The sequence below is a fragment of the Cinclus cinclus genome, chromosome 3, assembly GCF_963662255.1.
Source record: "Cinclus cinclus chromosome 3, bCinCin1.1, whole genome shotgun sequence".
In the NCBI taxonomy this organism is placed as follows: Eukaryota; Metazoa; Chordata; class Aves; order Passeriformes; family Cinclidae; genus Cinclus; species Cinclus cinclus.
The window spans coordinates 85,513,665-85,584,987 of record NC_085048.1 but is presented as its reverse complement, the minus strand read 5'-3'; the positions used below and the strand labels follow the sequence as shown (position 1 = coordinate 85,584,987).

Here is a 71,323-nt window from a genome sequence, read left to right as displayed (position 1 = left end):
CCACACCTAAATATTCATAGGAGAGTTGTAATGATCTAGCTAAAAAATATTGCATTACATTTCTTTAGTTCAACCAGTGAATGTACATACTCTGTACTAGTCTGAGGGAAACTTCACCAGGACCAGCAAGGTTTAAAGGGAACACACAGTTAAACTGGTACAATATCATCCCTCTCTGAAACTGATCCATTTCCTCTGTGTAATGAACTGGTTTTCAGACTCTATTGCCTTGGCTGCACCACCATTTATGCTGACAAGAAAAGGATACTTTACAAAATCAGCTGGGGAGATACTTCTTATCAGATCAAAAATTCTCAAGGCAAAACCAAGGCTAATCTAATAATGACTTAATGCCTTTCCTGTTAGGTTTTTTATTTATATAGCAATCCAGGAAATGTCAGAGACTATAGGTCAGTATGATTGATCTCCATAAGCCTATGAGTATGGGGGTAATTGCTTATTTCACATGTGTGTGTGTATCCATCAAGTTTCTTAGCTAAGCCAATTCCTCTGTGTAAATAATCTTGTTAAATGACACAGGGACAAATTCTGTCCTGCCTGTACTTTATATACAAGCTGCTAGCAATTCTGGGACTCTGTACCTGTAGATCCCAGTGAAATGAAACCTTGTTCAAGAGTCCACTTGACTACTACCACCTTACTAAGTACAGTGAAGGTCCTTGCTGCATCCTCCTATATAGTAACAGTGATGGAGCAACTCTGGGATGCTGCAGCACCCCAATGTCCTGCCTACTGAAACAGCTGACTCTTACCCAGCTCAGTAAGCTACAGTCCTTAGAGGCTGCCAGACTGAAGAGCGGAGCCAGAGAGCACTCAGAGGATGCAGAATTTCACAAATTCACCCCTGGAATGTGGCAGGGATCAATTACTGTGACACACACACACACACACACATAATGTGCCGGCTCTGCAATTGCTCTGCGGTTCACTCTTAGGGGAGGTGTTAAGCTGTGGAAAACAAAAGACAGGAGGAGGTGAAAATTGATTGAAGGTCTGTTTTATTTCTCTTGCTAGATGGCCTACCAAACATACAATGCCAGAAAGGTCTGGTTGCTGACTTTAGTTCCTTCAAGACTTCCCATCTGAGACAGTATATGCTCCACAGATAGTCAGCTAGCTGTGAATAAGCAGAAATCTTATTTGTCTAAGAACTCCCCTTCCTGAGTAGCCCAGTGGCCTGTGGGCAATGGAGTGCAAGTTCTTGTCCTGCAGTGTCTCTTTAGCCCCAGGAACAGGGAGTCTGATGCACCTTCAAGTTTTGAGGTAATCAGAGGCCACAATGCCATGCACAGACACATGAGAGGAGCTGGGTTCTGTCACAGTCCGTTTGGTTGTCAGGTCTATACTGATACCTACAAGAAACATTATCCCTTGCTTTGTAAGAATAAGCTTTTTTGCTCAAGATTTGAATTTGAGGCATGACTCTAACATTGTCTGCCTTAGTTATTCAGCAGGAAATCTGCAGTCTCTCACTGAAATTATAACAAGTGCCATGTTTGCTCTGTATATGTTATGTAAGAGTTACTATTCTGGGCTATGCTAAATTTAAAAGAGAAACCTATCAGGGATTCCCACCAGCAACTTGGGCATTGAAATGTTCAGGAGACTCTCCTCCTTTGATTAGGCAGATTTGTGAGCAGAAAAGCAGAGTTTGAAACTTAATTTACATCCCAGTTCAAGTCAAAAGAGAAAATTGTAAAGGCCTAGACAAATTGTCAATGATATTGTCATTTAATTTACTCCCAGAATAAAATTTCAGTTACAGTGACACACAGCATTTATAAGGGGGCATGTCCTGAGGCTCCTCACCAACAGATTAAACTCCTTTTCTAGACTGGCTAGAGCTGACTCCCTCTAGGGAGGGTCTAGTGTAAAAGTGATATAAACCATGCATGGCCTACACTCAAGCCATGTAGGCTTATTAGAACCTTGTGAAAATAAGCTCTCTTCATTTCTGAATGTTCATGGCTTAGGTGCAGATCACATATAGACTTGTGCTGCTTTACCTCCTATAAGTTATTTTTAACTACTTTTAAGTGTTTAAAATGTCAAGTGAATGGCATAGAATATGTGATAAGTTGCTTGTTGCTTTCACCCTACCCACATTTTACTAAATAGGAACAATAATTGGAAAACTACTTAATTTACCAGCACAAAGAAAATTAAGGGGGGGGGGGGGGGAGGGAAGGGATAAACACTGAGAGCTACATGTTCAAATATTTACTGGCACCTAAGTGTAAGATACAAAGCTGTAGAAACCTAGATGTTTTGATCGATGTTTGTAACATAATGAATATACACTGTCTCTGAAAACTTTTCATTCAATGACATAGGACAACAGATTGCAAAAAGGCTTGAATAACTCTTTTTGGAAAGCTTTAGCAAGAAGGCAGATAAAATGAGACTCCCCAAAGGATGATGATGTGACAAACAGGTCAATACCTAAAACCATGACTGATCCCACTCTGCTCTCTACCCTATTCCAGGCAATCTCATTCGGTTTAAATCCGGCTCCAAAGGCTATGTGAGGCCTCAAAAGATGCACGAGCTTTCTGTCCAGCGTTTCCTTAGATGCTCTGCACATGCCAGAGGGGGAATCACATTCCAACTTGGAATAAACCAGTATGCTCCACCAGCATCAGGGTGACACTCCGGACTGCCACCAGCACTTGAGGAATGATGGAGCTGGCCAACAGGTTATCTTCCCCAAATATCCACTTCTAGTTCAACGTTTTACCATTAAACACCCTATCATGGAGCAGCTAGGTGAAAGAAAGGCACCTGAGGTTTGTAAATCCCGGTGAGACGCTGACAGCTGCATTTTCAGCTCTCACTCAGGAGCTGGGCGCAGGCTCACCGTGAGCAGGAACGGTACATATTTATCACCCTGGTTTTACACGTGTTCGGCAAAAGGTGTGGTGCACTGTGAGCAGCAGTTCTTTGCTGCTGATGTGGCTTCCACCGGGAAGGCACCTTCCTGACACTGGGAAAGAGCTGGGGCTCATTGAGACACCCGAAAATCCCCATCTCCACCAAGCATAGGGAGGCATCACAGGTAGGCTACTGAAACTGCTGCTCTCTCGCTGTACCGAGAATCAGGCGGCCCTACAGCACTTTGAAACACTTTTATTTCTCCCCACAACAAGAAGGGGAGCGGCCTCTCGAGCCGGCGCCGCGTCCCGCCCGCACGGCCCCCGCCACCAGCCCTCAGGGGCCACAAGATGGCGCCGTGGGCGGCTCCCAACATGGCGGGCGCGGGCGGCGGGAGCGGGTCGGGCCGCGACCGGCACGGATCCTTTTCCTGAGGGAAGCGCGGAGCCTGGCGTGTGACAGCGCTGCCCTGGGGCCAGCACGGATCCTTTTCCTGAGGGAAGCGCGGAGCCTGGCGTGTGACAGCGCTGCCCTGGGGCCGGCACGGATCCTTTTCCTGAGGGAAGCGCGGAGCCTGGCGTGTGACAGCGCTGCCCTTGGCCTCAAGTGCTACGGAGGACACACGCAGCGCTTGCCGGGGATGAAGGCTCAACCACCCAAGCACACTCCAAGGACCAGAAGACCCTCGCTTATGGTCGAGTAGTAATATTTACCCACGTGTAGCACACACACACACACACCTCTCCTTGTCCCCAGATTTTCAGGTTTTAATTTTCTTTCGTTTAAGAAACTAAGTAATTATACGAAGATCTTGAGCAAAGCCTTGTCAGCGACAAAGCAGGACACGAGCATCAGGGCCCTGAGCTGCTGGTCCTCCTGGGAATGCTCGTGCTTCAGCTAGGATAATCCAAATAACCACTGCTCTATGCAGCCAGAACTTTTCAAGCAAAGACCGTCATGGAGCTGAAACCCAAACGTGATTGTAACCCTTTGAGTATCAAAAGCAGAGAAATCCCACCCCAGAAATCTGGTGTGCTGTCAATGTTAAGAAGGCTAAGTGGGTTATTATGGCTCCAAAGAATTACCACTGTTCTTATAGATGAGAATAATTGTTCTGCATTTCAAACCAACACCAGGCTAAAGAAAAGAAGGCTTAGAGGCAAATAGTTGTACAGAAAATTTTTACTTCTTATCTTTTGGAAAACTGTGAAGCTGTATGGAAAAGTTTCAGGTCTGTAGTCCATGAAGAGCTGCAAAATGCAGCCACATTAGTGAGAAAACTCTAAAATATAAAAAAATCTCTGCACTTCTAGAACACTTCCCATTGGTGTAACTAGTAATGGGTATCAGTGCCAAAGCTGGGATTTTAATTCAGGGCTTTTGCCTCTCAGTCAGTCTGTTTCCTGTCCATATGTCTGTGTATACAGTGCTATGATAGAAAATTATTCCCATGGAGCCAATTGCACCTTTGGAAATTTGGAAAAGGTGGGGTTCCCCTTCCTGCTGAAGTGTTGTTGAGCTGTTGAGAGAGTACTGTATTGTGTCTTCCTCCCAGGACCATTCTGGGAACTGCATAATCCAAAATTTATGCCAAAAGGAGTGGATGGACTTAGGAGTTAACTCAGTACCCCTGGAAAATCTCCATAAAGTTATATATTCTTCCTGGGTATTCGATCCTCCTGTGAAATCACCCTGCCGGAGGATCCAGAGTGGCTTCTGGGACAGCATCAGGGCAGAGATGACCTCCTCGTGGCTGCTGCAGCATCTCTCACAGATCCCTGGAGGACATCAGAGCTTGCAGCAGCTCCACTGTCTGCAGGGTAAACCTGTGAGGAGTCATGGAGACATTTCTTCCCTCTACTGCACCTCCTGCAGATTTTTCCTTGGGAAGAGATGATCTAAGCCCATGTGATTTGGGAATCAATGTTTTTACCCTAAAAACAACTGTAGTGCACTTCCCAAGTCGAGGTAAAGAGTTTTGCTTTTCTGCCACTGTTGAGCAGCTGTTAATAGTCTGTACAAAGTATATCTGTGTGCCAAAATTCAGGCTTCTCCTTTAAGTAACTCACAAACTGGCCTTCTGGAAATGCCTTCTGCTTATTTAAGTGCCAGCACTGCCCTCATCACTGGAGGAGGAGGGGAGAGAGCCGAAATATGAGGTCATGCTCTAGACATGTGACTGCTGCAGCATCTGTCAACTGTGATACAAATACTGAGCCATAACTGTGCATTTATGACATTCAAACCTGCTCAGCAAAGTCTCTCCTCCTCTCTCCTGCCTGTGCCCTTTCTCTGCCTAGGGATCATCTTAAAAGTTGCCTAAGCAAACCTGCACCACAAATCACAAGGCATACATTTTGGTGGTCCTGTTGTACTGAATATTGAATTGTAGCACAAAAATCACATTCTAATTCAATCCTTTCCCTGCAAAAAGCCTCAGGGCATTCTCTTGGGTGGGACTGTTTGGAATGGCAAATTTAACCACTGTGTTTCAGGAGAGCTCTAAGCCTGTTAGGCTGAGCAGGAGTGAATGCAGTCTCCTGCCTGGAGAAGCTGGGAATTGAGACCTTTTCCCAAACTATCTGCTAGATTCTCACCTCAGCTGCAGTGTGGCTGTGGAGGTTATGCAATCACTGGATAAAGTAGTTTGGGATTTGTTGGGGCTTTTTTTCAGTAACTGTTTTATGACTACAGGGATAGCCAGATCCATTGTGGGTTACGTCAGGAGGTGCAGCAGCACACCAGTGTTTTCTCTCTCTCTGCAGCCTGCCTTCTGTATTGCAGGCTCAGAAGCATTGCCAGAACAGTGTGGACACATTCCCATTGTTTACAAGTTTCCATTTTTATTTGGTGAGCCATGGCAGAGAAGAATGAATACAGACTGTGTACTGGGTAACCCCTGAATTATTAGAACCATAGATATATTTAATTGCATAGGATCCAGCAATATCCAACAGTATTTGGATATTGTTGTGAGTAGTAAATTAATCAGAACTGTACAAGGCCTTATAGGCTAGCCCCTGTGTGACACATATTGCTCACTATGTTTGCCAAACATATTTTCTTTTTCAGGAAAAATATAAGAACATTATGCCATACCAGAATTCAGCTAGCTCAGCAGCTTAACATCAATGGAGGCCAGGGTTGATGCTCAGGGAATATTTGTCTCAGAAGAATGTTTTTTTCTCCCAGAACATTGTAGCACTTTTTGGCAACGTTGAACAGTTTCCTGAGTCAGAGGTGGCATTTGTATCATCATATATAATAGCCAAGGGTGGAATCATCTTTCACAAATCTTTCCAATCTTTTTAAAGCACACTTACCCATTTTTGCTGCTACAACTGGTGGTTATGAGTCACATCAGCATTAAACACCATGTTAAAGCAATTGTTTTCTGATTGTGTAAAGCCTGCTGCCTGGCAATTTCCTTATTTTACAGTTCACATTAGTTCACATTTATCTCATTTGTTAAGCACCATAAAACCACTGGTCACATTTGATGAGTTATAAGCTGATTCATTATGCTCTCCACACTGACTAGAGAATCGGAGAGAAAAGTAAGCAAGCTGCTGAAGTGGTGGGAAGAAGGACTACAGTCCTTACTGGCAGCACTTGGGCTGTCTCTGTCAGCTAGCGGTGATGTGGGAGAAGAGCTGTACTCTGTAGCTACCCTACAAAACCCATCACATATCCCTGAAGAAATCTGGTAAAGTGCAAATGCAGAACCTCTAAGGCTGTTGTAGCTGTTCATTGGAAAAGGTGAACAAAGGAGAAAAAAAGTTCACCAATAATTCCCCTCAAAGGTTTGAATCCCTTCTGATGCAGCAGAAAGAAAGCAGATACTCAGCTCTGCACTCCTGCCTGTGTTCCCTCAGTTGTCACCCAGGTGACAGTGAGTGTGAGGTTAAGGCAGGCTTAAGATCACAAGTAGATGAACATACTAAATACTTCAAATTGTAAATTGCAATCTCTGGAAAATTTGTGATCCATTTCTAATTTTTACAAAGCTTACAAAAATTGGCAGAGGCTAATGCTGGCAAGGGAGAAGTTACATGGACTGTGAATGCAATTTGCTAGCAAAATCCTTAGTGACTAACCCAGCTCTGACACAAGTATCAGTAACAGCAAGAATGAGACCATCCTCTTGACATACCCAAATTTGAATCAGCCTTATCCCATGCTTTAGTGTTATAATTTAACAGGCATGCCATGAGTGTGATGTTTGCAACCAACTAGGGACAAGATTTACATCATATGCCTTGACAGAAAATGGAAACGTGTGTCTGTGGGTTCTTGACATACAAGAAAATTCAAGGGAAAAGACCAGTAGAAGATAAGAGCAGGCTTCATATTCACTCCTAGGCATTTAATGAGTTAAGAAGTAGTTTCAGGCCCAGCTTTTCACTTTGGACCGTTCAGTGCAGTACATGCTGAAGGCTGTGAGTCCTGACGGTGTCAGCTGTAGCAGCTTGGTGTGCACTCTGTCCTCTGCTTGTCTCCTTGGTGCTTCTGACTCTTCCCTTGCATTCTGCATCCCTGCAGGAGTTTTAGGCTTTTCTCAGACTGAAATCTCCTTTCAGACAGCAATATCTTACTGTAGGCCATAGTATGACAGAGCCCCTAACTGCAGCAGGAGATGTGTTACTATGAATGCCTTTGTTTATATATGTCATATTTTGCATTTGATAAATAAGTTCTGCAATGGGAGAGATTTCCAGATGCAAAAAATCCTCTGAGAGCTTCCTTAATAGAAAAAGAATTTGATACTTGAAAGAGCATAGTAACAAGTTGGCACTGCATCTAAGCCTTTTATAACAGTTTAATTCACACCCTCTCTCCAAATGTAAATTAATCCAGATTGGGAAATGTTGGAAATCTGAAGTGATGTATGTAATTGGTACTAGCATAGGGGTGGGGAAGGAAGAATAAAAGAAAACATCCTGCTCAAATCCTTGTATGAGCATTAAGCCAATGTTTTTAAGCCTTCTGGTCTTGAGACTAATGGCACTGCTGACTCCAGCAGTCAGAAACTGAGCATATGGCCCCAAACTTCCCTCCCTGGACCTGCTGAAAAGTTCTCTAGTATTTAAAACTTTACAATTCAGCTTTCCATCTCTTTCTTTTCAAAATCAGGAGGGCAAAATTTTTAATGAAACCAAACTAAGTTTGGAGATTATTACTTCAGACCACGGATTTGGAGGAAAAAGAAACCTCTCAATAGAAACAATATGGCAGAAAAATGTGATTCTTACTAAAATAGTGCTTTTTGTGCATATGTAGGAAAAGCACACAGATACAGACTGAATCATGTTTGGAAATGCTTTTGTTCAGTTGCATGGCTATTCTGTAACATGGCTCCATTTTTTCAAACAAAATATCCCCCTTCTAATTACTGATTTTTGAAAAACAGGCCACTTACCATTAAAATGTTCCTAGGCATACCCTAGCAGAGCAAAGGCTGGCATCCTGCAGTCAGACAGGTGGCAGGGCACTTGCATAAAAGCTGCCACTAACATAAGCACTCACTAGCTGGTTCTGCTTTTAGGACTTAACCTTTTTCCATGCTCCTTGGAAAGGGTGGGTGTATCAAGCCCCAAACCTGGGAACCCTCTGGGAGCTGAGTCCATGTTTGTGTAGGTGATGCAAAGGAGATGGAAGGTACTTTGGTTACTGCAGATTACTGAGATGACCTAGTCAACAGGACTCATTCACTGGAAGAGAAGTAAATGAATGGAGATAGCAGTCCTTGTGTTAATGCAGTGCCTTTGCATGCAAACACACAAAGCTGACTTCCACATAACTATGCTACATCCAGCCCTACTGCCAAGAAAGGACCCGAGGTGTTGATGTTATCTCTGATTTCAGAGTACAGGTCATTCAAAGTTAAGGGTGTTCATAAACACAGCAGTGTTACTATCTCAGGGGGAAGGTGTCCCATATTACTTTCATCTGATGACTTTATAATGTGCAGTTATTTCTTCAAATGCTTATGCCCCTGGGTCCATCTCTTTGGATTTCTTGTGATCAGTGAGATTCTAGAGACCCACACACAGGAAGTGGCAGCATCTTTATCTTTTCCAGCTAGAGGATAACTCAGAGTGCAGTTCCATGTCTAAAAACATGAAGGAGAAGTTTTTACTGGCTTTTAGGATAGCATGAAGCTGAGTAAGAGAGCTGGGATTTGTCTGATGCCAAGAGACAATTCTAGAAACAACTCAACCATCTTGAAATTAAAAATATTTACAATTGCTCCCAACGATTACTGAGTGTTTTGGCAGTCATTCTAGTGAACAGATGATCATATTACTTATTTCTGGGAAAGGAAGGGGGCACACATTGGAACATGTGAGGAGGTGGCCAGTTCCATCTGGGAATTTGTGAATTCAAAAGCAAGCCTGTTTTGACCTGGGAAGAAGCAGCTCTCTGAAAATATTTTGCATGGCTTCAATCACACTTAATCACTGGTTTCCACAGAAATCTTCCTCAGGAAGAGTGTTGGAGTTGTCTGTGCTTGAATACCTTCTTTTCCTTTCCTGAATGGCTCAACTGCACAAAGGCTGTGTAAAATTTATTTCTAAAGCAAGATTTGCTTTATTTGGATTCATCCACTGCCCAAATTCAGATATCACAGGAGCTGATGCAACTGGGCTGACTCATGCCACTGCTGAATTCTTTTCAAAATCTATTACTATTATCTGAAGTCTACATCAGTTTTATTTCCTTGAGCTCTTGATATTGCCCAGCATCAACCACCACTTTCTGATGATGGTTTAATGGGTGGAAGGGGCAGTGAGTTTGGTGGCAGGTATGTTCCTGAATATTCATGAACATCTCCTGAGGTGTTTTACCATTCTGAAGTTGGCACAGTAATGCTAGTTTTCCACTGGAAAACATTTATTCATGTTATTCTTTGAAAATTTCAAATGCTTAAGTTGACTTTAAAAGATTTTTTCTTTGCCCTTGCCCCTGCAGTGTTTTCCAGCCATCCTGGAAGGAGAGCTTTCAGGCTGTGAAACTAGAAGGTCAAGAAGGTTTCAGTTGCCCCTGAGAGACAACTGTGGTATACAAGTTTATATCAGAGGATGGAAGGAGTGAGAGGTACGCATCCCCTGGTTCCACTGACACTGCTGGTCCTTCCTCTCTACTCGGTCAGCATGACACTTTTGCCACAGCATTTCCATCCTTTTACAGAGCTCTAGAACTGAAAAATTCAGTAATGAGTTTGTAGCTGAGTTTTGGCAGAACTTGAACTAAGGGGTTTGATTGTCTGGAGTCCTAGGTCAAGACTTCAGCTTCACTCTATCAATCTATCTATCTGTCTGAAGGGTGTTCGTGTACCTCACAAAGAGCTCACTCATATAATTCTCAAAACCCAGTAGTAAAATGAGCCAGTGCTAGTGAGATCCACCAGGTATTTTGTGATAACTATGCTTTTTATTTTTTTTTTTTTGTTATTATTTTTAATTTTTTTTTTTCCTGGAAGAGAGAGAAGCTGAGCTCAGTTGAAAACTGGTGCAGTGTTTTAGGCTTCAAACAGTTATACATACATTTGTAAAAGCTGGTGTCTCTGTATGTACCTGCTAAAGAAGACAGCCCATCCTTAGCTCAGTGCTTTCTGACTTATTTAAAACAGAACCCATGAGAGCGTAAGTAAAATAGCAAAATGGTGGTGAACACCATTCACCTGGCATAAAAGAGTCAGTCAGCAGAAAAGTGTTTATACCAAACTACCATCCCCCATACAGGAAAAACCCAACCCAGTCTAACAAGGCATCTAGTCCTTACTAGAAACTTCAGGACTCTTCAGAATTTTTTTCTTATTCTGAATCCCAGACTGACACATTACAGCTCTCTCAAATACGTTTTAAGAATCAAGGAAATAGTGAATATCAAGTCTTTAAAGCATCTTTCCTTTTTACTAACTGACAAAACCTCTTAATTAATACAGATTTAGGATTTCCTCGCAGTAGTTGGAGCTCTTATGAAATATCAACTTCAGCAAAATTCAGACTTTTGAAAGCCAGGAAATACAGAGTTTAGGTCAACATTCAAGCAACCTTTATATTTCCCTCCTGGGATATGGCAGTGGGAACAGGGAACAGCCAGTATTTGCTGAGTGGATTATTGCTGTGTCAAATGGTAGAAAACTTAGTAAACTATAATAGTAGGGAAAATGGGAGGCCATACTTTCAGATGGGGCCTCTGCCCCACAGTGCTCACCATTCCTGTGAGTGGGATCAAAAGTGCAAAGTAAAGTAGGGAAAAAATTCTGTGGGCTTAATAATATGTGTGTGACTAAATGACGAGTTGGGGGAAAAGCTAAAAATGAATTGTAATGGATTTTTTCTCTAGGAAATGGGGTCAGAGCATGCATGTAAAAGGAGTGTCACTTTGAATACAGTCCACTTTTCCAAAGACAAGGGGTGCCTAATCTGTAGGAGTTATATACTATGTTATCTGAAAATCACTCACTGAAAAGGTAAATTATTTCTATTACAGGTGTATAAGGTTGAATTGAATATTGCTTTATTATCCTCTGCATTTCCTGATTTCTCAGTTCAAATTATGCTGATATCAACCTTATGGAAGCGAGTGAACAGCCTTAACCACATGTCAGCAAAGTTTTCCAGCAAAGTTATGTTTTTAATAAATATTTATATATTTGTATCTTAGAAGTTCTTTAGGTGCCTGTAGTTACTATTGCAGCAACAGCACTAATGAAATTAAATAAATGTGACTCTGAAGCCTTCTATTGTTCTCTCTATTGTTACATGGAAGGAGGCTGTCACCAGTCACTGAAATATTTGGCATGTAAAGTTATCAACACCATAATGAGAGAATCCTCAGAAATTATGGTTCCACTTTTAATGCAATAAATGCCTAAGAAGGAAATTATGGGTCTCTTCTCCCTCCCCTCCATTTCCCATTAGGATATGCAAAACCCTGCCTGAGAAAATTTCCAGCATGTTCTTCTCTATCAGCCCTATTAAACCATTAGCTTTCTAGAAGCTATTAGCACCTAAGGAGTTTCTAATGCTTCACAATGAGCTGCTTACAGCCCATGCTCCCCTGCATATGCTAGATTCCCCAAGCCTGGATTTCTGTTTTCAGGTCTGTTTTTAATGCCCTCCAGTTTTCTCCACGTGCCAGATTACATGACAAGTCATTGAAGAGGACAGCCAAAGAAGGACCTGTGTTTTCCTACTGGTGCAAGGCGTGTTTGGATCCTAAAGCAGGAGTGGGGGTACTGTGGGGTTGCCTGCCTTCCCACTCGCTTCTCTTGTTCTCCAGCCCTATTTCCCAGTGTCCCATCCACTACCATTCCTTACCTCCACATGATGCTAGACTTTATTTCACTAGGACATAGGTAACTGTTGTGGGTTAAAATGTGGCTACATTTTTATGTGTAAAACATCCTTTGATCAAGAAAGATATTTGTATCACCATTTGGGTATACAATTGAATCTTGGTGTACTGAAGATTAACTAATTTAAGGACTTGCTTCTGTCTGTCAAGCAGATACAGAATCAAATTCAGAATCAATTCTGTTGAAAGAAGTCCAAACTTCATGAAAATTCAAACTTGGATCCAGATGTCATCAAAGGCTGGGGGAAATCTAGATGTCAGTTTTAGGGTCAGATTCATTTATAACAAGTAGAAATTAAGGGGTATTTTTAATGCATATATATCTAGAGCTGGAAGATTTGTTGGTTGGTTAGTTGTTTTTTCAACAAATGGGAATATTACCTGGATTACCAGAATTAATAAATAATAATTACTGGTAAGAATCAAGGGAAATAATTTTAGTTGGATTAGTGCAGCTCAATAAATATGAAATTTGGAACACATAGGTCTTGCAATGCCTTGCCCTGATGACATCTATCCCAGTAAGTTAAACAAAGTCAGAGTATATTATCAAATGCTAAGACTCAATTGTCAGCACTGTGACATTCCTAGGACATTTTCTGGGGTAGTTCTGAGTGGAGCAACACCACAATTCTCCCAGGGAACTCATCAATGCCATGTAGGTATCAATTTTATCTGTCCAGAACCAGATATTTTTTTGTTTCAAAATACTGGAAGGAGCCAGTATTTCTTTCTCGCATCTGGTCCCACTCATGTAACAAATCCTCTTCTGGTCTCTGCCAGTGAGCCAAGGTTTAAGATTTTATTTCTTTCTCCTTTTGGTATGCCATGGTACACAACAACCATGCCAGTCTTGAGTGCTGGGATGAATCAGGGGTGAATCAGAGGTGGGTATTTCTTAGCACCCATGATAGAGGTGCTCTGATGCTTTGGGGATGTATGGAGCCACAGAGGTGGCATCAACCAAGGAGGTTAAGTACTTCATCCTCTCTTCTGTGCTTGGGAATGCTGGTGACTCTAGCTGTACATAAAAGCCTTACTATAGTGCAGATTTTATTTCCAACTAGGTGTCTGGTGAACTGCAAGGCATTGTTGTCAGGTTGGCCTGAGGAAAAGAATTGCTGCTTCTTGACACTTAGCCCAGTGCTAAGTAGCTGAGCATAAATTTAATTCTGCTCAGATTCCTTCACTGAATATGAAATAGTACCAAAAGAGTTCTGGCATAATTTGTTTTATATTTTAATACTCTATCTTGAAATGCAAGATTTGTCAAGAAACCTGTGGGAGCCAGGTGCCCTAATCTTACCAAGTTTCCAACAGATTTATTCTTTCTGATGCTTTAAATCCTTGTGGAGAAAACACAATTTTATGTTGGCCTGAATAAAACACAAGATTAACTTTAGGCATGGGACTGGATCTGTGGATTCCTCATATTTGAAATTTAGTACCCTCTCAGAAGTTATCTGAACCAGACACTTTTGTTTCCTTTTTTGGTTAGCTGTTTCTTTCTTTTTTTTTTTCTTCTTTTTCTTAATCTCTTTTACCCCTGCCAAGATTATGAGGAGGACATAAACTGTTCAGAGGATAAAATTTCACTTTCATGAATATTTTTGAGATTTGTCTTTTTTCTAATTAGCAATGCAATCTGAAAATTTTGCAGTCCTTAAAAATCCCCAAAATTTCCGCAAGAAAAATAAAGCTGATTGAAATGTTTAACGATGGCACCTTTTCATTTACGTTGCACCGTGTGGTAACACTGTGCTAACTTAAATTGAAACCATAGTGATTTAGAAATTAAAATATTTTACTCTATGGAAAATAAAAATTGAATGCTTTGAAGCTGTCAGAACGTTTGTATGGCTTTCTTAAAACATTTTCATGGAATTGGCATGATTTCAAAAAGTATTCTTCTCAAGGGAACTGATTTTTCAGAGAAAATGTTTCCACTGATGTATTTTCTTTGACCACTTCTAAAGCTCCTGTGCTACAGTTATTAAGAAAAAGCACAGAGTAGTGATTGTGACACTTTGCAGTGGCTGTCGAATTTATTTTTGAAACACTGTATCTCATTCTCAGAAATGCGTTCTAGTTTCTACTAGAATGCTCTGCTATTTCAGGTTTTCTATTTTGCTACTATGTTGCTTTTGCGAGAACTTCCATCTCAGTTACATCCATGGATAAAAAAAAGCAAGTGTTAATAAAGAATCACAAGCTGTAGCAGCATGACTGAATGAGATGAGACCTGTGCAGGAGCTTGCCAGGTAGAGGAGCACACTTGGTTGCTCCCTGAAGAGAACAAGTGGTGTTTCCCCTGTTTACAGCATTCATCCCCATTTGGATGAGAAATGTACAGTACAGTACAGTACAGAAAAGAGCCAGTGTGCTCTAGTAGATGACTGCTGCAGATGACCTAAAATGTGTCATCCTATCATTCTGATTTCATATAGTGCTTGCCCTTGCTTGGACATATCACCATGTTCTTGAAAGACATGAGGAAGGCAAACTCGCAGCTGTGACCCCTTAAATTGAGAGGAAATTATAGTGGAAACTGGCATTCAGAAGAAATTAGATCTGCAGCTATCAAATTGCCGATCCTTTTTTTGGAACATTGGAAATATGTGATTTGTTTCCTCTGTATTAGCTGAGATACAGACACATTTTCGGCATTACCTAATCTTGGGCAGAAAAGCAGAACTGTAATGATCAGATTCATAAACTGTAAAAGTGGTGTTCTCACCACTTAGGAAAACAGTAAATTATTCTGACTAAAAACCATTTATGGTTTATATTGTTATGTTCACTCAGGTGTACCCTTCTGCTTAGGGACATCTCTGCATGAGGATGAGGGATTGATTGGTCTGAAAGACAATATGGTGCAAACAGGGCGTTCAGATGGCATCGCCCTTTTCACTGACTTTCCTAAAGACTAAACATTCCTTGTAAGTCTAGAAGTTTTTTTAGACAACCATAAACCATGGCTCCAATCTTCCACAGACAGGGATGCCTAAAAAGAAATTGATCCTCTGACAGACTTTGGGGGATTAATTCAGGTGTTTTTCATACATTGCTTTGAGCTTTGATTGGGACTCGGCATTTTTAGGAGTGTTTCTTCAAATATTGGTTGTTTCCATTAAGTCATTTCCCCCAACATGGGGAGATGTCCACCTCTGTAATGAGATGCCCTGGTGATGCACAACAACCCAGTGACAAAGTGAGGCACCACGGTTTATCTGGAAGCTGAACAGAAGTGCTGGGACAGAGACTTGCTGGAGTGTAGTCACCACACAGCGTGGCAGCACAGTTGATGAAAATAACAATATTGTGTAAATTTCTAGGTTAAATTCACAGACGTTAATAATGGACATGGACATATTTACCTTTTCAAAATGTGTTGATTTAATTAATAATGATTAGTAAACGATTAATACCACTTATTCCCTGGTTCCATAGACCAAACAGGTCTTTTGCTGCTTGGACTAAGGCCTGTCTCCATTCCTTTCTCTTCTATTTTCCCTGCTGCTGGTAACGCCAATGAAGGATTTTTTGGTCCTACTTCATTGTCCCTCCCTCTTGCAAAGTCTATATACCCCAGAAATCTCCTCCAAGAAATGTTCAGCTGTACAATCATTGTGGAGTTTCATTAGACTTGTGTCCTCATAGGCTTCCCATCATTTATTAGACCTTCTCCTCAACACACTTTCTTCCATTACTGACCTGAATTTTTTAGAACAGGCCTTCTTTCTAAGGGTAATCTAGTTACATTTCTTCCTCCCAATGAGTGCCCAGCCTCATATGCATATAGAAATCTTACAGAAATCCTACAAAGAAAAATTTTGATTTCCTAAATGAAAAAAATGGGCTGTTTAGTACTCATATGTGATACTAAAGTAACCATTCAGCATGTAGCTTAGAACTAGTGGGAAACGGTCCCTTTTTTGAAAAATTAGATGGAACTGTTTTCTCATTTCCTATCAACTTTACAGTAAACACTGAGGAATAAAAATACATTTTAAATATCATTAAGATGATAAGAGTTTCTTTTTAACATTTCATACTGGTTTATTTTATGACCTTACGAAAGAAGTTAGGGGAAAACAGCTAGATTGAGTGTCTTTAATAAAGATATTTAAAATAATATTTGTTATATAGAGCTCTTTATATTTGCTGAAAAATGGAAGCATATTACACAGAACAGATTGATCTGTTACACAAACAGATTAATCTGTGTGGCAGAAGGATGTGATAAGGTATACATTGCACCAATACAGCTGAATTGAATACCTCCACTGAGCCAGTGGACTCAGAACAGACTGAACAGACTCTAACACATTCTTGAAGAGCTGCTGAAAGCCAGAGAAGCTTAAGATAGTAAAGAAATTCCCAAGAACTTTCAGAGTGTTTACTCTCCTTATAGCTGCACCCTCCTTATCCCACTGCTGTGGGTGCTGGCTGAAAATGACATCTGCAAAGGGTGAAAAACCAATAAAGTAAGTAATTATGCTGTGGGTGAAATCAATAGTCCTACACCCCTACAGGTGATTCCACAGAGGCATATCACTCTGGGACTCTTGTAAGGTTTTACAAGGTCCCAGTCCTGCAGCTATGTGATTCCCTGGCTGTAGACCAGCCAAACTGGTGAGGAAAGAACCGAGGTGAGTGTTTCAGTTTGCGAGTTCTGTATCTTCATTTTCTCTAAGTATTTAGTGCAGACTAATTGGCTATCCATTGTCTGAGAGCAAGATGGAGGACTGGATGAGAATCATTTGGCTGAGATTGTGCAAGTTCAAAACGATGATTACAGGATTTGGGAAGCGACACTAGCAATTAAGCAAGCAGCAGAGTGGAGGAAGTATATTTCCCATCGATTGTGCAGGCGGCAGCCTGGGCTGCTGTTGCTCAAGAACATAAGTGTTGGGTACTCCTAAATGTATACATTTGCAAGCAAGAGGCAAGTGGATGTCACCTGGGCCACTGAGCATCTGCATCATTTCAAGTGCCTCATGGATACCCAGAAACCTTTAAAGCAGCTTTCCTGGATGTGGTGCCATAAGGACATATCTGCTCACTAGGAAAAGCTGTTGTCTGGGAGACCTGTGTGCTGCGTCCTGTGCTGGCCGCCAGCTGACTGACTTCTCGGTAAACCCAGCTTTCTGGTATAGCTGGCATTTTCCAAGGGCTGAGGAAATTCCTCCTGGGGCAGCTTCCGTCTGCTCATGGGTTTGATGTTCTCTGGATGAATTGTGATGAGATTGCACCAGAGCAGTCTTGGATATCCTGCTCACACCCTCTGAAGGCATGAAAGCTTGACTGACTAAGCTGAAAAACTTGCAAAGTAATAACTTTTGTATTTTGTCCTGGTTTGAAAATGTGTTTTATTGAATATTCAGATAAGCTTTTTGCAATGTGGGATTTGCATTTATTTTCTCCCTGAAGCATGTCAGATCAAATAGAAACACAAACTGCACAAGACAGAGGTCTCCTCGTGGCTTGCCCTGTTGTGTGCTGTTTTTGTTGTAACTGGATAGGGCTTGTAGCATAAATCTGAAAAAATTGTAAGCTAAAACCAGGCAGTTATTTCTGTCTGACTGTAGATGTATTTCACAGCATTTGAAAATGTGAAGTTGGAAACAGCTTGCTAAGATGACAGGCTAGTGCTACTGAACAGTGGGACTTTTGCCACTGACACTAGCGGGACCATGATTTCACTCATTTTTCACACGGTATCTACTCTTTCTAGGTCTTGTCCTCTGGTCCTTCAGCCTTGCAAACGGGTACTCAAGCCTGCTTAAATGACACACGTTGGTGTTCTTAAATCTGTTCCCACTACTGAATTCAGACCCAACGACAATAAACTCTGCGCAGAATAACATCCTTTCGCATCCCGTTGATTATTTTCATTCTTACCGCCAGTTAGGGGCTAATACCAGAGGATGCTACTGGAGTTTCCTTTGTACGCACAGGGCGATGGTGGGGGATCACCACAGAATCAACGCGGCGGCGCCGCTTGCGCGGGGCAGGGGATGCCCGCAGCGCCCAAGTAACTTGCGGGGCGGGGAAGCGCCGGGCGCTGCCGTGCATGCGTGTGCGGGCAGCGGGGCCGGGGCGAGGGCCGCTCTCGCACAGCGGCCCCGGCCCTGCAGCCCCGCCGCCCGCCCGCCCCCGCGGGGCGCCCCTCCCGCCCCCGCCGGCCCCGCGCCCGGGCGGGCGCTCCCTGCGCGGCGCGGCGCGGCCGGGGGAAGGCGGCTCCCGCCGGGCCCAGCGCGGCGGCGGATGGCGGGGGGGCCGCGCCCGGCGGGGGCCGGCGGGGGCGCCCGCTGAGCGGCGGCGGCGGCGGCGATGCCGAGGGGCCCGGCTCGGCGGGGCGCGCCCGCGGGGCCATGAGGGCGGTCTCCGGCCATGGCCCATGGCAGCGCGGCGGTCATGCTGAAGTGCGTGGTGGTGGGGGACGGCGCCGTGGGCAAGACGTGCCTGCTGATGAGCTACGCCAACGACGCCTTCCCCGAGGAGTACGTGCCCACCGTCTTCGACCACTACGCAGGTGAGCGGGCGGGGGGCCCCGCTACCGCCGGGGGCGGCAGCCGCGCTCTCCCCTCCCTCCTCCCTCCATCCCCTGGCCTTGCCCGGCCGGGGGGCCCGGCAGAGGGGTCGGCCGGGCTTCCCCCCCCCCTCACCCGCTGTGTTTTTCTCCCCCCTTGTAGTCAGCGTTACCGTCGGGGGCAAGCAGTACCTGCTGGGGCTGTACGACACCGCCGGCCAGGTGAGTGCCGAGCGCTGCCCGCGGACCCTCGGCCCCGTCCCCCCGCCCGGCGCTGATCCCGGCGCTGAAGTTGTTGGCAGGGCTGCGGTCCGGGCTGGGCGGTTCAGAGGCGGGTTGGCGGGGTTGGGGGGCGATTGATAAAAGCCGGCTTTAAAAGAAAACCATCGACCTAACCTCGATTCCCGAGGGCGGGCAGGCGGAGACGGGCTTTATTTTCAGCGGTGCTGGGGCCGAGGCGCCGCGGCATCGCCCGGTGCTGGGGTGGGGGGATGCCCAGCGCCTGCGGGGCAGTGCTCCGAGCCGAGCATCGCCACTGGCCAGACCCCCTTCCCCGGGGTGCCGACCCTCCTGCCGGGCTTCACGTGGGGAAATGTGCCCCGTTCAGCGCAGGAGGCACACGCTGCCTCAGCCTATTCGGGTCGGAAGGAGAGCCAGGCTGCCGCAGCTTGCCTTGGTTGTGGTCCACATCGCTCAAATAGCTACAGAGTTGCTCAAACTAAAGGTGGAAAATAATAACACGTAGTTCTCAGCCACTGCCTTTGAGTTAACCTGGGTTTCTTTTGCTGTCCCAGACAACTCAGGTGATTAATTTGGCTAAGATTATTACAGCCAGTTTTCAAAGATGCTGTGATGGCAGCATGGCTCTTAAGTAACTTTAATGATGGATAAAATACAGGATGTTTGGAGGGATCACTGATCTAGTGGTTTCTAAAGGGCTCCATGATTCAAGTCTTCTCTTCCTTAGCTTAACTTGCATGGCACCAGCCATGGGCCAAGTGCCATCTCTGAGGTTAGAGTACTTCCTGGGGATCCCTTATTTTAAACAGTTTGTGAACGGCCTGACCCCAGGAGGTGCAGGCATCTCCCAAGGAGGTGCAGAGCATATACAGAAACCCAGCATGGGTTTCTGTAAAGCTGTGTATTCCCTATATTAAAACTTCTTCTTGCAGTGTGAGCATGTGCTTTGGTCTCACATGACCTCAGACACGCTTCCTTGTTGTAAAGAGCAACTAGTAAGACAGTCTCACTGAACTCACATAGACTGAAGCTGTAATTTTTAACCATGTTGTTCCTATACTTAATTGAACAACTGCTGCCCGAATTAATGTACCATTTTAGATCTGCATATAGCCTTGAGTTAGGGAATCAGCATTTAACCAGTCTTATATATTTGTTAGGCCTGAAATCAGTCAAAAAATTAATTTATTGAGAATTGTAGGAAACAGTGCCATTTCAAGGAAGCTGATGCCCTGAAGGGTGCGACTCTTCCCACAAAGACTGACTTCATGCTTGTCATCTCACTGACGTAAACACAAATTAGTCAAATTTATGCCAGTTAAGTGCATTTCTTATTACTATCATAGTCCTGGTTTTTAGTAGTAATTGGTTCAGAACAGGCTTTAATGTGTTGCTTAAGTAGGTTGCAAAGTGAGGATCTAGTGCTCAGACAAAGAATTTGGTTAGTGTGCAACTAGGTTTTTTTGTTTGTTTGTGTTTTTTTCTTTTTATAATGAGCACTGGAAAGTGTGAAAGCAAGCCTAAAACTTTTGTACATATGCACAGTTTATTTGGGGATGCCGTCTCAAACTGCTTGCTCTGGGCTTGTTGCTATTAATGTGAGTATGTGTTGTTACCTCTGTGTAACCTTAACTAAGGTGGCTTTGTGGTACCCCACTCTGCCTGAATGTGCTGAGTGCAAACACAGGTGGCCTTTGGCCTCCTGAAAAGTCAACTGGCCAGTTTACAACAAACAGCAGATTAAGGTGTTCTCATTATACTAAGAAAAACTTTTCAGTGTGAAGCTGTATATAGAGAAAGTTAAGTGGTTTTTTTTGCAATCTCTGAAAAGCTGAAAACTTAATTTTGAATTCCAGGGCAGTTTTTGAGGCACCTAGAAAGAGGTCTTGCTGGTCTGATTCAGAGGACCCTCAGTTCACACAGGGTGTTGTAATGAGGCTGCCTTTACAGATATATCTGGTCTTGGCAAAACCTTCTTTTAGTCAGACCTGTGGTACTAAAAAAAATCTTTACCACTATCCCCATTCCACTTCAGCATGTTTGGGGAACTGTTGGACTTTAGAGACTGCCCATGGGAGCTCCATCCCAGCATCCAGTACAGCTAAAAAAGGGAGTCTGTATCAAGATGCTACTCCAGCAACTTCATTCACTTAAAAGCTGCTTTGCCAGAGCAGCTGACAAGCCTGTCTTCCCAAAGCTATACAATAATGGAAAGCTTACATTAAAGCCTAAATATATATAGTAAAGAGCAGAAAAGACATGAGTTGATGATGTCCTCTCTGTGTTGAGGAAAGAGCATGCTGTACCTAGTACATGCCTGCTGCTTCCACAGACTTCTGTATTGATTGGATACATTGCTGCCCAAAGTTGGGATTTCTATGCCAGCATACATTGGTACTTTTGTCTCTATTTCTGTCACTCACAAATTTTACTGTAAAATATCATATATTTTGCCTGATAGTATAGTTTTATAAAACTTGGCTCCATGTGATCACTGTGGTTTCTAAGCAGTTCACAATCATCAGCATGTTTATACTTCCAGCTTGGGACAAAGTAAATAAGTACAATTTACAGATCTCAATTCAGGCGGAAGAGGAGTAAAGGGGGTTAATGGAAGTTCAGATAGTGACTTACTCCAAATCCATGCAGAAAGCCCATAGCAGAGGAAAGATTAAAGACAAGATTTTGATTCATAGCTGGTGCACAGCAGTTCATGACCCTGAAATATTGGCTTATCAGTGTGTGGGCCTCTTTAACTTGCATGGTATTGTATTTAGCAACTTACGACAGACTTTGCTTTGGCAGAGGAGTTGCAAGCTTTTGAGTTCATCCAGTACTCATTTCTAGCTTGTTTCCTCACAACACACACGGAATCACATGTAGTAACTATAACGATGACATAAGGCCTCATATCTTCATGAGTTTAAAGTAGGTTGAAAAATAAATCTATTAAAATCCCATTTTTTCCCCTGGTAATATATATGGCAACGAAAAATGCCACTAGTGGTTCACAAAGTTCAGTTTATACACAGGCCTTTGGGTGTGTGTGAGTTCAAGAAGGCTTTTCTCTGGCTGAAAATACTGAGGCCCTGGTTGAGCAGAAAATAGCCAGTACAGCTGCTGAGCTGTGGAGGCTCTGAGAGCCCATTTGGGTTTGCAGCTGTGGAGGTGGCCTCCCAGTGTCAAGGAGGCAGGAGGGAATTTGGTGCCATTCCTCCAGTAATTCTTCTGAGAAGTGGAGCTAGCAGTTCCTTTTAGCCTTGCTGTGTGCACTGGGTGGGTTTAGAGCAGTTTCTGGTTTCCCCAGACAATGAGAACTGTGGAACCTACCTGCATTGAAGATGCATCAATGCATTGAAGTTTAAATATGAGGGGCTTGTGATATTGATACTTGGATGCCTCAAGCTCTGCATCAGCCTCTTGTGGGAGATTGTGTGTCAATACTGCTCATCACTGAACAGGGGTACATGGCAAAATCAGCTCGAGAAGAGAACCATGGCTTCATCAGGGGTCTCTTAAGATCACCATGTTGGAGTGGTTTTGAACTGCTGGCAAGTGATTATCATTTTTCTCTTCCATGATATCAGAAGTAATACTGCCAGCTCTCAATATGTTAACATTTTTGGAGGAATGTCTGCAAGCACTAACAAAGAGGTGACGCATGTCCCCTTGCCATGTCCCAAGAGGTTGGAATAAGTGGTAGGACAGGAGTTGCTTTTTGGGGAGTACAGAGACACCTACAATGAAGCTCTTTGGTGCCTTCTCACCTGTCAGTACCACAAAACATGGTATTCACAAGAACAGAACAAGCCACTTCTTTGCACATCTCAGCTCAGATAGTCACACTGGTTGTAGCCATGGCCATCTTAATTCAGATACACTGATTTTTTGGTTGTAACAGAAGCCCTGATGCTAAAGCAATTTTATGTTAAAGTTGGTCAGGCTGCTGAAGTGTATAAAGCTAACTCAGTTATTAGGGGGATGAGTGTCTGCATTAAGGTGTAAAAACAAATGGTTATAAGTGTGAAAGTGTCTGTGTGTGAGGTGTGTTTATTAAAATGGATGGTCCCCAAACCTGCAGTGGTTGCTACAAATAAATAGCGGTAATCTTTATACTCCTTGCTGGCTCTTTGTCTTGGCTTTGGTAGGTAGCCCTGGTTTAGCCCTAGGTACCACTCCAGGATCGTACTGAGAAGAGAGGCAGCTTCTGGAATGCTGTGAAACAGAAATGTTCTTCCCCAGAGCACACTGCTCCTTCTGAGTTGCCCCTGCCAGGTAGCCGTAGCTCCAAATGTCAGCCTGGAGTGAAGCAGTCTCACACAATGCAAAGCCTGCCACCCTTTACTGCAGAGGTGTAAATGCTGAGACCGCCAACATGACTTCAGCAGATCTAAACATGAAATGTTAGCAATTAACATCCTGTCCCCTTTCTGCCCCCACTGTACCTCCCTCCTCCCACATGAATTTTCCCTTGCTCCTTTTACATGTCCCAGCCAAGCTGGCAGCTGGCACTGGGAGGCTGTGAGCTCATCAGCTCTCTCCCAGCCCAGCGTGCTGGCCTATGAATAGCTCAGCCTCCACTGAAGCTGTTCTGTGCCTCAGGATGTTGCCAGCCATGTAGATTTAACAACTGGATGTATGCAGATAAAATAAAAACATGCCTAGGTTCTCCCTTTGGAATTTAAGTTTTTCAGCACAAGAAGAGGTGAAGTGCCTGAGCTAACAATCTCTGTGTTTAGAGCTCTCTAGATAAAGGTTTAAGCAAAGACAGGCTTGCTCTTTAAAAGGAAAAGGACTCACACCTTCAGACTGGTTATTAAAAATGGCCTTGCAACAATAATGCTTTCAGTGCAAAGCCTGCATCTAAACACCACTTTGTGAGCTGTGACTCATGCTTTGAAAGCACGGTAGCTTTCCTAGAAGGATAGGTAAGTACTGTCATGACCAGATGGGGAGTTGCAGAATGGGAGATGGTGTTCTGAGTTCCCAGAAGCATCCACTAGATAGGTAATAGAAACTCAAAACAGTTACATTTCATTTTCAGAGTACCAAAAGCCTCACAGTACTTCTGAATAGTGACACTGAGTCATGTTAAAATTAAGTCTAAGTGATGCATTTGAAAATGTAGATCCAGAATATCTTCGCCACATCAGCAGCAAATTGATGGCAGACCAAAATAAAGAACACAAAGCAACCAAGTTTGACAGGTACTCTGAAACTTCAGTTTTTGATATGTTAAAAGCACATATTTATGAAGACTACTAATTTAGGATGGACCCTTGCTAAACATTGATTACATGGCCAAGTAAAAAGCTCTTCTTTCCTGGTTTAAGAGTCAGTAGAAATCCTTTGGCTTGTGACAGAGCACTGTCTGATTTTTACTAATTTTTAATTTCTTTGAGGCACAGTGGCATCTTTCAATGCTATCCAAACATCATCAGCTAAAAAGGCAATACTGAATACAAATAGTTACTGCTCTTCCAGCACAATGTTATTGCATATCCTCTTACTTCTGCAGTTCATTTTAAGATGGTGTGTGCACCTGCACTCAGCTGAGTATCATATAATCTACAGCTGTGCTGCAGGAGGCAGGAGTGATAGAATGGGACAACTGGGTAAGGTAGCATGACTTGTGGAGTTTTCCTGATAGAGAACATATGAGACCCTGCGAATTTTCATCAGGTCTGTACTCAGACTTCTCCATTGAAATGTTTCCTTTGCAAAGAGCTCTCTAGATTTTGGTAAATAGGAGTATAAAAAAATGCAGTTTTCATTTATAGCCTAACTCCTGATTCAGCCTCCAAACTACATCTTAAAAGAAAGTAAACAAAATTTAGATGAGGGCACTGTCTCTATAGCAGAAACCTGCAATGTAAAAGGGCTAATTCAAAGCTGTGTGCTAGCTGGCACCCTACTGCTGATTTCAGTAAACTTTGTTCCAGTTCCTTTATTAAGAACACGTGGACAAAGTGGATGTAAAACCTACTTCAGTAATACTTCAGCAAGGTTTTGCCAGTCCTCGGTATTCAAAATGATGAGCCAGCTCTTTCTACCCACATACACCACTACCTAAAAACCTAGGAAATTAAAACGGTTTTGCCCTTTGCTGTATGTGGGTTTTCTTTAAATCTTTGGCCTTCATCTATCTTTATGTATCAACCTTTCTCTGTACCTGTGGGGTAGTAGAAATTAATCTTTCATTTAAAGGTGAAAAGGATGTGCTTTTTTTGTATAGACTCCAGGAATTGGGAAATGAAGAAATAATATAAAGCACACCGATTCCAAATCCTGCAGTTCTATTGTGAATTATAAACTCCCACATCTCAAAAATGGATGCTTTGGGACAGAACTTCAGGACTTTTTTTAAGCCTTCAAATTAGCAGTTACATACTTAACAAAACTGCTCTTCCTCTAATGAGAAAAAATGCAAAATAAGGACACAGAGAAGAACTGTGTCTTTTTACTGCTCTGTTCTGTGGTTTTATAAGCAGTCTATTTGTTTGAATAAGTGATTGGGTGAGTTCTGTTAAGAAAAATGTCTGAATGCTACGTGACACTTTCAGCAGCTCTGAAGAGGTTTTTGTCATTTGACACTTTACAGTTACTGTCCCCAGTCTGTTTTAATCCTGCTCCATGCTGCATCTGTGCTGTGGCACGTGTGCAATAATTCTTTGCTATGCCAGGCACTTGCTGGTGTGCACATAAAAATGCAGGTGGCAGCATTATTCTCCAGAGCAAAGCAACATCTGTCAGCATCCTAGGTGAGTATATTGCTTCACATGAATAAAACACAGATTCAGAGTACCTCAGGCAGCTTGTGCTCTAAATTAGATATAGTCACGAATGCTTTAAGATCATCATTAGGACTTAATGCTAGTTCCTTGCTGGTCTGATTTCCAGTTGGGATTCAGTCCTGGAGTCAATAAGGGCTGGATGCCAGGTGTGACCTGGGATGCTTAGTTATGACCAACCACCGACCAACAGATAGGCCAGCCACAGGCAGTGAGATGGCTTACAAATTCCTCACTTAAGAAAAAATGTGTACAGTTTTTCTTTCCATTGCCTTAGCATCTGCTGAGTATTTTACCACATTCTTCAATGGAAGCTGTTAACCCTAGCAAATGGGACTTGATAAAAAACAAGGTGCAGAAGACTCTTAGGAACTCCTTTAATTCCAGAAAGTCTTTCACTGTGATGTGTTCATTCAAGGTACACATGATGGCCCTGGCACTCTCCTGAGAAGTTGAGTGATGGGAGCTATTCTTGAGAAGGCAGTGTGAAGCTGTAATCTTGTATCTGTTGCTCAAGACTGAACTGAAGAATGTAGTTTTGGGGTTTATTGGTGAAAGGGAATGGGACACCTAACTGATCAGTTTTGCATGTCTGATCAGTCTTTATATAGGTAGCAAATTAAAAGATATGTCTGATATGATATGGATACTTGTATTAAACCAACTCTCCTGTAGGCTGTTTTGCCTGTGAGAACAGGTCACAGTCTTCTGTGAAAATAAAGTGAGAGAACCCATCTTTCCAAAGAGCAGGTTCTGCAGAGCATCCTTCCAGATCCCCCATGTCAGGGTGCATTTTACTTTTTAAACTTTGATTTGCCATATCTGAAAGAATGGAAAATCCTAATTGTTCATGGCTGCAGACACAACTGGGATGAATTCCTGTCTTGGGGAAAATGGAAATCTGATGTGGAAAGAATGCTGTTCATAAAGTCACTGACAGTGAGAAAGAAATGCACTGAAGGACTGAGATTTCTCATGGGCAAAGAGTGAAAGGGTTTGTCCATGGCAGCTACTCTGCCATTTCTTAGGAGCTCCATAGTAGGTAGACAATAGGTTTAAGTGAAGGAGTTCAGGTGAAACTGTGCCTGCAGTCAGTTGACTACATGTTCTGTTGATACAGATGCTGAATTAATAAGCCATAGAGAGAAAATCCAGGTACTTCAACTTTTAGAAAACCAAGAAGAAACCAACAAGTTGAAGCTCTCATCGTGATGGAGAGAAGGGAGCATGCTATTGAGACAATCTAGGAAAGTAATTTAGCATCACCATATGGCAAGGTGTAGCATTTGGACAGTACTGAATCCCTTATTAAGGTTAGGATCAAATCTGATCACTTAAAGGCAGTGTTTTGTACAATAAAATAAATAATCTGTTCTTCCTGTCTCTAATGCTCTAAAATCCGTCTTACTAGGCTCCATCTTCCAGCTAGTTATTTCTCTCTATCCAGAAAAGCTTTTCAGACATATAAGCAGCTGCACAGTTCTCAAATATGCCAGGTGGAAAGTTTTGTTATAAAAAAAAAAGGTAACTCACAAACCCTGGGCTTTTTCAATGTATAATTCATATGTCCTTTGAACAGTCCTCCTCACAGGAATTCAGAAATGGATTTAGATCAGTTTACTTCATTTTTAGAATACAATGGAAGAGCACTTACTCTGCATACTTGCAGCCTTTTCTATAAATTAAAAATAGATGCTGGGCCCAAACCAGCAGCTTTTTGCACTCTCTGGGAAACCTGTGTGAACAAACCACAACAGGACAATTCTGCTTTCTTAAGCAATGCAAGTTGTATCCTCAGAAGCCTGTGAAGAGACAGAGGGTCTGTACTGTACATTTCCCCTGCAGTCAGGGAATAATCACTGCATCTTTCTTGTTTTGTGTGTTTAAAAGCTAGGGGCTACAGATGTAGGCAACTGAAAAATCCAACGCACTCATCAGCATAGCAGAGCTTGGGTCACGGAATTGGATAAGCAGATATTTTATGGCAAGGCACTGTCAGTCCAAATTGCAGCTTTATGCCAAATGGTCCTGCATTAGTGGTGCCTTGTGAGTGGCCATGCCAGGAAACCGGAATCCTGGGGGATGCTCCACCCTCCTTCTTTGCAAAGGGTGACAGTGTTACACAGCCCAGACTGAAAAATGTGAAGAGTGTTTTTTAGCCAGGGAAGCAATTTGCGCTTGGCATGGGGCAGTACAGGCCACTTCCCTCTCTCTCCTCCCCCACCAAGCATCTCGTAGAATCAGAAACCACAGGGTGATTCAGCGGAGTGAAGTCTGTTTCCTGGTGTGCTTTTGGAGTAAGCAGCTGCTTTCCAAACCTTCAGACAGAGGCTTTGCCTGGTGCTTATGGCAAAACTGCAGATCAGCCTTTAATTCCAAACAATTTGGGGGAGATGGCAAGATGTGTCCAGAGGTAGTTCTGAGCTGTTACTAAAGTCCACATGTTATGTACATCAGTCATTATGGTTCACTTGTTACATTTTCCAAAATATTAGAGAGGGCCTTCTGAAACAGAAACTCCTTTTCAGGGAGGAAAACTGAAAAAAAATGCAGTCTTGAAGGACAGCTTTGAAATGCAAATATGGAAATTCATAATGAGAAAAGACTTCTGACTCTTGTTACTATGAAGTGGTTAAAACTTAAGACTTTTACCTGGGATTTTACTCTGCAAAACTCTGCCTCACTGAGCACCTCTGAGCAGCTGTGATTACCCTTTGCTGCATGAAGGTTGGATTCCTCTAGCAACTCTGCCTGATGTCTATTTTTGGCTTCCTCTCTAAAAACAGATGGTTGGGAGTGAGAACCTCTTCTTACGATTGCTGTTGTAAGCTGTGAAAGCAACAGATGGTTACTAACACAGAGATCACAAACGCAGAGGTTTTGAGCTCCAGTTTTTCTTCCAGTGGTGCAAGCTTTATTTGGTTTTCACCCATCTACTTTATACCTCTTAGAATAGAAATAGGTTTATCAATGATACATCAGTACAACAACTGAAGATGCACTGTTAAAATTTCATTCTTAAGATGCAAAACATAAAATAATTCATTACTTAGGTTCTGTCAGAACAAGACACTGAGTGTGGATTAAAACACGACACATCTTAGGCCCCTGAGTCAGTGTTAATGACATATCAGAATTTGGTTTCTCCTGTTTTCTTAAAAACACTAGCAAGGAAATAAAAATCAACCAGACAGAACTAGTTTAACATTGTCTTCACAACTTGCAATGGCAGATCTGAGAGGTGTGGACTTCCTCAAAGGTCTTGGTCAAGGTGTGGGAAGGTATTGGCTGCAAAGAACTAATTGCCTTTCATCTGTTCAAAATGGACAGAGAGACCCTAACCATTCCAGAGGAGCAGGAGGCCTGTGGTCTCATACTACTGACAGAGGGGTAAGGACCTCTGTCTGTGGGTCCATCACTTCAACTCGAGCCAGGAGGAGTGTGATACCATAAATCAGGGCAGCTACAAGGTCTCTAGTATGACCGAATCTCTGTATGTCTGTGCCTCGCACTTCAGGGTTCTAATGAATACAAGAAAAAGTGCTTTTTGTGGGTCAAGAAGGTTGTCCAGAAATTATTATACTCCACTTTGTCTGAATTTACTTTTTTTAAATATCCCACTGCACATAAGCTGTGTACATCAAAGGCTTTTGGAGTGCTTTGCAAAGACTAATACATTATTAAGCTCACAAACCCCTACAGATGGGAAGATGCAAATAGAGAGAGGATAATGATTTGCTCAGGACTACATACTGTGTCAGTGGCAGAATTTGGAATACAGCTTCTGTGGTTTTAGCTGTGTCTCAGCTGATATCCATAGAATTGGGCAAAAGTATTACTTCAAAGTCAAATGCATGACTTGAAACAGGACACTGTTCTGCTTTTGGTCTGAGCAAATGCATGAAATGAAGAATATTATAAAGCTGTGGAATGAAATACCATTCTTCAGTCTACAAATAAAAAGTTTCTCAAGACCTCTCCTTCTGAACAGGTAAATGTTGGAAATAACCAAATTTTGGACATGTTAGAGCAAGTCCACTTCACCATCCCAAATACAGTATTCAAGTACAAGGCAGCAGAAAATCTTAGACAGATTATTAGCTACTGTAACATGGAAAAGGAGACCTAAAGGACAGATTTTAAGGAATCAAGATAAAGGCAATGCTAGACATACCTTCAGCCTACCATAAGAAGACAAGGTAATTTAAAAGTCTGAATTTCCATTCTCCACTCTAAAAACACCCCCCACATACCCCCCATTTGTAGTTGAGAAGCCAAGGCCTAAGGACTAAGGTTCCTTCATCTCATCTCCTTTTTCATGTCTGTTGTGTACTGGCAGCTGTCCTGGCTTTCCACAGGGATACTAGGGAAATGACGAACAGCTCTGCTGCAGTGTCATGTCTTTTAGAGGGATCACAGCTCCATAGAACATTAATTAAGCCAACATTCTTGTGTCCAATTTTGTTTGAAGTTATTACAGTCCTCGTATTTTCTGTATTCACCTGCTTCAGCAAACCATTGTTTTAACTCTAGAATATGCTGGAGAATGAGCTGTGTCACTATTACAGCCTGAAGTTTCTAAGACTTATTGACTATTTCAATCCTTAAGGGCTTTCTTGCCCATCTTATTCACATTCTTAAACCATAAAAATATTTTTAAAGCCTAAATATATATCTGCAGTGCCTCCTCCGATCAGATTGTCTAATTAGTCTAATTGCTGTACAGTGTGGTGTGTACATGCACTCAAATTAGAATTTAGGTTGACTGGCTAGTATAATCAATTTTGCTGTTGCATTTAATTTTAGAATAAAGCACATTTATTTCCCTTATGCTAGATTCAGGGAATAAATTATAGTTGAAGCAATACAATTTTTTCAGGCTTCTCTAATATTCAGTCTAAATTAATTTGGTGTTTCAGATTCTTCTACCAGTTGTAGCAGTTATCTTGGCCCAATACATCAGAGAAAGTTTACAGGTTTATTGCTGTTTCTGAGGGGCTGTTGGGAAGCAGAAGGAATCTTTAAGTACAGATGGCCTGCTAGATACTGACAAAATTTAAGCAGGGTTTCCTCCCAGGAGGACTCAGGACCAGTCCAATCATGTGGTGGGAGGCTTTGTTAGAACTATTAATATCAATGCAAACCTTGTTCAGAGCACAGACAAGGTTTAAAGGAGAGCCTGAGAGCGCTGACATGTTTCAAGCAGTGGGAATAGCCAAATTTTCTGATAATTTAAGGAAGCTTAAATGCAGTGAAGCCACTGTAGCAAATACCACACACATCTCTGGCTGTGGTACATGATGTATCCAATCACATTGTACTTGCCTTCTGTTTAACTTCTTAATTAGACTGGATGTACCCACAGCTTGCCCAGTGCAAGTGGGACAGGGTATAAATCAAAAGGCACATAAACAATTGCAGGAGCAGGAAAGAAGTTCAACCTGAGACTGGCTTTAAGACAATGATTAATATTTGCTATGAATAAATGGTCCATCTGTAATTTGAAATGGATTAACTAAAGAGCTATTTTAAGGTTAATGGACTAACAGTAATTTCTGGTGACAGTGAAATGCTTTCTCCATTCCAGCATTTAGCGCAGGCAGTATTCTAGTTATTCTAATCCAGATATGAGATTTTTAGAAAATGTAGAGTATAGGGGTGGCAGCTCTTTGGTGGCAGTATTCACTAATACCCCACATATGATTTAGAGCTGAATTTCAGAGCAACTGACAGATCCACTGCATGTTCTTTCATGCAGATTTTGTACTCCAGGGAACAGAGTAATTGGTAGTTGGGAAGCTTCTTTTAGGATTTTAATCTCCACCCCAGAAAACAGAGTGCAACCCTGAGCAGGATTTAGCTATATTCAGTAGCAGAAGTGAAACGTAAAATACATGCCTAAAAAAAGCCAACAGAATGTTAGAGTTTCAACTTCCTGCATTGATGTTTGGAAGTTATTTCTGCTTTTTATTATGAATGTCCATAGATTTGGAAAAGACAGGGTTACTGTTTTTTTCTTCTGAATTGGGGCAAGAGCCTGACACTGTCTGGGAAAAGGCCTGTCAAATGTTCTAATTTCAAAGTGGTGCCAGTTACTGTGGTTGTGAAACTGGGAAGCCATGTCAACAATTAAGCATGCTCTAGCTAATTGACAAGCCTGTGTACAAAACTGGAGTGGATACTCAGAATGGCACAGGAGTATGACAAGTAATGATCATCTCTTTGCTACTGCAGAATTTCTGCCTGTGCTTGTCATTCCTCCAGTTCAGGAGAATAATAGCTCTCTTCCCATAGCTGTTGACTTTCAAATGAAAAGATGAGCCAAGCAGAAAGATGTTCTGAGGAAGTTCTCACACTTTTTCTGAAAGTTTAGTGACCATGTTTAAAACCTAACAAATCAATAAAGGGTGTTTTTAAGGGTGTGACTATAGGTTTAATAACCTGGCAATGTGGCTGCTCCGAAGGAAACAAAAAATTAATTGTCTTGCTCATTTCATACACGGACTTGAATTACATTTCTGTCTCTATGTTTAATGAACTAATCATTGCAATATTTGTGGGATTTAATTAAGATGGGGAATCTACAGGGGGAAGAGGGAAATTGCTGGCAGCAGCCCTAATAAACTGGTGTTTACTGTGGAAGGTATAAATCTAGCATTAGTCAGTGCCTCTGCAATGCTGGGCTCAGTCTTAGTTATCTATGTTGCAAAAACCACTAAAATTCTATGGTAGGAATGGTAAGGCATTGGTTCACTACCAAAGACCAAAGGAAGCCTTGCAGAGAGAAGAAGCTGGGGCATGTTCCCTCTGGCTGTTAGCTAAAACACAGGGCAAAAATATACATTCTAGCTTGCTAGAAAAAACTCTGCTTTACAACAGGGGCAATGTTCCCAGGTACTTGTCTTGCCACAGTATTGAGTGACCTGGCAGTAGGACTGCTGGCTTTAAATACTGAGGCTCTAAATGTCCTAAATAATCTTTTCACATGAACTCCTCCCCCACACTCCAAACAAACAAACGAACAAACAAACAAGGGCATTAATGTTCCACTGATGGTGTTCTTGGTCCTGAATTTCTGTTCCATCTGATCCTTTGCTGGGCTTGCTAATAGAAAGCACAGTCTAAAGAGGTCCCTTCAGATCCTTCTTACTGCCCTGAACACTAGGAACAGGACTGTAAGGCTTCTAAGAGACAAAATTCTAAGGAGGGCTTTATATATCACCTCTGTGTATGATCCAAAATAAAACATTTAAGTGCATCAAATAGCCTTAATCCAGCCTAGCTTTGTATAACCTGGATGACTCTATAGCAGTCGCACCTGCTCATTCCTCTACAAATACTAATCTTTGATCTGCAACTATGGTTGACCATAAGCCTTTTGGTTTTTTTTCCTTAAGTGAAAACTTTTTGAATGGTATCAGTATGAACACGTTTTTCAAAATATTCATGTTCACATATAGTTATCTTCACATGCAGATTCTGCTAACAGTGACACTAACTAACCTGGAGTAGTTTTAAACATTCAGAAAGTTTGCCTCAACAGCCTTCATGAAATATAGTTTCTTTCTGAATATAACTGTGAAATACAGGCAACAATTTAATATTGCAGATAACAGAATTTTTCTTCCTTAGGAAGACTATGATCGTCTGAGACCTTTATCTTACCCTATGACCGATGTCTTCCTTATCTGCTTCTCAGTGGTAAACCCTGCTTCATTTCAAAATGTGAAGGAAGAGTGGGTACCGGAGTTGAAGGAATATGCACCTAATGTTCCCTTTTTACTAGTAGGAACACAGGTATATTTGGTTCAGTTCTACTTTACTTAAACAATTAGGAACATTGCATGGTGCCTTTACACTGGGCTGGGAGTTGAGGCCCAACAGGACCTGAGCAGCACCTCCTTCTGCCTTCGGAGGAAAAACCCTTACAGGTGGCAGAAAAACACAGATGTGTGTTGTTCTCCAAAGAGTTAACTCCATTTAAAAAAACCCAAAAACCGTTGTAAAAAGAGTGGCAAGATGGGCTGCCTGTCTCCCATTTGACTTTCTAAAAAGTCATGGGATTTATGGAATAAAATGGTCTGCTCATGCCGATGTTACTGGAATTACTTGGGTCTACAGCTGTTAGTCACATGCAATATTTGTTGAACCAAAGGAATAGGGGAGAAGTGAGACAATTTCCTTTTGCTTCTTGGGGGTAGTGGACTAGGCTTCATTTATGAAGTGACCCACATGTTGGTGTTACCTTTGGGTTAATCTTTCTGCCACTGCATTAGGTATTCCAAAGTGATCACATCTACTTCAAGTGCTGAATTACACAATAAATGTTTCTTCCTTCTGGATTAAAGATTCACACCTTAATTTTAGGGCTTTTGAATCAGGAAGGGTCCATGATCTGAACCATGACACGGCACCATTTTTATAGAGATAATATTCCACTCAATAATTCTCCTTTAAAAAGAGGGTATCATATTGCCTGCTGACTTTTGTTTAGAGAAAGTATTCCAGCATGACTTCAATCTTTCTTGCTAGATTGATCTCCGTGATGACCCAAAAACTCTGGCAAGACTGAATGATATGAAAGAGAAGCCCGTATCTGTGGAGCAAGGACAGAAGTTAGCAAAAGAGGTAAACTGGATACTCCTAAATGAAACCAAGTAACAAAGAACAAAAATAACAACAACAAAACACCCCTATTTCTACTTGACTTTGTTTTCCTTCATCACTTTTTGCATATCTTTTAGCAGCCTTCATGTGAAATCTTGTGACTGCTTACCAGTTAACAATACTTACTTACATTAATGACTATAGGGAAAGGCAGACCTATGTAATTACACTGTCTTGTCAGTAATAGTTCTAATTTTCAGTGTAGACACTTGTAAAAGCTATACAAGCCATATAAATATTAGACAAAGATAATTAAAAACCACAGGCTGGTTGAGGTTGGAAGGGACCCTTCCTGCTCAAGCAAAATGTTGAAAGCATCTTTTGGATATTATTTGAGAATATTAGACTACCATTGTAACTATCACGTGGATAATGCTTATCAGGACACTTATAGAGCCTTTATTTTTGAAACACAAATGGCTCATGTAATTATTTTTTGCTCTTTCATTATCAACCATATCTCAGGCCTCCACTCCCAAGCTAAAGAACTTACTTGTTTCCCATAGAAACCAACCAACTTAAATATCTTCCAGATCTTTGGATGAAAGACAAATCTTATTTTCTCCTACAGGGGGGTGCACATGAAAATAACTTCTTTAGATTGCAGCCAAACATTGCTAATGGGGGGGGGGGGGGGGTGGTGGAAGTGGAAGTGCCCAGATGGAATTGAACAGCTGAGACATACTGCAATTGAATTAACTTATTTTCTTGACAGATAGGAGCCTACTGCTATGTGGAGTGTTCAGCTTTAACACAGAAAGGACTGAAGACTGTTTTTGATGAAGCTATTATAGCCATTCTGACTCCAAAGAAACACACAGTGAAGAAGAGAATAGGCTCAAGATGCATAAACTGCTGTTTGATCACGTGAGAGACATTTGACAATGGCCAGGCTTACTGTGAAATTCTACTGATTTTAAATACAATGCATTAAGTATACAGTGAATTTGTTGCAACTTTGAAAGTTAAACCTACGATTCTGCCTTCTACAACCAGTGAAATCCAGAGGATGAAAATCAAACTCCACAAACTTGTAATAAGAAGCAAACACATCTGTTACAAATATTTTATTCAGACTGGAAGGTACAATCTCTCAGGGTTACACAGTCTAGAGGAAGCAAAATCTGCACCATGCTGAAATGGCATCTATGTGATTTTATTGAGTGGAGATGCTTGGCTTGAAATACTCTAACTGAATTTGGACAGTCCTCTGCTTTGACTATATATATATATATATATATCTCTATACATATCTCTTAAAAATCCCCAACTTTTGCACAGTCTGTATGGAATCTGCACAAAGAAATACCTTGTCTCTTTTCGCTCCAGTTATCTGCTTTTGTACGTAAGCTGCTTCCGGTTCCAGTGAATCCAGAGAGGTGCAATAATCAGACCAGCCATATAGCCAAAGGTAGCTCCAAGGGAACAGGAAATGGGCCATACCTGAGGGGAGAACGCAAGGTAAAAGCAGACAATGAGGAAAATGTCTGTGTTTTTTGTACTTCATGAGCACAAAGTCTAGGTACTGAAAGACAGTAGTCTTATTCTACTTTAAAGCTTGACATGCTTTCCTAAAAATGCCAAAAGTGTAACAACCATCTTCATGAACACTAAATGCTGTTGTACGGTTTTTAATTAATATGCATTAAAATGAAAGCAGGTTTCTGGCTATTGCAGACTTTAGTTAGATAGTCCAAAAACTACATGGAAAAATAAAAAACCCTTAGAAGTATTTATAACCCCTGAAGCATTCAGCTGACCTAACTTCTTACTCTGCTGCACACATTTGGATACTACAGATTTCTCAGCAATTTCTCCTTTCAGTCTCTCATGGTGTTTTGAAACTTTTAGGTGTGCATAGATTAACTAGTATTCAAATAAGGTCAGAGACTGAGATGGATAAAGGTTTGTTGACTTTTTCCCTTGGAAAGTATGTAAAAGGATACATTTCCCTCTGACAGAAACCAGGGAGGGAACACAAATTTGGAAGCTGACTAACATCTTGCACCCAGATCATCAAACTTGTAGCAAGCCAGTTATGTCAAAGAGAGCTTTAATTATATGCTCTATTTTCTAGTATAAGAAAGGGAAGCTAACTTACTAGAGCTGACTAACAAACCATCCTGTATGGAGCGAGAGTAGTAATGGAAGTCTCCCCAGCCCTTTTTGGTTGGTTTGTTTGTTTTTTTTTTTTCAATTGGTATTGATTTGCAGGGAGGATTGGCCAAATCAAGACTTTAACAGTTTGTCACCAGATGTAGCTTATAATATCAGTCCACTACATATTGCATTTGATGAAAGTCTCAACTAAGGTGGTGATCAATTTATTTATTTTAGAATAAACAGAATTCCCAGGCCACTTCAAAATTCTCCTTTGCTTTGTTTTTCTAAGGACAGTTTTGCAGTTCCTGCTGTACAGTGCATATTCCTAAAGCAAGTACAGACTGGACTCTCCTATTCTTTTGTTTTCTAAATTAAGGGGGTATTTCCCCCCTCTACAGTACTTGAGACTAAGAAATGCACTAGACAATAGACGAAATATCCCCGTCTCCAGCCTTCTCATCACTTTGACTTGCAATTCATGAATATCAAATGAACTTACTCTTAACAGTACTGGTTCCTCCTTTCATTCATTTTCCTAGCTCTGATTCTTCTCTTTACTTTATTAGCACTTAAAAATATATATTTATTCACCTCCTTTGATCATGAGAATTTTAACTATGAGTAAGAGTAATGTATTTTGTCCTCTGCTCTTTCATCTTCAATCTCCTCAGTTGTTTCATCTTCACATTCCTTAGCATTTACAGCTTTCTATGTTATTTGGAGGTCTTAAGGAGTGTAGCAAAGATGACTATTAAACAAGGTGCCTTAGGTGCTCTTTATTGACCTTGTTTCATTCTTTCACTTTCATACATTCTGTCTCTGCTGCTTGTTTTTGTTGCTGAGTATTTCAGCAGTTGCCACTCAAGCCAAAGATTTGCTTGTTTTCATTAATTTACTGTGTATGGTAGATAATCTATAAAAAGCCTTGAGAGGCTTTGGCATGGTAAGGTACTACATATATTTGAAACTCAAATAAGTTAGTGGCCTTGGCTAAACTTACACTTCAGGTGGAGCTTTTCAACTTTTAAATGAAATGTAATGATTTCTAGCATTTTGCATATTACAAACATCTAAAGGACAAAATAAAAAGTCCCTGAAACCCTTCTGCTCACTCCATGATATTCAGATGGAACAAGTCACACTTTTTTACCCACTGATGAAGTCAAATACCACTCTAACATCACAAAACTATGGACAAAGGCTTCTTAACTCGGTGCTTTTTCATCACATTTGCTGAGTGATCAATCCTTCATTAAATTTTTACCTACATTAGGTGAATTTGTAGTTGCCCATTTGCTTTTCACAACTATAGGTAGATGATGGACTCTGAATTCATCTTGCTCACGTAACTAGAGAGCAAATATCCCTGATGACCCAATGATCCTGTATATTGTGCTATTTTGTGTATAGTGGGTGATTATTGGTATGATTAAAAAGATCTCTGATGATTCTTGTAGCCTCTTTCACCTGACTGAACTGCAACTCGGGATGTGTTTTTCCAATAGCTATGTAATTTTTAATGTTGATTTTGCCTCTGTCTGTCTTCTAAAACATTCAATTTTTGCTTTGGTTTTTAAAAGTCAGTGTTACCTTATCTAAGTTTCAGGCTCTCTCTCTGAACAGTTAAGTCTCTGACCTCTGAACACTCACAAATGGTAGGTGGCAAAGACAGGGAACAAAGGGAAGAAAACAAAACATCCCCTCTCCCCATCTATGAATAAGACAGAAAGAGACACCACCTCATCCTTTCTAATGGCATGGAACAGAGGGGTACTAGGCCAGGCACTTATTCTTTCTGTGCTGCTTGGACAACCCAAAGTAGTTCTGAGGGCAGTTTGACTGGCTTTTTGAAAACTCCCTAAGCTCAGCAGTTAAAAGCCTGGACTTAAGAGGACTGCTGTCCTTATGCCATCTTCTCTAACCCTCAAGACAGGGCAAAACCCCCTTAAAAACAGGTAATAATACCAGTTTTGCACCTTTTATTCTTGACTGATGGCTTTTAGGCTACGTATAGCCTGAGGCACCCATGGGTATATCTAAAGCAGCAAGTTATCAAAGACAGATTAAGATGCAGCTCTTAAGCACACGAGCTGCACTAAAATAACACCTCTTTCACACGCTTTTGACTGTGTATGAAAATGGGTTGCTTCTTTCTGTGGAAGTGGGTTGCTTTATTTTGTATTAGCTGCTGGCCTCTTTTTTCTGAGACCCAATCAATTCCTTCTGGATCTTTTTTAATGACTTTGACTTACTCAACTGGCCTGCTTTTGCCTTCTCATATTATCTCAAACTTGGTTTAATGTCCTTGACTTGGTATGAACTGCCTTTAAGTGATAAAAATCTAAGCAACAAATATCTGTCTGCCTGTCCATTCTGCTTGCTTAAAATATGCAATTTGTAATACACTCCTCTCATCCCCCGAGAACTTTTCAGCTCAGTTCCTCCTACATCATGCTCCCTTCTGCCTTGAGGAAGCTGACTTATCCTGCCCCAGTACTGATTTCACGTCTGGGCTGGGTCAGCAGTAAGGGAATAAGATGTTTGGCTACATGGCCCAGCTGCACTTTTGTTGAGAGGAAAAAAGGCTGATATAGAGAGAGAAGTGTGGGGAGCATAAAAGATAGAACAGAACATTTTTCATGAAACTGTCATGAAATACCTTATCTGTCTCAGCAGCTGGGAAGCATCAGCTGCCATTCTCACAGCCTAACACAAGAAGAATCAGTCAACAGATGAAAAGGGCAATTCAAACCTGTAGATGACTACTAGGAACCAGAACAGCAGCTTGGCAAAAACAAATCTTAAAAAGAACAAAAAATGCATTTTAATGGACAGAGCATGAGCCAGTATTTAATGCAAAATTATTCTGACTTCTGCTATTTGTTTAAGTTTTTGCCTTTTTAGCAGTGCTAGGACTGCACAGGAATTTCTTTAGGCTAGCTAAATAGACACTGCAGAACTTCAAGGTATTTAGTATATATTAGAACTCATTGTTAAGAATAATGACTCAAAAATAGGAATTGTCAACCTTTCAGGACACAAATGAGCTAGTTTTCCTCAGTGCTCTTGAGAACATCTAAGATTCCATGATATGAGAATGCTTAACATACTGCATGGAAAGCAGAGCATGTTGCAAGATCCCAGCAAGCTATCTAGCTCTGCTGGACTGTGCACGTAGCTAGCTAAACCAGAAATCTGACTGCATGACAGTTTTGTCATCTGAATCTTGCATCCCATACAAGGGAATTACATAGACATTGATAAGGACATAAGGGCCAGATTCTTTATAGACCAGAGGAGCAACACAAAGTTTTTAAAGATATTATGAAGTAAGCAGCTGCCTGCTGGAACATTCATTATACAAATGCAAATACAGGGGGGCAATCTACTGTACTTACTTTTCTTTTTAGTCAACTTAAGAGTGTTTTTCTCATATTCCTAAATATGATTTTATGTACGCTTATTGTTTTAAAAGACTCATTTCTGACTGTCAATTAGAAGGCAATGTAATAATTTTTGTTTCATTTCAGAACTGAATAAACGAGCACAATTATTTTCCCTCCCTGTTTCTAACATGCCTTAAATTCCTGATTATTTAGTCTGTACTGTCTTAAAAACTTCAGTACATGCCTTTAATCTATTTTGGTTGCATGCACATGTTAACTACAAGTGTCTTATCACATTGTACAGAATGTGTGTGTTGACAAGCACACACCAAGAAGAAAGTGTGAGATTTTTTTCAGGCTGGCATTTGTAACTAGAAGTTGGTTTCATGGATTTGTGTTCTAAAGTTATAGCAAGCATAACTTCCTTGAATCTCACCATTAAGGTTTACATTGAGAAAACACATTATTAAATAAACAGTGATAACCACAATTAAGTAGAACAAGATTCTACCTCTGTTTAAAACAACTGGATATCATCCCTTCTTCTCACATTAAGCAACTCCTCTTATAACAAAACTTTCACACTAGGTAGTAGATCCAAAAGGAACGCAAGAAGGAAACTCTCAGAGTTGTGTTAAGAAAAACCAAAATAGAGTGAAAGTTTACAGTCCCATTTCAGTTTACTTGAGTAAGCACCAAGAACTGTACCCAAGATTCTCCAGATTATTTTTCAGGCTACAAATGTCTGAGAGGTATCTAACGCTAATATTTACAGTCATATTGGCTAAATTACACAGCAGTCAGTCAACTCAGGTGAGCTATATCACCACTACCTATTATGTTTGCAGTATCCACTATAAAGTAGGAATATAGCAATTTACTTCTACTTAAAGGTAACACTGTAAGCAGAATATTGTTTCCAAGTCACTTTTTACCACTAGTAACAGGTACTACAGATCAAAATTATGCTACAAAAAAACCCCAGGTGTATGGGAGGGCATGCACACAACAAATGCAGAGACACGATTTAAAAGTCTGTAATCAAACCATACAATAAACCCAGGAACTTCCCAGTGAGCTAAATTGCTGTCAGTGGCAAATGCTGGGTGTGGAACAATAGTTCCACCACCTAGAAAGGGTGTTGGTGAAGTTGTGGTCTTTAACTATACCATGCTGTTCTGCAACTAATTTCCTCAGACTGAGTAGAGAAAGGATATGCCTAGTACCTCCTACATCATCCCCTTCTGTTTCAGTGATGGTATGTTTTAAGGTTCTACTTCTCAGTGACACATGAAGCCAGGACCCTGGTCACATGTGGTTATTAAGTGTACACCATCAACCTGAAACAGGCAATCTAGAAAAACTAAGCTACTATAACAAAGGAAGTTATTTTCTATTTCTTTGTAGGACTGTCCCAGCAAACTGTAACCCTTACCATTGTACTTCAGAGGCCTATAGGGGAAACTGGAGATGGATGTATAACTCTTAACTGTCTAGAATAGACTTAAATCATCATAATTAAGTGTTGCAAACTGTTCTAAAAATTGCTGAAAAATAAGACAACAATCTCAAAACACTGGCAAAATCAGTCTATCAGTCTAACTGAAACATGCCTGGCAGAATCAGTCCTGAAAAGTTTGTTGATCTGTTTTTTTTTCTGTTTATAGTATAGAAATGTAACTACTGTAGTGCCTAACCTGCATTCCTGTAAGGCAATTATCTTTACCTTTGTCTGAGATAGGCTGAATTCTACAGACCTAAAACCAGGAATAACAACAGATTAGGCCTCCCTGACCTGCATAGTTAAAACATTTTTCTTAAAGCTAGCAGAGGAGTAACATACATGGCATACTTAAAAGTTGCTTTAAGAACAACAGAATAACGAAAAAAAAAAAGAATCATATGACAAACTGTCTTTCAGCTATATATTTTATACTTCTAACAGAAATGCTTTACATATTTTTCATTTCCATTCTCAAACATTACTCAGGTAATGTTAGTTTATTTCTGAAACAATATTCTGTTCTGTTAAGTAATATTTACTTAGCATAGAAATTGTTGTATGCTTAAAAAATGCAAATAACATTATTATTTTTAAGGGTAGAGAGGCACACTAATCTGAATATCGCCTGTATGCAATATTTTTCAAATATAAATATGGAAAATAAAGTGAAGATTTTCTGAGACATCTGTATTTATCTCAGTTTTGTTGCATGTCACAAGACGTATGCATAAAGAAGCAATATGTTTTCTTTGGTTTGCAAATAAGTCAGGATGAAGTAGCATTTGGGCTTTAGTCACTAGAACAGGAACTGGAACTCTTTTTATGAAATTCATCATCAGGTTTACTCCACAGAACCCTGAAGTACTTTGAAGTAAAAACAAATTCTAGTGAAAGATACATAGGATGCTGACAACTGATTTTTCTGACCAGGTGAGATCCAGGTAATAGTACAAAAGACTTCTCAGCTCCTACTGATACATCTCAACCACCATGTAAAGCAGTGACTACCAGAAGAACATTTCAGTTCTTCTATTAAGTTTGGAGGAAAATATGCTAGACCTAAAACAGACTGCCAAGGGCAGGGAAACAGATTAACAAAAAATGCAACCAGTGTTGCTTTTTCTTTGAAGGACACAAAGCAGCCAAGTGAGAGTAGAAGAACTGTGGTTATGTATGAGCATGGCAATTCAGACAAGCATCTCAGAGAATAGTGCAGACAGCTTTATTTAAATACTCCACGGGATTCCAGCATTCTCAGTACTCCCTCCAACCTGTTGTTTGCTTTTGGTGAGTGACTACTCACCTAAAGTAGTCCAAATGAAAGGCCATTTTCATCTGAAGCCATTTCTATGAACAAACCAGACTTCACAGAAGCAGCTTTACATTCTCCCCTTTCTGAATGACTTGTCAATTTAAAAGTTGATTGTAAACACTCTTCAACTGTCTACAGTTTAAAGTGTAGACACCAGATTTGATTAAGTGCTAAATCAAAATTAAGCAGAAAAATATGCCATTTCAAGTCACTGTGACTTTTTCTGTGAATCTTGTCCCATATTATATTGTTCTAACAAAGCTAAATCCATAGCAATAGCATTTTTCATCCCAAACTCATGGCATATTTCTGTACCAGCTGGATATTTTGACAACTTCTGACATTCCAGGGCTGCCAACAAAGCCAAGGGCAGCAGCAACAACCCTTTGGTTTGCTTTATCACGTGACATTTCTCAATTATTGCTGATCCATCCAGTTTTTGTAGTACCAATTTCACCTTGTCTGTGACAGTCTGTCAACAATTAATTGTCTGAAGTTACAGGTAGCAATGCAGCTGTATTTCCATTGCATGTTGCTATGCCACAAACACTAACTATAATCAATACAAACAGCAGAAACAAATTTTGCAAAAAACAAGCTTAGAGGCCTTAACACTGGTCTCCAAAATAATAATTCCACTTTAGTCTTCCCCAAGTAGTAAGATTTAAGCCACATTTTCTGCTTTCAAGCAGAACCACTTCCACTACAAATAAAAAAAAAAAAAAAGTTGTTTACAGCACAAAGGCTAAAATACAAAAAGGAAAACAATCACTAATAAAACGTCTTTTTTATCTCAAAAGCTGGTCTTGAGTTTAAAGACTAAGCTGTTCCATTTGAATCCATTTTTGGATAGGAAAAAGGTAAATTCAAAATTGTAATTCTCAAGCTCTCTGTTTTTAGGGTTATACGAGAAACAGCTGATGTCAGAAGCACGACAGCTTAATACTTTACTCATGCAGATGTGTAGAAGTAATTTGGTTTTGACTGAGCTCTAATTACTTTAAAGTCTACATGATTTCTTTTAGACCTTGCTTGAGACTGAATCTGTAGGTGTTCCCTTACCAGCTGGAGTTCTAGAGAATTCTATGCAAAACACTAGTAGTCCTTGTATTTCGGGGAGATTAAAAATTGTTATTATAATATGCAGGTATTTTTATGTTCAGTAAGTCAGTGGTTAGGTCACTCAGGGGCAATCAGCACTAAAGATCTTCCCACACTAAACAGATCAGCAACAACAGCAGTCTCTTAAGAGGATCATTCTTCTTTCCCCTGTCTGAGGTTGAAGAAAACAGAAAGCAACTCTCCTCTTTCACTGTTACAGTGAAAGAATTTAATGTGAGTTTCTGTAATCACCTGACAACAGGTAGCAAAAGGAATACTTTTGCAAAAAAGGGGCTTTGTGCCAGCGCCCAGTGAACTTCTGAAGAACAGAAACATCTCTTGGTTCTGAAGATTTCTGAGACAGCCATGCAGCTACTACATGCAATACCCGAGTTGCTGAATCCAGACTGTTCAGTAGGAACAGAAAGACAGCTGTTGCATGAAATCATGTTTCCCCAGAACCAGATTCACAACGTATCTCAGCTTGGCTGAGCTGGGCAAGCTGGGAAGCAGTGTCTCCTGGGCAAATACTAAAAACATCTGGCCAGGACACTGCCCCCACTTCTATGGTTTTGATGATCATATTTAAAAGATCACCTTCACAAAAATATTAGATTATTAATACACGATTGAAAACTTGAGAGTTGCGAGCAGGATCCTTGACACAGTATTTTAAAGAGGTTGATTTCTACCTTGAAGATCTGTTACAATTTTGGTGCTTCATTGTGTTGCTTTGCTGAAACAACTGAGCTTGTAAAAACTATATTACATTTTAACAGGAACTTCTTCCATCTCCCCTAATATAGCAGATCTTAAAAAAAATAGCATTTAAAACTGCAGTTTTCAAAGACTGTTGGAATGGCAGCCTGCTGGACTGACAGACAAACGTCTCTATGGCTGCTCTTGAACTGCCCACATCATTAATGACCAAGCAGGCGAGACTCAGAATTGAACAAAAAATTTCTTCTCCCACCCCACTATTTAAAACTCTACAAGGACGATGGGAAAAATGAGGGGAAGGGAAAGAACAGCAGCAAATGCTCCAGATCTAGGAAAAAGAAAATTGCTTTGATGTAGAACTTGAGAGTCATAAACTCTACCCTGCTAACTTTGGTATCAGGAATATGCCAGAAATGAGGGTGGCGATGGTGAAAGAAAAGGGAAATTGCAGACACACAGGGAGTACTGGGGGAGCATTCACACCCAGAAACAGCCAGTGACAAGTTTGGGTATTTGAAGCTTCTGCAGATGCTTTGCTGTTCTGAGAATTCAGACAGTGTAATTTTATATGTTTAAGTGTACATTATAGAGCTAAATTTTCAGTCATGTTTGGCTTTTACTCACTTGGAAGAGTTTTCAAACAGAAAAACTTTTCAGACCATTATCAAATTGTGTCTCCCGCTACCGGAAGATGTGGGAACAGACAAAAAGCTAAAAATTAACTCTAACTAAAGTATCTGTCTTCAGCTATTAGCATCTTTGTTTTGTTAATCAGAGCCCCCTGACCTAAGTTTTCCTCATATCATTGGTGCATAAAAGGTGAAGGTTTGATACAGAGCTTATGAGCAAAGTCTGAAATTTTGGAAATAAAACAAAACCTTCCAGATGAAACATGACACTTTAAAATCCTATCTGAGCAAGGGAAAAAGCACATGCGCCCCTCATTGGGACAGGGACGTGAATGAGACTTGAAAAGAAGACAGAAGATAGGAGACTGCATTTCAATGAAATCCTTGAGTTTTAGGTTATATTCATGTCTGTCAACAATTAATTAGTGCCAACATACACCAATGCCAGATTGATGGTGAAACATCTTGCAAGAATAAAACCAAGTGTTTTCAGGGAAGAATTTTTTTTGCTTGAAATATTAACCTACCCCTCTAAAATTTCTGAAATACAAATTCTAATGTCCAATTACACTACTGCGATATAAGACTAATGGCATAAAAGCAGGCTGTGAGCTACTTACAGAAGACAAATAAGCCACAGCATCTCTACAATATCACAGAGGAAAGTGTGCTGCCTATTACACTGATTTTTGGAAGAAACCTCTGAAACCATCAGCTTAAGAACAGGCCTGGTAGACACTACTCAGCTAAGAGTGTATGACTTTGGTAACCAGACGAAAGAAAAGAAAACATCCACTGAGCACATGTAGGAAGAAGTCGTTACTGGTGTCATCATTTTATAGCAATTGCAGACTTCAGTTATGTTTAATTGAATCATTTTTCCATGCCAAGAAACGCAGTAAGAAAATAGTATAAACATCTGAATTTATAGTGACAGAATCTGCAATGCCAGCTTTACATTTTTTCTTGTTCAACTAAAAAGCTCAGGTTTACCTCCTTTGAAATCAGAAGTGTTTAGCACAGTGGTTTGGCTACACCATTTCCACAAACCAAATCTAAATACATTTAAAATACCTTCTGTTAAGTGCCTTTATGGAAGACCAGGATTACATATTTCTCTGCCTATCCATGAACAATAAAAGCTACTAGACTGAAGGCAAACTTGAAACCATCTTCAGCACTTCATATTTCTCGTCCAGACTGTCTAGCTGCTTCTTATCCAAATCATTAGAGCTCTAGTCCATTATAAAATCTGCATGCAACAGACACTCACAAGGATGTACCAACCTATTTAAACTGGAAGTAAAAATAATGCATTTTACCTCCTTACACCCAAAACACAAGTGTTTCCAATGAGTTTTTAAAAGTTTGGCATAACTCCATAGGAAGAGTTTATGGCCAAGTGCAATACACCTGACCAACTTCAGAGAAATTTTGTGTAGCATGCATCTCCAGAAAATTAGTATTTTTTACCTTTATCGGAAGGGTGTACATACTAACCTGCCAAGGCCGATCCCAGTCAAGAGGAATAGGAAATGCTCCAAACCAAGCTCCAAGTATACTACACATAGAAGTAATCTGTAGACTGCTTTCCCAGACGGACATAGCTCTGTAAAAAGTGTTACAAGTTTTCAACAACAGCATAAGTTACCATGGCAGAGACTTAGATCAGATTTCTCTCAAAATTTTTGAGGCTACGAACAGATATAAAAATTCACATATTTCATAAACAGTACGCAGGTTTCTCCTAAAGTATACAAAATAGAAGTAAAATCTAAGTTGTATATTTTAGCTATAATTACAATATTTTTATACCACATTTTCAGGATTTTTTTTTTTCCTTGAGATGTGAAAGGGTACTGTGAGACTGTACAGAAAAGCACAAGCACAGTCACAAAGGAGTCCGTGGTGTAAAAACATTTGATGACTACAACAATTCAAAATTTAAAACAGAAGTCTACTATGAGAGTATTTCAGAACAAGTTTCTATCAACTGAAAACAAACACTGGAAGTAAATGTAACTGCACATTGGAGGCCCTCGGTAGAAGCGCATCCAAGTTCTGACTGCAGGATAAATTTTTTGCACACTAAAGAACTCTTACAATGTGTGCCATGACTGATAATGTAAGACACATTAAATTACTTAAGTTCTCAGTTTATAGACTTCTGCCATTACTGAATTCAAAAGCTCTTAAAAAGAAGGATTTCTGTTTAACAGATGAGCACTCACTATCATCAATGTACCAGCTGATCACTTGGCTTTGCTCAGGCCATGAACTTTTGGGTACTTGGTACCAAGGAAGAAATGAGCAACAGAAGTTCAGAACACAGTAGGGCACAGTTTCAAGACAGGAGAACCAGGCTAGAATTGCTTCTCCAAATCAGTACAGTAGGAGATCTGAGTTTTGTGTTTGCTACATCTCAGATTATAAATGTACACCTAGCTTCAGCTAACAGAGGAAAAAATACGAGCATTTTATGGCTCAAAGACTAGATGCACAATAAACTCTGAACTTTGCACATGCTGTTGAGGTTGCATGACATGAACACCTGGTTTTGAAGAGAATAAAATTTATTTACTTCTGAGTACATACTGCTGCACTTGCTATTGACCAAACAGCTCACAAGTTTAAAGCAAACATTTTTCAACGTTTGCAGAAAAAAAGGTCTTGCAGACTACAGTACTGACAGTGCAAGGTTGACATTTGGAGCAGAACTGTTCCTTCTACAATAACACGATCCCTTTAACTTAAAATACTCCGGGTTCACAATTCTACCCGTTTGAGATTCTTTTTCTTGAAAAGTCCTGATATAGCTGTAAAATTGTTTAGGAGTCTGCATACAGAAAATTCTTGTGAATTATTTTCAGAAGCTGAATAACTGAGCAGAGAGCTGTTAGGCAGAACAAGGAAGAGAACATTCACTACAGCCTTAAAGCAGTGAAAGAGACAACAGATTGCACCAAGGACTGACTGAGGTACAGTTATACCTTACAAGACATCTTGTGTGCGTGGCAGATTCACCAGAGACTGCTGTACCATATGGAGATACCAGACTGAGTCCAAATGCAAAACAACAGAATTAGCAAGGCACAGTGCCCAAGTGAAAAACAGCCATTGGCAGTTTGGCAACTATTTCAGCTGCTAATTGAACCACTCTGCAGCATGGACTGGCTACCCAAAGACAACCTGACTTGTCCTCCAGCATTATCCTGAATGAGCAATGTTCCCATTACTCACTTCTCTTGATGGAATGACTGACACCTACTGTGATTTTTGAAGGCGTTCTTTAAACCACCACACACATAAACTCCTCATTTGCATGAGACTAACAACTGCAGTGATGTTTATAAACTTTGCGTTTTCCAGGTCTCTTACATTTTAAACTAAGATAATCCTGCAGACAAAACTAGTAATGTTTAAGATAATAAATGAACACTAGTGGCAGAAAGCTTTTCTTTTTTCTTTAGAAACCTTAAGTAATTTTTTAACCCCTTTAAATAATAAAACACATTTAATGTTCAGCTTTAAATAATGTTTGAATTAAGAGGTTAGCTGACATAAAATAACCTACTTAGACAGCTCCTTCATAGACAAGATTTAGAATTCTTGGCTCTGGGTGGACTAAATACTAAGCAGCCCTTGGTGTGTGATGATGCCTACATTTACACCAAGTCTGTAAGAGTATGCAATTGACAAAGTGATAAAACAGGCATAATGAAAACAGGAAGGATCCCTAATGTCATGTTTTTTTACTATTTTTGGCAATATCCAAATAAAATCTTTTTTCCACCCTGGTAATAGCTTATAATTGCTATTATACCAGAAAATTCAACACAGTTTCTCAGAGCAGTGATTTGAAATAGACAGTCTCCAAAAGGAGAGAGAGAAAAAAAGGCAATTGAAAACTGGTTTCTTAAAGACTTCTATGCAAAGGCTATTTCAGCTGAGTTACTGAAACACTATTTAACAGCCACACGCTGCCATTAATGCTGATAACCCTTTCTGTAGCTTTTACTTCCCTCTAGCTGCTCACAGCAGCACCTGACAGCATATGATCAGTGTTGTGGCACTGACATCAGTCACAGCTCTAGATGTCAGAATAAGGAGCCCAGAGATGCTGATGTGGGCCCACCCCTTTCCAAATGCAGCATTAATGAAAAGGGCCCTATTTATAGCCAACTAAGAACAGAAGGGTTTGTGATGCAGAATACATAGACTTACTTTTCTCACACATTCTGTGTGCATATAGGCTTAAGGTTACTTAAGTCTAAATGCACTCAGGTACTTTTAAAACACACTTTTTTCATATTAAGCTATACACTTAATCAGATTTTAAAGCTTGCTTCAATTCCCTAAACTCTGCTTTCAAGGAAAGCAGCTCTGTTGATTTTACCTAACCATCCTTTTCTTCCATTTAACCATCCACATGCTTAAGTTAAGAGACTATCTTTTAATATATCATGTCTACACTCATCTCATGCCCAGACCCAAGATGTTCCAATTTTGTGCTGTCAAATGAAAAAACACAGTATTATCTTTAAATGAGCAGCTTGCTACAATCCATAAAGAAACCAGCTACAGTATTTCTTTGTAGTCTACATTCACAGTGTAAACAAACATCATTAATAATGAACATTTTACTCAGATAACGTCACATGGCTCACTTGTAAGAAGTACTAAGTCCTCACAGCAAAAGTGTCAAAACAAGACAACTGTTTCCTATGCAATGATTGTGCTGAAGTTGCATTAAGACTAGGAAAGAAAGAAATCAATAGGAATTCAGAATCTACCTGGCACAAAGAGACTGATACTGTCGAGCACGTTACTTCATTTCAGCTGTTATATCTAGTTGCAAAACCTCCAAAGATGGCCAAGTGCATCAGCAATGATTTATTTTGGCCAAACAACTCCTTACTTTTATTACCGTATATTCAACTCTTTCACTGAAAAAACCCAAGTGTAAATTACTTGAATAAGGTCTCAAGATGCTTTTCATTAAGTTGAGAACTGAGATAAACCAAAGTTCAATACCTGAAACTAGTATTAAAGTCTACCTCTGTCCTTCCCTACAGGAGTGCATACCAAAAATAATTCCATATAATTCCAGTAATTCCAGGTCAGCAGCATCGTAAGACTTTTCATTTCCTTTTGAGATAAGACTTTATTCTTGTCATCTATTAAAAGGGAATGAATACTAAAATCTTATTAAATCTCAAACATATGTGAAGACTCTTTGTGTTTCAGTGTCCCAGTCTTTCAACCATGCTATTATTTATGGAATGCAAAAAGGCAGAAGAAATTATAATATTCTGAAAAATACATTATCCTTGATACATGCCAATGCCATGGCCGCACTGCAGGTGAAAATGCATTTAGAAGGCTTATATTACTTTAAACACTGAAAACTCTGACACTCGAAACAGCTTTCTTTGAAATTGAAAAAGAGAGTATGGGTTAAGATCACATACTCAAGAACACAATAAGTCCTGTGTAATTTTCAACATTTTATACAAGTTTAAGACAGTGCCTGTTTTGACTTCCTATCCCTACTTCAAAAGTTGTATTTATGAAGGTACTGCTGGATCATGTGCAAGATTCTCCATGCACAGCTCAGTGTCAGGTCTCCCCTTTATTTGATGACCATCATATAAGACTGCACAATGTGTTTACTCCAGCAGAATATGTGTGGGAAACTTTACTTCCTTCAAACATATATGAAGTGAGATTTAGCATCTGAACGCCAAAAACAAAAAGCCATTTTTTCTGAATCACCATCTTCAAATAAATCTTTCTTTGTCAGAAAAGCTTTCATATGTCTATAATCACAAATACAAAAACCACCCATCATTCAAGTGTTATTTTCTTTACAAAAAAATCCATTATATACTCCATCAATTCTGCCAATTTCTATTCAGAGAAATATTAGAAACATTAGATTAGAACTTACCCATTTTTACTAAATACCCGTATCCATGCCTGTATGTTTGGTCCCAGCAAACACAAGCACTGTAAAGTAGTAAATGTGGATAGAAGAACTGCAAACAAAAATGTCTCAGTCACTGACCTACAAAAAGAAAAAAGAATATTAGAAAATTAAATGAGGTGGTTGCTAATGTTCTAAAAGTTCCAAGATATAGGAAGAATAAAGCCCCTCTAGGACAACTTGTGAAAGTATGTGTGCTTTCTTAAACTGCATATAGAAGAATAAAATATTTTCTTCTTACTCTGTAGAACAGTAAAAGAAGCTGTAAAAGTGTTCTGCTGTTAACTCAAGAGTGAGATGCAGTAATTTTTTGAAATGCCTGATACCTGTAACATTTTTAAAACACACAGGTGTACCTCACATAGACAATTAGTTCTAAACTGAAGTATGCGTGGATATTTACTTCATTATTCCATTTATTTTTCCAGTTTGGTGTTGGGACAGCAACAATGAAACCAAACTACATTATCCTATTGCTATTGTTAGACAGTAACTTAGTGTATCTCTCAAAACCCTGGTTGCTTCATACTATTTTTAAACTTTCATAAAAGTTAAAAGATTAATATCAAAAGCATGGAAGATATATGAGATGTGCAGTTTAGAATTTTATAGGGAAAATGACTAAATGAAACTCCAAAAAATGTTTGTGCCCATATGTTTAACATAAAAATCAAAGTAAAAGGAGTTGTTTGTCTTACAATTATTATTTACAGCAGTCTTGTTTAAGAATGGACTTCCAAAATATAAAATTGAACAAGGAAACAAAAAAACCAAAAAAACAAAACAAAACAAAACAAAAAAAAAACCCAAAAAAACCCAAACCAAAACAAAACAAAAAACAAAAAAACAACAAACAAACAAACAAAAAAAAAAACAAAAAACAAACAAAAAAACCCCAACAATCCAAACCCAAGAGAAAGCTGAAAACAGCCACCCTTCTTCCCCCAGCCAGGAGCTTATCCCTTAACTTCCAGAGTATGAGAAAATACACAAGTACTTATACCAACATCTGCAAGGGAAGCTGCCCCTTAGAATGTTTAGAGAAAGAGAGGGTTTTCTGACTTACTCTATGAGAGGTGCTCCATAAAGAACAATAATCGCATGAAACAGTATGCAAGACATGAAAAAGTATATACAGCATTTTAGAAATCTGGATATCTAAAAAAAGAGCAATAAAATATCAGAATAATGCTTCAAAACAGAACATAAGTAACACACAGTCTATAGCTTATCAAGAGCATTGTACTCTAATTACTTCTTTAACTTCAGCTGCAGCACAACATAACAGCATGGCATATTTCAAAACAGTTTTCCATATATTATTACTTTAAATAATTAATTAAAATGATCACACTCTACCCACAACTTTTTTTTCCATGCATTCCATAAAACAGGGCAAGCATACAAAAAATATAACCAGAAATTACAAGATAATCATAAGTAATTTTATTGAATTTTTTACACTTCTGTTTTACATCTGACTGTCACATCCATTCATTAAAAGGCAACTCTCACAAAAAGTAAAAAAAAAATATATATTAAAAGAAAACATACAAGATAGGAGTCTGCTACACAGCTAATCAAAATTATATTAACTAAAACTACATTTTGAACTTGGCATCTTAAATTCTGACTATATTTGAGAAATATTCCATAACTGTCTGTAAGTCTGCAAAACACATACTTTTCTATGAACTTAAACAACAGTTTCTGGGTACTCACTATATCATGTAGAAGCAAAAAAACACCTGATAAACTGTTCTGGTTAGGTCTGTTCTGATCGGGTCACCAATGCAAAATCCATAACTTTCCTTGAACCCTTATTTCTCTATATTTATTCCTTTTTATATTTATTTCCTGGGATGAAATCTCACCTAGAACATGAAGCGTGCTTAATTTTTAAATCACGAATAGTTAAAACACTTGCTTTCCATCATGGTTTTGTGCATTTCACATCCTCCTCAGTCAGCAAAAGTAGACAGAAGCTTTGCACACAAAGATATGCTCGCAAGGACAATTACTTAAATGTTTAAGGACCACCTCAGAGCACTCACTACACCTTGCCTGGCTCAGCAAGTCAACAGTACAAGACTATCCACCTTATCTGAAAACTCAGGGGTATTCCCCCACTGCTGGGGAAGTCGTGTGCAGCTCCAAATTCACTCTGTTCGAAAGTATTTCATTGGGATTCATACCTTTAATGCACCCCATTGCAAACTGTAATTACAAATGAAGTTTCTCCCAACTTTAGAATCTTCTATATGCAAATTTCACCACACAAGGAAATGGAGCCATTTTAGTATTTTCCATGTGACTTTAAACACTGTTCAAATGTAATGTAGTATCTCTTAAGCATCAGATATCCTGATTTTTTTTTTTATTTTAAAGTTATTACAAACTTGGAACTAGACATGAGAAATGTGTGATGACATTTCTTCTTGATCGACTTATCAAGATGAGCCAGGCCTGGACTACAAAATGAGTTCTGTGCCATTTGATTTTGCCAGGTTTTGCCACTATGCAAATTACTAGGATTACAAACAACATTACGTTGACAAAAAACAGGAAAGCATAGAATCACTCACCCGAACAGGTTATTTATAGGTAGAGAAAGTTTAGCATCATGAAAATACTGAAAGATTTGCTTCAAAAGGTACTACACTCAACTAGCTAATGGAAAATGAGAATTCACCATCAAAATCCGTCTCCCTTCTCATTTGATTATTTCAGAGAATTTGCTTCCTCTCTGTATTGTCTGGTAGCAACTTAAGAATTAAAAAAAAATTAAAAAATAAAAATCTTACCTTGTGAGCAAAAGAACGTCTCTTAGGAGACTGATTTGGTTTAAGGACTAAGTGTAAGATTACATTAAGGGTAGCAACACAAACAGAACAAACACACAGCCACGTGAGGTGCGTTCCCAGGACGCTGAACCCGTCCAGGAAAGCAGCCGGGACCACGGCGGCCAGGACGATGGACAGAGCGCAGAGGAGGTTGGCAGCCAGGAGCCTCCAGATTTCCGCCTCCCTCATGGTGTCCGGGCAGCGGCACCTGCAAGACACCGAGTCCCGCCCGTCACCGACACACCGCAGCAGCGCCGCAGGGCAGCATCTTCCCCAGCCGCGACGCGCAGGGCAGCGCTCCGGGCCCAGGCTGGGGCGCGGGTGAGGATTTTGGGGCAGGAAATGGAGTTTGTTTAAAAAACCAAATCCCGCGCGGGCCGCAGGGGCCGCTCGCGCCTCTTACCGCGGAGCGCGCGGCGCCGCCCGGCAGCGGAAGGCGGCGGGGCTCGAGCGGCGGCACTTCCGGGGCGGTGCCGGAAGCGGCGGCTGTGGAGGGGCGGCTATGGTGTGCGACAAGTGTGAGTACGGGGGTGAGGGGGACCTGCCCGACCCGCGGGACCCTCCCCGCGGGGATCCCGGGCTGCCCTGAGCGGAGCGGCAGCGGTCGCGGGTCCCGAGCTGCTCAGCGTGGGCCGCGGGTGGCGGTTCCCGGCAGGGCCCTGTGTGAGCTGTCATTCTGCCTTGTTTGAGCTGTCCTTTTCCGCCTGTGGAGCGTATTAATGTGCATAGTTTAAGTGATTCTGTCCTGTGTCAGCGATAGCGTGAGCAGCAAGACCGGGGAGGGGATTACACCGCTGTACTGGCCACTAGTGAGGCCGCATCTCGAGTGCTGCGCTCAGTTAACTATAAAATAGCCATGGGGGTGGTGGAGCGGGTCCGTAGAAGGGCAACAGAGCTGGTGAAGGGTCTGGAGCACAAGGTCTGATGAGGGTGTTGGGGTTGTTTAGTCTGGAAGGGAGGAGGCTCAGGGAGGGCGTAGCCGGGTGGGGATCGGCTTCTTCGCCCAGGCAACCAGCAACAGGACAAGAGGACATAGTCTTAAACTGGGCCGGGGATGTTTAGGTTGGACATTCAGAGGACTTTCTTCACAGAAAAGGAGATAAGACATTGTGATGGGCTGCCCAGGGAGGTGCTGGTGGAGTCACGGTTCCTGGAGGTGTTTAAGGAAAGCCTGGACACGGCACTCGGTGCCATGGTCTGGTTACATGGCGATGATCGGTCACGGGCTGGACAGGATGGTCTCAGAGGGCTTCTCCAACCTAATCGATTCTGTGCTTCTGAGTTTTTCCTTTGTAATGTTTCCTTATGTAGGTGAGAAGAAGCTTGGAACAGTAATCACTCCTGATACATGGAAAGATGGCGCAAGAAACACTACAGGTAACCTTGGCAAGGTTTAGCAACTTGGTTTTCAGGTATTATAAAGCCATTTGGGCACCTGAGCTATGTTGCCATCTTAAGACCAATACTTTATATTACTAATCAGGTTAATTATTAAGTCATGTACTTTCCCTCCCATAGTGGTTTAATGCAGCAGGAATTTATTTGTCCAGGACTCCTCAGTAATGAATTTGTCTGTTCTTTTGTTTTCTGTTTTTTTTTAGTTCTTGCATGCCAGAACAATACAGAGAATATTTAAATGGAGTATAAAGTGTTTGTTACCCTGTCACCTAATGCTGTGCTGAATTTTTTATCTTTCTTTGTGGCTTTATTTGTATATGTGTAAAAGTTGTAAATGAACATTTTTAAAGTATGCTTGGAATGGGGAAATTTATTTGGTTATTGTTTTGTTTGTTTTTTGTAGAAAGTGGTGGTCGCAAATTAAATGAAAACAAGGCATTGACCTCAAAGAAGGCAAGGTTAGTGCTTAACACTGATTTTGGCTAAGAGCATCAGTTAGCAAACTAACTGAGGCCTGTTTCCTGCATTCCTGGGCAACTACTCCAAACTTGTCCAAAATACACTTAATAAATTAAAGTTGCAGGGATTATGGTATTTGATTTGTTGGTAAAAATATGTCTGTATGCATTTCATGGGTGCTTTCTGCTCAATCATAGAGTGTGGGTCATAGAGTATTTTACTGCAATTCTTACTGGAATTGCTAGGATTTGATGCTTTTGTAGGAAAAAAGCTGAGAATACTTACTTTCTGTGCTAATATTGCCATGATAAATCTCTTGAGCATTTCCTGCATGTCTGTAGGACTTTCCGTTTACAATGGGGCAAGATGCTGCTGGGAGGTGTTTAAGTTCAAAGTCATGTAGCATCTTAATAAAAATAAACATTTTTAGTTCTGATTTCCTGAACTTGTTGTCTGTGATGGAAGAAACATCTCTTAATGGGGAAAGTGGGAGCTTTTCTGCATACTTTCTGTAGCTGTTAGAAATAATTCTTGTATGTCCCTTTTCTAAATTACAGTTTTTGCTGGAGTTTCTGACTGCACCCTCTGGCTTAGACTTTTTAGGAGGAGGCAGAAAAAAACCCCTTCATTTCAAGGTGTATAAATGAAATACTTTTCCTTTTTCCCAGGTTTGATCCTTACGGAAAAAACAAGTTTGCAATATGTAGGATTTGTAAGAGTTCTGTCCATCAGCCAGGGTCCCACTATTGTCAAGGATGTGCCTATAAAAAAGGTGAGTTTCACTGAGTGCCAAAATACCCCAGTTTGGCTTGGAATAAGAGAGGGAAGGTACAACACTTGAATTTGTATTTATGGAGAGAAGGCTAAGATGAGATTTTATTGCTGTCTTGAACTGCTGATAGGCAGGCACAGGGAACATGGAGTCAGACTCTTAGGTACACAGTAATAGAATAAGAAATAGTGTACACAGGTTAGAATGTGGAGAATTCTAATTACATACAAGGAAAGCAATTTTTCAGTCTGGGAGTTATCAAATATTCTAGTAACAGGTACCATCAGAGGTTGTGGAATCTTTACAGGTGATATTCAGAGCATGACTTGACCTGAGCCAGCCTTACCCAAGTTGGCTGTTTTGAGTGGGGAAGTTCTAGAGACTGAAGGAGATTCTTTTAAACCTTTGACATTCTGTAATTCTGCTTCTTTTAGAATATTTCTGGTATCTGAAGCAGTACATTTGGAAAAATAATTCTAAACTTAATCTTGGCTATTGCATAGAGAACTGTCATCTAACAAGTTTGATTTTCCTTAATTTAAAAAAAAATCCAAGTCTTGTAAAATTCAATTGCTTGTTGCAGTCCCTTTTCTGGTCTCTTCTCTCCCCTTTTTATAACAGCTAAATCTAAAATTCCTGGGTGGAGACAAAGCATCGTGAAGAGTTTTTATAGCACATAAGGTAGACTGATTTTTAGATGTAGAGCTACAGCTACCCAGTAGTAATCTTTGTTTATGAAATTATTTGTTCAATAAATATGTGCTGTGTCACTGAGTCAGTGGTTTAGCTGCCTGCTCTAGGATTGTTGCCTGCTAGGTCCTCCCCAGATGTCTGCCTGAACCCCATATGGTAGAACCTTGGACTCTTTCTTAAAGTTATGTCTGTGGATGAGCATCAGGATTTGACCTTTGTCTGTTTGCATATCCTTCCAGGTTGAACCTGTTATCTTCATAAAATGAAGAACTTTCTAAGTGCTTTAAGTTCTAGCTCTGACCATCAAAGATGTCATTAGGGCATACTCCTTAGAGCAAATGCAGTCGTACAGTTCAGTGCTTCAGCTGTTGCGTATCTCTGAAATTGAGAGGCAATCTCAATTAATCCTCAGTTTATATCTGAAGTCAGTATTTAGAGGGCTGAATTTTGGTTTCCAGAGTAAATCATGTGGCATGTTCCCTGCTGTTCTCTTCCCTAATGGACTGCTAGATAATTGACATGATGTCAATGTATGAAAGCACACAACTTGGAGAAAGCAGGAGTAGGTGCCACTTGACATTTTTTTGTCTGCTGGTGAATGTTTGTGTAAATTGAGATGTGGTCTTACCAGATAAAAGACTTAACACATTTCTGCTTTGAAAGGAGAGGGAAAGATGGAGACAAATCACCCCTCTGCCAGCTTGTGTATATTTTGGTGCTCTGGTCTTTTCACTTGAGTCCTTCACAAAGTCCTTCAGGACATCAGTGTTCATCACTTCAACTCTCAAGTATTCTTGATGTTCATTGTTTTTCACTCCAGCTCTATAAATACCTTAATTCTATGAAAATATATTCTAAGCTTCCTCAGTTAAACTCTACCTGTTAATGCCCTAATTAGCAGTCAGTTTGTTGGTGACTGTATTTTCTTAGCCCTGCTGCTTTCTGTCCATCTCAGGCCTCATTTTGCTACAGGACTTAAAAATGGTGTATTGTTAATAGTTTTACCTTTTTGTCAGAAATGAGCCTTTCCTGGCTCTCTTCAGGCATTCCAGCAAATGATAGAGGCTTCCAGCAGTATTGTGAATGATAATGCTCTCAAAATAGAGCTTATTTTCTTTAGTGGAAGGATTACACACACACACCGCACATATTCATTTGTATTAGGAGTTAGAATATTGCTTCCAAGTTTGTAGTGTCTGTTAGAAACGTGACTGAGAACAGAGAGATTGCCAATAAGAGCTCAACTGAACAATTTCTTGAAAAGATCCTTGCAAAAACATAGAAACTGTGTTTTTGAGGGAAGATTTTAATAATTTTGAAATAATTTACACACTTTTTGTGTGCTTATAGGCATCTGCTCAATGTGTGGCAAGAAGGTCTTGGATACGAAGAACTACAAGCAAACGTCTGTCTAACTGTACTGACTAGCCTTTTTATGAACTTCTGCTTCTGTTTCTTTGTACAGTAACGTTTCTCTAAAGTAATTTGTGACTATTACTTTCTGGAAGATAGTACATTTACTTGGAATGAGAGGTAAAGACAGCCTGCTTGCCTAAAATGTACATAATATTTAATTGCTGTTTTAGCACTAATCTGGTATTTAAAGGTAATGGCTTTCAGCAGCTGATACAGTTCAAAGGGAAGGAGAAGATCCAAGATCCAAGTGGATAGGTTGAAACTAGGTTACCCTCAGAACACAGATTTTTGAGATGAATGCTTTTTTCCCTATCACAAATCTTCTGCTTATCTCATGATAATGTTTTGTAGATATATAATATATGAACTTGCATCACCTCATTAAAGTACCTTCATTTAATTGTATGCCTATAGGTATTTATAATTACTCTCATCTCAAACTGTTATGACCTTGCTCTTCAGATTTTAATGCAATTGTCCTGTTGTATTTTGTTTCTGACTACAGTATAGTTGGTTAAATCACAAATTGTTAAACTAGTGAAATCCAGTGTGTTGTCCTGCCAGTTCTTTCCTTGGCATTGTTGTGGTTTAGTCCCAGCCAGCAGCCAAGCCCCATGGAACTGCTCCCTCACTCCCCCACCATCAGGACTGGGGAGAGAATTGGAAGGGTAAAAGATTGAAAACTTGTGGGATAAATACAGTTTAACAGGGAAAACAAAACAAAGAATTAATACACTACTTCTCATGGGCAGGCAGGTGTTCAGCCATCTTCAGGAGAGCAGGGCCCCATCACCTGTTACGGTTTCTTGGGAAGACAAACTCATCACTCAGAATGTCTCCCCTTCTTCTTCTTCCCAGTTTATACACTGAGCATGGTGCCATATGGTCTGGATTATCCCTTTGGTCAGCTAGGGTCACCTGTCCTGGCTGCATCTCCTCCCAACCTCCCAGATAGCCCCAACTTCCTCGGCAGTGTGGCAGTACAAAAGGCCTTGGTTCTGTGTAAGCCCTCCTCAGCAATAACAAACACATCTCTATTATTAACTCTGTGTTCAGCACAAATGTAGAACATAGCCCCAGTAAGCCATTAACAGTGAAGAAAACTCCACCCCATCCAAATGGGCACAGGCATTCGGACTGATCAGCTGTTCCCTTGTTAGCCTCCAAGGAGACTTTACATATGGTATCAAATTGCCCAAGGCAATAAAATAATGAACATCAATTTCTAAATGTCTCAGTCTCATAATTTTCTAAGTTAGTCTGTCTTTTGGTTTGAATTTTATGATGTAATTGCTTGTATACATGTCAAATTTAAAAGATCAAAGCAGGCTGCCTGCTTTTCAGTTCTGGTTTGATACAAGAAGTTAGTCTCTGAACATGAGAAGCTGACTAGCTTTGCAATTCTTTTGACTTTTGCTTAGTTTCTACATATTAAAGCAATTTCTGTTATGGAACATAACAATTACTCCTTCTGCATGTGTTTTAAGAAAAAAGAATAATTCATTCTTAATTAATGGTTTAATTTTTAATTCATTCTCAATTTAGAGCAAAGAATTACTCCTTCTTAATTCATGGTGGAGTTTTAAGTGTTTACTCCTCCCTGCAACCTCCTCCAGGCGTTTTCATACTTCTGCAACTGTCTTCCAACTGTAAAAGAAAAACTATCAATGGGAATTTCCCTGTGAACAGATACTCTGTTTTGGGTTTCCTTTTGTTCTCGTGTTAGTACAGAGGAAACTGCATGATTAATGGAAACTGAAAAAATTGCTGTTTTTTCTGTGGGTCAAAATGAAGAACACAGTATACAATTATCCTCTTTGCTATTGCCTTACTGACATGCTGTAGTTATGCTGCAAGTAGCCCTCTAAAGGGGATTGTCTGACATTTCCTGTCACCCTTAACTATCCATTGTTGAGCATTTATCACCAAAGTGTCTCATTCAAACGTGTTGGCTTCCTGCAGTTGCTAATGAGGTAATTATTTTTGGCATTTTATATTTGATGAGAAGCTTTGTGAGGATAGTGGAATGAGCTGGGCCTCCCAAAAGAAGAGAGGAATGCCACTGCTTTTTATCTGTAAGAGCTTCTACTTAACAAATGCATGGAGGTACATGGATTAGCTAGCTGGTGATAGCTTGGTGGTGGCCACTTGTTTCCTAACACATCAAGGAAAACCCATATTAGTGTATATCTCTATGACACATCCTTTATATGGCTGAGAAGAAAATGTCTGTAATTGGCTTCAAGTGTCACCACAAATCTTGTCAGAAGTGTGTGTGCAATTTCAGGTGGCAGGTTCTCCAATAATCCCTGAACTCTTCACCCTTTATGGATATGTGCTGTAAGATTGATTGATTTTTGCTATTCTGTGAATAAAACTACTCTTCCTAAAACTGGCCAGCATCTCTTTTTCAAAAGCATGATATAATTGTTGAATGAATTGGCATGAATTGAATGTTTATTGCGCTCTATACATATTGGCGCTGAATGAATACCTCCTTTTGAAGGAGGTATTGAAGAACAGCAGGAATTTAGCTAATGTGATGCTTGGTTCATAATTATTTTGCGAATTTAGCTTTTATACATTTATGTCCTATTTTTGGACAGCTGCTTTTGCATGTTAGAATCTTTTTTTTGTAAAGGACAGGTTTTGATTTGGTGGGATTTTTTAAATGGTGGATACAAACACTTGTTTTTCTAGTGATTTTTACATGCTCTGGATCTTTCATCAGTAGCTCTCAAAGCTCTTCAGCTTCATGAGAGTATCAGTTACAGAGATCTATAAAATTTGCTGATATAAGGCTCAACTTTCAAAAAAGCTCATTTTCCAAGCATTATTTTGAAGTCTCAGTGCTTTAAATTTAGATCACAAGCCATCCATCTCCTGAACCTCAGAGATGTACCACTGTTCTAAGACAGCCTTGGCAGAGAAGCACTTAAGGGTAGCTATTAAACTTAGATACACCCTCAGTATAATTGAATTGTCATATAAAAGCATATTGTTGATGCTGAAAATGTTTTGTAAGCATGGGATGTCTTTCCTGAGACATTATGCAATGAAAAACAAAAGAAAATTTGTAATGGAAAATTGCCAATTTTGTTTAATGTACTGAGAAGAACACGGTAATATTCCCAGATGATTAGCCTGTCCTCTAAATCGCAGGTTACATAAGAGATTTGTGCTGCCAAATTTAGTAGGATTTGAATTTTCCTCGGTACTGCTGAATTCTTACGCTGTCCTTGCTGTTCCTTTGTGTGTTCATTGGCCAGAACTACTACTGAGCTAAGTGTAAGCAACACTTTGGTGCAGAGTATTAAGAAAACAGATTAGCTACATAATGTCACTGTGACTGGAGAAGCCAATCAGATGAAAATTTAACAGGGTTGAAGAGTCCTTGTTGTGTCAGGGTGTTCTCCCATTCTTTCCCATGCTGTTTTATTTTTTAAACTCTGCTCTTCCTGCTGCAGAAGCTGGAAGAAGGACCATCCAAGAATGATCATTTGGCAATACTGTTCCAAAGCATTAAGACAGTTTTAATTGTTTATTTGTGAAAGAAATGTGGTGTTTATTTCTCTCTTTGGTTCATTCTGTTCCTTCCTCAGTAGAATAATAACCAGAAAGACTTTGTCTTCTCTACAAGGATGTCATTGACCACTTTGCATTCAGTTTTTCTTGAAAATGGCCCAGACTTGCAACAAAATCTTGCTTTTTTGTATGTAAAATAAGAGATGTAGAGGTTTCAAATGGTAAGTCTCTTGTGTCTTGCACCTGCTTGTTCTGGCATCACTCCTATCATTAGCCCATCTCTCTGCAGTGCCTCAGATTGTACAAATATTCCAGTTCTGCTCCACCAGGAGACACATAGGCTGTGACCCTCTGCCAATCTCCCTATGGTTCTGGGCAAGTATGGCTGGTGCCTTTGTATTATCAGTGGTCATTAAAGCTATATGCAAAAGTTGAAACACAGCTGTTCAAGATAGTGCAATGAACCAAGTTGCTTTATTTTCCTAATACAAAGCTCTAAGTTTCCTAGATAGACAAGGTTCCCCCTTGTGAGAGATTCATTATTCATTGAAAGGTGATAGCCGAGAGTACAAGCTCTTTACATCTATAATGACAAAATTTTGTTTATGATAGGGTCTTTATGCTGTGAATAAAATTCTGGAACTACCAAAGTCTTCAGAAATCCCCTTGACAAATCATTGCTTTTCCTGAATTGGAACTGGGCTTCCTGATTTTTTGTAAGTATATACAGCCTAAAGATGTGCCTTTTTCTGTTATTTGCTTTGGATGTTGGAGAATCCAGGAGTGGTTTTTGGCATGTTGCTCCCCAGGTATTGACTTCTGTTGTTTAATAGAACTGTCTATTCAGTGGCCACTGGTTCAGCATGGGATCATGAACATGTATCTCCTTTGCTTAAGAGTTTCTCACTAGATCTCTGGTTTTGAAAATAAATGTAGCCAGGTGCAGCAGGGAATAGTGGTGACAGGAAAAGTCTCCCTAAATATGAGAGAATGAAAACATTGCTACATCACACTGAGGTTTGCTATTAAGCAAAAGTATTTTAGCTCTCCCAATCAGCAGAACTGGTTGGACAATATGAGAAAGCCTGATGGCAACCCTTACAAATAACAGACCCAAGTGTTACTTTTTGTGGGGGTTATAGCTGTGCCTCATATGAAGACCAGTTGGTTTTGAACTGCTTGTCTTCCTCCCATATGCACGCTTTTATGGATGAATTTGTCATCTGAAATTCATCAGGAACTGGTTTTCTATCAACTTATATGGGAGAGGCAATAGTTCACTTTGCAGAACATGTATTCATCATGTCTGGCTAATGCAGAAAATGTAAGTGCTGTGTTGACAGTGTTAGTGTGCTCACTTCTTGAACTTAAGGACAACAGAAAAAGCTGTGTTCAAGGAACATGGAAAAATCTGAAATTTTGCCAAACAACTGAAGAAAGAGATAGATGAAGTATTAAGCATGTGGGTATTGCTAGTAAAAGGGTTACTGTGTTTTATGGTTCAGGAAGACACAACTGACATTTGATTTTTTTGCCTTGATGCCATTCATTTGTGCAAGTAGATTTTTCAGGCACTGATGACTCGATGACCAAATAACTACCTAATTAGGTAGCCATTTTCAGACTGACTTTCTAGTAGAAAACTTCTCAAAACTACTCCTTCCTTTCTGTCTCTCTCTTTGCTCTAAAAGGTGCAAACTGAACTTAGCATAGTGACTTATTAGACATCAGTACTTCCAGCAAAAGGACTTGCTATGTGCTCATCTGCCAGCTGCCATTGGGAAAACAAATGTTGAGGAGGGTTTGTTTTTTGCATCATCACGGGGCTGATGATTCAATATCAGTATTGTTTACTGTTTCAGGCCACATGCAAACACAAAACTCCCATTTGCCATTTTCTACTGGCTAATGGGTCCTATCACACGCATCTTAAATATATCATAACCAGCTCAGTTTCCAAGAAATCATTACTTGCTGTTGATTTTTGGTTGCTCCTTTTGCTGCCATAGAAGGTAAAGATTTTAAGTTGATACAGCTGTCAGATTTTGTCATGGATATTTACTGTTCTGATATGTTTACTCATGTTTAGTTACACAGCGGTGCAAGTAAGACTATGTGTGACAAAAGGTGTGGCTTTCAGGGAGTTGGCTTCTAGACCAATCCAACTGTCATATTTTATTGATTAAAATATTTAAATGCTCATTGGATTAAGCAAAGACTTTACTCTGACAGCTTACACTTTCTGTCTTTCTGTGGGAGGCTTTTGAAAAAGTGATGACATGATATTTCAGTGATGAATAGCTTTCATTTTATTGCTTTCAAAAGCATTGTTTCCTAAAGGATGCGAAGTTAAAAAAAAAGAGCAACAACTTTGGTTTGGTTTGGTTTGGTATTAGAGTTACAAAGGAATCTTTGAAAGATAATACTTTGTTTATTAAGTGTCAGCCTGAATTTGAAGTGAACCTGAAGCTGTGACTGAGTCGCTCTACCTTAAAATAGATCCTTGTTTGGCTAATAGATATTAGTAACACTAATTGCTGCATTATCATCAGAGTATGTGAAATATAAATTCAGATACTTGCCAAACTGGCACATTTCCCAGCCTAGCTTAGAAATAGTGGACAGGCAAGTAGATCAGTATGGATTTACATAAATTTGGTAGGGCTACCCTGGAGACAAAGAAGAGTGCATCATGTACATAGGCCATGTGGCATCCTGCAGTGCTGTTGTGGAGGCACTGGGCAGAGAAACTCCTGCTAAAGAAAAAAGTGTCTAAAGAAAAAAGTGTCTAAAGAAGTGTCTGCTAGTGAGGGCAGCAGAATTCAGGTTCTAGAAGTCAAAGTATTCAAATTCACTCTCTGTGGCAAATTCTAAAACATTACAAACAGTGAACTGTGTTAGTGAATCTTTGAAGCTTCTAGGAAAACTGTAGAGAACAGCAAATGCAATTTATTTATTAAGTTTGTCCTGCTAATATTCACAAACCACCCCCCTCCTTTTTTGGGAGATCCAGATTTCTTGGGTAACATGCAAGCATTTGTTACTGGTGAACTTGGAGTAAGTGCAGTACTGATAGTTGCACTGAAGAAAAAATGGATGACCAGGTATTATGACACATGAATTAAAAAGAAAAAAATGGCTTTAAAAGACTGTTACATGCATTATAAAAGAGAAAACTTTAAAAATTATTTATCTTAGCTGAATTAAAAACAAATGATAATGTGAATTAGGTTATAAACCAGCTTGCAATCTCCATGCTTTTTTATTCTATGAAATATTCTGAAGATTGTGCTGTGTTTTGGTTTGGTTTTTTTCAGAAACAGCTGGGGGCCATGGAATTTCTTTTCTTTTTTTTTTTAAGTTTAAGTTTACTTAAGCGAATAATTGAAAGCTTCAAATCCTTTCCAGTATGAGACTATACATGGCAAGGTCATGAAGATTCTTTAGAAGTGAATACATAGGTAAGCCAGGTTTTGACAAGTGTGCTTGTCACATGCTAGCTGTGAAATGCAATTCTATAAACACCGCTCAACCATAAAGTGCCATATGCTCTGGCTTTATTCCTGCCTTTACATTCATAATGAAAATGTCCCCATTTGGACTGAGGGAGAAAATGGTAGGACTAGGAACAGTAAAAGTGTGTGGAACACAAGCACACTCTTCTGTCACTGAGCACTCAGTAAACATTCATTTTCCCTTACCATCCCACACCAGGTGGATAAATAAGAAGTACTCAGCTGATTTGTCCAAGGCTGATGAAGAAATTGATGTCAGGTTGGGGCTGGAGCTCACTGAAAAGAGCTGTGGCATATGTAGATTGCTGGGAGATGGCTTGTCTCTGTGTGGCCTTTCCAAGTGCAATCTTTTGGCACCTGTATGATCAGGGCACTCAAAGACAGGAGTTTGACTTGGGAAGTGTTTTAGTGAAGGAATTAGTTTGAAAAAAATAAAGCAGAGTTTTCGTATGGGATTTTTTTCCCCTCAAGGTCAATTCAAACAGTTTTCCATAACGTTTTATGTGTGTGTGTAAGTTTCATACCAGGTGCTAAATACTTCAGGCTATGCATCTGGTTTTTTTTTGTGTAAACATTTCCTCTGTATAAGTGGCCAGCTTTCAGCATTGATTAAAATTAGATAGGAATTTTTACATTTATTGAACACTTCATATGTAAAACTATCAGTTTAATTTGATCTTACTTGAACATGTATGGGCTATGATATATTATCCCAGTTCTGCCAAAGATTAAGACATATCCAGCTTGTTGTAGGGCATTTTGTCAAGTAGATGGGTCAACAGGATTACAGTGCTTTGAAGAACAACTATATCTGAAAGTACATTTGCATTTGAAAAATTCTGTATTCATAAAATTGGTAAAACTAGGAATGCTGAATAAGTCAGTAATCTGATAGGGGGAAAAAAAACCCCAAAATCTATAGAAGTCAAAATTTTGATTAAAATTCAAATTAACAGTCCGGTTTTGTCACACTTCTTGATGCAGTACAGTATCTCTTTCTTCCAAGTATTGCTCCTCATTTGGATTAGAGGTGCAAATATCTAAGGGTAGTTGGGGACCTAATTCCCATTAAATTTATTTCATTGAGAGTGGGTAAAGGAATTTCACACCAAGCTGTTTAATAAGGTACTGCACAGTATTTGTAAGGTACAAAATGTGGCATATCAGAACAAGTGGTATTTTTTATGTGCCATCATCTGACTTACTGTTATTGCAGGTTTCTTTCCAGTAAAATTTTAATAAAAATTCAGTTTGCCATTAGTGGGTATATAGTGATAAAATAGAAGCTGATTTTTTTGTATTACCTTGTTGGTTTTGTATTCCCTTCAAAAAGTGGGGAACTGCTTCTGGCCTGGAATTTCTAGCTAGTGGTAAATAAATTGCTTTCACTGGAGGAGTGAGGCAGGCTGTTAACTGGTGAGTGAACATTTTTGATGTATTGAAACAGGCTGAAAGTGCAGTACTGATATACATTGCATGGTACTTCATTGCAGGATACAGTGTATCATTCAACCTTTCTCCAAGTTGTTTTAGAATATTGCTTTAGGTTAAGGAAAAGGATGAAAACTGTTTCTTAAGGGCTAAGCAAATACCTATTTTTCCTCTTCTTTGTGTTCTGCAGAAGGCCCCCTAACATTTCTATATATTAGAGAGTCCTAATTTCAGGATAAAGAAGCATTTATGTGGAGGAAAGGGGCAGTTCTGGAGAAGAATGGCTCTCCACAGCCACATATCCATATTTCATTGTAGCCCACTCAACCAAATTCCAGCTAGTGACTTTTAGGTATGGGCACATGGTTGCCTTGCTGTTTTTCTGGTGGGCCATGAATTCCAAAGGGCAGCTTAACAAGCAGCTGTTTCTAAAGCACTGTGGCATGTTTGTCTAACCATGTCAGCTGGGAATTTTAGCTTGCACCCTAATTCTGCCAGCCAGATTGGATACAGGACAGTGGAGAAGCACATTACATCGATCTTGTGTTTTCTGGCTGTTCATAGGCAGGATGCTGCCTGGGGAGACCTTTTTTAATCAAGGCATTTTTTCGTAAATAACTCATAGAACCCTTTGAAGTGGGGCTGAATCCTCTAGAGCAGGGCTTAGTGGTCTGAGTCCTCAAGGATGTTTGGTCATCCAGTTCTCCTTGACATCTGGTTAATGCCTGTGTGTATTTGGGAATGTGTAGTTAATTTCGTCTTCTGTAGGCTTGGTTAGTATGTGGGATGAGTTGGTTTGTTTTTGATTTCTTATGTAGGAATAAGTAGGTGGTTTTAGATTCTGACAGTAAAATGTTACAGTGGCATTATGCTGTGAACAGTGAGAGAATCTGGTTTTTTTTGGGTAGCTATGAATTAAATACTTTTATTCTCTAGCAAGAATTTTAGGAGACTGCAAGGTGCTAACAGAACATGAGAACAAAGCTGTGAAGTAGCTGTTTCTCTGACAGAGTTTATCCAAACATAACACAAACACCACATATGGTAGCTCTAGTGTCTGGCAATTGTTTTTACTGTTGGTGCTGTCAAACTGTTGGAGTCTGTTTCCATTTAATTCTTGTTCAGCATGAGAAATTTCTTCCTTGGATTTTGAATCTTCTTGCAAGACTGCAAAATAATCATAGAACAACTAGGGGTGAAAAAATCCTCAAGGTTTTCAAGTCCAAACTTCGACCAAATATCACCATGCCCACGACACCATATAAAAAAGCACTAGGTCTGCTTGTTTTTTGAGCACTTCCAGGGAATGTGACTCCACAATTTCCCAAGGCAGGCTGTTCCAATGCCTAAAAATGCTTTCAGCGAAGACATTTTTCCTAATATCCAGCCTGAACTTCCCTTGGCACAACTTCAGGCTGTTTGCCCTTAATGATGCTGGTGACTGGTCCTGTTTGTCAACACCGAGCAATACAACACATATGCATCCATAAAGTGGTTTGTTAAATCTTCAATCTGAGTTTCATGTTCTAGAATATTATGTCTGGACAGAGGTTCACAGCAGTATCATTCTTAACTTCTGAGACCAGCTCCAAAATGCACTTCTGTGCAGATAAGCAGCAGTGGCCATCTCAAGGCTGAATATCCCATTGCATGTGAATTAGCCTAAAATGAAGCACTGGAGCACCTGTTTGCTCTGTGGAGTTAGCTGTGGGATCTGCAGCTTTGGCAGTTTGTACTTGTGAAGTAGCATGGAGATGGTCCTGCTATGCTCCAGGCACACACCATCACATTTGAACACCAAGTAATGAAGTGAGCTGTTGTGCTAAAAGCATTTGTTTAATGCTTTGAAAAGCCAGTAAGTGTAGTACTAATGAGGAGTACTGGGCTGGGAATACAAATGATTGTACACCACCATATCTAATCTGACAAAGAAGGCATTCGGGCCTATTCATAACATCCTATGTACTAGTTACATTGCTGTATTCTTTGTATAATTATCTCTCAAAATATATTTGTTTAAAAAATACTCAGCTGCTTTACACTTTAGGTTATGTGACTGCTATGGCTGTTCTGGGGTACATTCAAGGAAGGCATTAGGGCCTCCCAGTCCCATTTATATAAGCCAGTGAAATACATGGCCTCACTTTCTGCAGCTCAGCTATGGCTGAACCCATTTGCTCCTCCTCTCTGGCCAAGTCTACAAGGCCAGAGTTAAACCAGCACCCACTTATTTTAATACATATTTTAAACATTAATAAATTTTTCAATCTTCTAAGGTCAACACATGAAAACCTTTCTTTTTTCTGTAAGATATCTGTCAGCCATGACAAAGAGATCTTATTTTACCAGTATGATCTATTTCCAATACATCATCTGCCTTGCTATCACAGTCATAAAGCAATCTCCAATATCACAGTCCATTCATTGCAGTTACAGTAAGAATACAGTAGGGTCCCTGGCAAGTGCTATTTTTGGCTTTAGGGTATAAGGACCATTTTTTCAAGTGTAGGGACTATGCTCATTATTTAATAGCATCAGTCCCCTCAACAGAAAAGAGGGCTCCTTTATTGTGAGAAATCTTTTATTCTACCCAGAAAGAAGCACCAGTCTGGAAGTTACAGGTACCCTTGATTTGTTTGCAAAAGTGATCTGGCAAACCTAGCAGATGCCCAGCAGAGCCATCCACAGCTGACAGTAAAATATGTGCATATGGTGGTTAGATCTTAACTAAGGAGAACACAGAACCTACCCTTCATACAGGCCTGAGCTTCCTGCCAATTCCCTACCCACTGAGAAGTCTGGGCAATAGAAAATATTTTCAGCATGCCCTTGAAGCTATTTCAGTTCAGGGTGAGGTGCCAACTCCTCAGTTAAGCACCTCTCACACAGAACACCCTCCTGCCAATCTTTCTGCTTGTAGATGATGGCAAGTGTTTTGTGTGCAAGCTTTCAAGAAGTCTGATTGAGAAATGCTGTCAGGAAGGATGTTCTGTGTTTCATTCTGTGGCATGAAACAGTCCTGCCAATTAAAAGCTGCAATTAACCATATAAATGATAATAAAATCATGTAATTTAAACTGTAATTTCCTACAAAAAAATCATTCTGAGATAATCTTAGTTACTGGTCTAAGCAAATCACAGTCTATCATTGGTACTGTTCCTGTTGTCTGTGAAAGAGCCTTGCCTGCTATGAGAAGGGGAAACTATTCTCAGGACTTGAGGTGGAGATGGAGTTTCACCTGTGTACCTTGCAGCTGCTCCCTGAAGGTCATCTTTCTTTGTCAGGGTGGGAAGCAATGCAGAGCTTTTTATCTGCCAATTTTGTCCTGACTCAAAGGAGGCACCTGCAAAAAGAAAGTGTCTAAGTGCTGAAAAACTACTAGGAGTGATCCTAGGAGGTAAGGTGAAGTTTAAACAAAGTAATGAGCAGAGGTTTTCTGTGCCAACTAAATCTGTGGGGCAGCCTCTGATCACAGCAGTATAGGTGCAAATCAGAAACTGCAAACACTGAACTCCTCAACTGTGGTCTTGAAGCTTGCATGTCTTCCCAGCTATACTGATAGGAGATTCACTACTGCATCTGAAACAGAGCCTAGGAGCTGTAAACAGGGCACTTGTAGAGGTATTTTACAGCTAAGGAGCTGAGAAACTTAATTCCATCCAGTTTCAGAATAACATTACCTTCATAACATTGTGAAGGATGGAATGCCCAGGAACAATCATCCAGCTTGCAAAGACAAGGTGACATTTTAAATGGAAATTTTATTTTGAAAAGCCTTTTTGTTCCTATAGTTAGGTATTCAAGATGATTTTATTCAGCTAGGAAAGCACTACTCTAATATTCTGAATGTTTTTAATATATTTGAATTTTGATTTGTGTATAAGTGTAGCTAATACTAATGAGGAATCCAAAATAAATTGACTCTTAATAACAGTTTTTTTTTTTCTAGCATAAAATATAGACATTAGAAATCTGAATAAACACATGCCATGTTAAGTGGTTGTGTATGAAGAAAACGTGTCTTGCTGATTAGCTAAA

General features: G+C 40.1%; 3 protein-coding genes across 5 annotated transcripts; 2 read left to right on the top strand and 1 right to left on the bottom strand.

Annotated features, from left to right (window-relative positions):
• Positions 1 to 18,645: 18,645 nt before the first annotated feature.
• Positions 18,646 to 35,362, top strand: RHOQ (ras homolog family member Q). Of its 2 annotated transcripts, none has more exons than XM_062490360.1 (5): positions 18,646 to 18,796; positions 18,957 to 19,015; positions 33,457 to 33,621; positions 34,357 to 34,452; positions 35,207 to 35,362. In XM_062490360.1, the coding sequence occupies exons 1-5, from the start codon at positions 18,655 to 18,657 to the stop codon at positions 35,360 to 35,362; spliced, it is 618 nt and encodes a 205-aa protein (XP_062346344.1). In that variant the 5' UTR covers positions 18,646 to 18,654. The 2 variants fall into 2 exon arrangements, with proteins under 2 accessions (XP_062346344.1, XP_062346343.1); XM_062490359.1 differs by having other exon boundaries at positions 18,655 to 18,796; positions 35,211 to 35,243.
• Positions 34,387 to 54,494, bottom strand: PIGF (phosphatidylinositol glycan anchor biosynthesis class F). 2 transcript variants are annotated; one of them, XM_062490357.1, is made up of 6 exons: positions 54,037 to 54,320; positions 52,299 to 52,390; positions 51,197 to 51,313; positions 46,747 to 46,855; positions 35,801 to 35,934; positions 34,387 to 34,420 (listed from the first exon to the last, which is right to left on the bottom strand). In XM_062490357.1, exons 1-5 carry the CDS (start codon positions 54,262 to 54,264, stop codon positions 35,821 to 35,823), a joined length of 660 nt encoding a protein of 219 aa, XP_062346341.1. In that variant the 5' UTR covers positions 54,265 to 54,320; the 3' UTR covers positions 34,387 to 34,420; positions 35,801 to 35,820. The 2 variants fall into 2 exon arrangements, with proteins under 2 accessions (XP_062346341.1, XP_062346342.1); XM_062490358.1 differs by lacking the exon at positions 34,387 to 34,420 and adding an exon at positions 54,479 to 54,494 and having other exon boundaries at positions 35,557 to 35,934; positions 54,037 to 54,283.
• Positions 54,495 to 54,551: 57 nt separating this feature from the next.
• On the top strand, positions 54,552 to 61,194 carry CRIPT (CXXC repeat containing interactor of PDZ3 domain). Its single transcript, XM_062490361.1, has 5 exons — positions 54,552 to 54,593; positions 55,387 to 55,452; positions 55,877 to 55,931; positions 56,601 to 56,704; positions 58,748 to 61,194. Exons 1-5 carry the CDS (start codon positions 54,578 to 54,580, stop codon positions 58,810 to 58,812), a joined length of 306 nt encoding a protein of 101 aa, XP_062346345.1. The 5' UTR covers positions 54,552 to 54,577; the 3' UTR covers positions 58,813 to 61,194.
• The last annotated feature ends 10,129 nt before the right edge of the window (positions 61,195 to 71,323 follow it).

What these genes read in the sequence shown, in the direction of transcription:
- PIGF (XM_062490358.1), bottom strand. Translation starts at nt 54,264, where the DNA reads ATGAGGGAGGCGGAAATCTGGAGGCTCCTGGCTGCCAACCTCCTCTGC. An exon ending in CGGGTATTTAGTAAAAATGG is followed by an intron (nt 46,856 to 51,196) that starts GTAAGTTCTAAT and finishes CACTTTTTACAG; the next exon opens with AGCTATGTCCGTCTGGGAAA. An exon ending in ACTGGGATCGGCCTTGGCAG is followed by an intron (nt 35,935 to 46,746) that starts GTTAGTATGTAC and finishes TTCTCCCCTCAG; the next exon opens with GTATGGCCCATTTCCTGTTC.
- CRIPT (XM_062490361.1), top strand. An exon ending in TTGACCTCAAAGAAGGCAAG is followed by an intron (nt 55,932 to 56,600) that starts GTTAGTGCTTAA and finishes CCTTTTTCCCAG; the next exon opens with GTTTGATCCTTACGGAAAAA. An exon ending in AGGATGTGCCTATAAAAAAG is followed by an intron (nt 56,705 to 58,747) that starts GTGAGTTTCACT and finishes GTGTGCTTATAG; the next exon opens with GCATCTGCTCAATGTGTGGC.
- RHOQ (XM_062490360.1), top strand. Translation starts at nt 18,655, where the DNA reads ATGGCCCATGGCAGCGCGGCGGTCATGCTGAAGTGCGTGGTGGTGGGG. An exon ending in TTTTACTAGTAGGAACACAG is followed by an intron (nt 33,622 to 34,356) that starts GTATATTTGGTT and finishes CTTTCTTGCTAG; the next exon opens with ATTGATCTCCGTGATGACCC. An exon ending in GACAGAAGTTAGCAAAAGAG is followed by an intron (nt 34,453 to 35,206) that starts GTAAACTGGATA and finishes TTTTCTTGACAG; the next exon opens with ATAGGAGCCTACTGCTATGT.